This window comes from Ascaphus truei, chromosome 14, assembly GCF_040206685.1.
Source record: "Ascaphus truei isolate aAscTru1 chromosome 14, aAscTru1.hap1, whole genome shotgun sequence".
Lineage (NCBI taxonomy): Eukaryota > Metazoa > Chordata > Amphibia > Anura > Ascaphidae > Ascaphus > Ascaphus truei.
In genome coordinates this window covers 47,136,172-47,208,260 of record NC_134496.1, presented here as the reverse complement: position 1 = coordinate 47,208,260, position 72,089 = coordinate 47,136,172, and the positions used below count along the sequence as shown (strand labels likewise).

General features: G+C 40.4%; 1 protein-coding gene and 1 long non-coding RNA gene across 4 annotated transcripts; both read left to right on the top strand.

Annotated features, from left to right (window-relative positions):
- The first annotated feature begins 23,204 nt into the window (after positions 1-23,204).
- LOC142465498 (uncharacterized) lies at positions 23,205-63,784 on the top strand. Of its 3 annotated transcripts, none has more exons than XR_012787893.1 (5): positions 23,205-23,519; positions 23,764-23,821; positions 36,811-37,030; positions 61,475-61,591; positions 62,824-63,784. It is a non-coding gene; the product is annotated as an uncharacterized LOC142465498 (long non-coding RNA). The 3 variants fall into 3 exon arrangements; XR_012787892.1 differs by having other exon boundaries at positions 23,206-23,519; positions 23,764-23,817; positions 36,811-37,034; XR_012787891.1 differs by having other exon boundaries at positions 23,208-23,519; positions 23,764-23,817.
- Positions 47,583-50,672, top strand: LOC142465497 (uncharacterized). The gene is made up of 3 exons (XM_075569453.1): positions 47,583-47,742; positions 49,134-49,211; positions 49,575-50,672. Exons 2-3 carry the CDS (start codon positions 49,163-49,165, stop codon positions 50,585-50,587), a joined length of 1,062 nt encoding a protein of 353 aa, XP_075425568.1. The 5' UTR covers positions 47,583-47,742; positions 49,134-49,162; the 3' UTR covers positions 50,588-50,672.
- Positions 63,785-72,089: the final 8,305 nt, after the last annotated feature.

Below are 72,089 nucleotides of genomic sequence, written 5' to 3'. Positions count from 1 at the left end.
GAGGTGTCCAAATGCAGCGAACAGACAGACAGCTTTCCAAAATATATAGTAGATATGGTACCACATTTGACCTAATGCTCCTAGCAGCACCCCCTTCCCCCCACTTACACCTCCCCTTCCCTATTCGAAGTATTTGAGAGGATTCAAACCATAACAGTCGCCTAAGTCGTCCCACAGACACACATTCTGAAATTATATATTAGATATATTTTTTTTCATGAGATCCAAAATAAGGATATGATTGCTTTCTACTACAAAAGCAAAAAACTGCATGAATTGGTTTTTTTTTTTGTTTTTTTTTAATCCTTCGACATTAATTTCTTCCAACAAACTTTAGGACTTTTGCCAAAACTGCAGAGTTTAGGCCCGATCTGATTTGTTGTTCAAACATTATGAGCAACTGAATATTTGTGTTTATAATTAAGCTGCTGGTCTACCCATAACAATGCAAAACCCAGAATAACTAGGATGGCGCTCTGCAATAGACTATAGTGATTTAATACAACCGGAAGTGTAATGGTGCAGTGATTAATTAAGACCAGATAAAACACATGCAGGTTACACAATGTGAATATCCCTGCAGTGATAATAAAGTGAATAACGAAGTCATGTTAAAGATAAACAAGTGAATAAAGTGAAAAAATAAGAAAAAATGGAGTCCAACACTCAACCTCACAATAGAAAAACTGTTTCCAGGTTCTTCAGATGTGATGCTGCCAGGGAGGGTGCGGGGGGAGAGATGATGGAGCGGGGGGTTTCCAAAAAATAAAGAGAACAAACACCAATAATGTAATATGCAAAAACTGATGAGGTTTATTAAATGAAATGAGTCCCAGAGAGGTATCGTGTCCCGTCGAGGCATCCGTACTTCAGGAAGAAACAAGCTGCGTGAGGTGCCGGGGTTCCCTGGAACGTCCGCAACGGAGGAGCAGCAAACAGACACCACACAGCTACCTGTAGCAGTAACGCGGGAGCTGTGAGATCGCCGCATAGCGTAACCATTTATAGCCACATGTTTATTACCATTTGCCTACATGTGAGTTTCCATTTGGGAGGCCTAGGCATATTTTTACCATTAAGTATTTAGTCACATTTGCGCTAGGGTTCCTTTGTTCTTCTTTTCCTGAGATAACCCACACACGAGACATATGGTGGACATCACCCTTGAGTTTATATTGCCTGGTTTCTGTGAGTATAACCATTGGAGTTTTTTGAGACATATTTCATCATTAGTTGTTGCATATTACACTATTGGTGTTTTTTCTCTTTATTTTTTGGAAACACCCCACTCTCTCATCTCCCCCCCCTGGAAGCTACCCATAACTATGTGTGTGTCAGCGTAATAAAGTGAGCGAAGAGACCCCTATGTGGAGATTATATATATTCGACTGTAAAAACAATAACATAAGCCATTGTATGTTTGTCGTTCCTATACCATGAACACGTGGGGTTTCTTTATTTATTTTTACAAACAATTCCATGGGATTCCTTGCTTTCGGAAATAATTGCATGATGTGATGCAAAAATGGACCAGTCATGCAGATTTAAAAAGGGTTAGTTTCGTTTTTCATAGGGTTAACACTTTTTAAATTACTGGGAAATGAGATTGAAAGTGAAGGGCATGCTCTTTGTCGGGTGAAAGTGTAAGAAAGTGGCCCTAATGCAGAATCTCATTAAAACAACTGTCAGGATTCCTCTATTTTACCATCACCTCCCTTATTCTGCAAGAGGCAATTGTCGTTTTGAGTGAGTGTACTGCCAAAGAGGCATTTACAAATAAATGAAAAATGTCACAATTGATTTCATTCTGTTGGGAGTAGTGTGTGTCAGCTTTGTCACAAACTGTCTGTGTTATTCTGTGTTTCACATTTTGTTTCTGGACATAAAACTAGCTTTTGATGACCCAGGGTCTCTTCATGTTGACCTAGGGAAAGCCTATTTACTGGAGTCTTTCGGTACACTTTGGTTTATTTGATGCTAGTTAAATTATTTATCTTATGTTGATCTTTTCTAATGTGCGCAAGTGTACATAACAGGTACACAAGTTTTCTGTTTTCTGACTCAAACGACTACTGCCGTGTTTTTCAACAGGGGTTCCCCGGATATCCCTAAAGGGTTCCCTGCAATTTTCAGGTCAGTTGAAAATAGTGACAAATACAGGAGAATTTACAATGCACCTGATCTCAGACACGCTATTAGAGAGGGTTGGGGTTCCTTACAATGCATCTGATCTCAGACACGCTAATAGAGAGGGTTGGGGTTCCTTACAATGCATCTGATCTCAGACACGCTATTAGAGAGGGTTGGGGTTCCTTACAAGGCACCTGATCTCAGACACCCCCAGAGAGGATTGGGGTTCATTACAATACATCTGATCTCAGTTGTGCTATTAGAGAGGGTTGGGGTTCCTTACAATGCATCTGATCTCAGACACCCTCTTAGAGAGGGTGGGGTTCCTTACAATACATCTGATCTCAGACACGCTATAAGAGAGGGTTGGGGTTCCTTACAATGCACCTGATCGCAGACGCGCTATTAGAGAGGGTTGGTGTTCCTAAACCAAAAAGAAAGGTTGGAAACCACTGGAGTAGGTATTCAAACAGGCAACTTACATCCATGTCTAAAATCAATGTTATAGGGAAAGGAATGCAATTTTGAGTACATTATATTTTGCTGATAATACATAGGACCCTATGATAGTCCATAACGTGTATAGTACAAATATTTTACATTTAATATGGCATAATCAGGTCTGATTTCAATGGTAAGTCTATCAACAAGAATCTCTATATAGATCTTTACATGGTTTAATATTTATATACTGTATCTGACATACGAATTTAGTTGTAGACTCTATGACAAAGAGCAAATCTAAAACCTTGCCGTTTTGTGAAATGAAAGCATATCCCCAGATATCCACCTCTTTCAAAATGATTACAATATTTAATGACATTAATAATACAAAATTAAACTGGGCTTTATGGTTTACCAAGGCTGGGGACTGAGGAATACAGGAGAATCCAGCTTTGTGTAAGCATGTCATGCTGAAATACATTTGTTGCAGTGTATACTAAAGCCCCACACTGCTAACAAAAAAAAGTGTTTAAAATGTTTGGGGCCTGTAACAAGATATGCATCTACTTCAGGAATTCATCCTTTTGATTACACAGCAATTAAATTATGTATCCGTGTAGATATGGCAAAAGAAGGAGTTCTTTTCTTAGGCTGACACTTTTTGCTTGTGATTTGGAAAATATTAAAGCAGAACTGAAAACAAATGTAGTATGAGAATAATTTGACAATATTTTAGAAAAACGTGCTGGTCGCCCTAATTATTACTGTAATATTTACAGCATTGCTCAAAGTAATTGGGCATTAAAGTAATACTGTAGGTAGCACAGCAAACTGAATGGAAATATTGGTTCGTAGTGAAATTAACAAGAGGCAATATTTAAAAGAAAAGAAAAGTGATGTCCCCAAAAAAGAATATTATTTCACTATGCATATAAAAAGTAATTATGGTAGAAAAGGTAGAGATGAGCGAATCCGTATTGTGAAAATCCAATCACCTTTGAACTTCTGCAATACAAACAAAATGTCGCTGATTGAACTAAGGTCTTCCCATACGACCCCTTTAGAAATCAAATGATGTCATATTTACTATGGGGCCTATGCTATAAGCCTTGATAAGCCACTTATCGAGCACATACAGTATAAGCCAAAATGCCTACCGCTATTCAGTAAGCCTCGATAAGTGGGCGATAAAGGCATGAATCGTCACATTTTTCACCCATCATAAAAAAAATCGCTGGGTGAGCAGCGATAATCCACTTATCGGCAGTTTTCTGAAACTTGAGCAATTCTAGTAGCCATGATTAGCTTATGGAGGCAAATCACGAGTCTAGAATGGTAAGTTTCTCCCCAAATCCTCACGCCAGGAAAAGTTGGCGTGAAGCTGGTGAGAAGCTGCTGAGAGGCGGCGAGACAGGACTTAGGAAAAAAAATGCATTTTTTCTGCATCAGATTGATTTCGGAGTCTCCGGAGCTGATACTCATTAATATCAGCACCGGAGACCCCCGGCATGAATCCCATGCAATAAAAATGCATTTACAGGCAACTTCATTACCTCAGCGGCTAATCTCTAAGGCAATGAAGGGGTTAACCCCCCCCCGCTACACACCCACCATGGGCCAAATACCCCCTTCACCCACCCCACCACCCACAATAAACATTAAAAACACAACACTAATCTCAACAATAAACATTAAAAACACAACCTTCTCTACCCCCACATGATTGAAACCAGATGCCATGGGTGTCCGGGGGTCCTCAGGTGGTCCCGGCAGGGGTGTCCGGGGGCTCTCAGGTGGTCCCAGCGGGTGTCTGGATGCCCTCGGGTGGTCCCTGTGGGTGTCTGGGGGCCCTTGGGTGGTAGGTAGAAAGGAGGCCGGCACACGGTCTTAATCAGCAAAATGAAATTTAATGTGCCAAAGAAATCGACGTTTCGGCAGTGCAATACTGCCTCTCAAGGTGAGGGCTACAGAACATCATAGATTGGACTCATATAAATACCCCCATGAACTCACCCTTCCTCGCTCAGAACCGCACTGTCCACGACATTGTTGCCCACGTGATGACATCAGTGCGCCTGCGCGACGCGCCGTGATGATGTCAGGGGGCGGGTCCCAGGTAGTACAGCAGCCACGGAGCTGTGTTGAAGAACTGAAGCCATGCCTCCTCCAAGATGCCGACGCCCCCGCAATGACATGAAAGCGTCAACGTGACGCGTCGCGATTACGTCAGCCGTCAGAGGGGGCGGGTCCCAGGCAGCACAATACTCACTAAAAAAAGACAAGATTATCTCCTAATAAGAAAACATCTCAGATTTTGCTGTTCATGAAGTCCTGCACCATTACTGGTGTTTAAGGTATGTATCCAATAGGCTTCACGCCTCAGCAGAAATGTTTCCCTATCAGGAGTCCCCTGGCTGGGTGCTACAGATTCAAATGCCATGTTATGCCTATGTTCCACTCAATGCTGCACAAGAACGGTGGGATCCGTACCTTTCCGAATTACACTTTTATGTTCAATAAACCTTGTTTTTAACATTCGTATTATTTTTCCCACATAGAGAAGACCACATGGACACCACATATTCAGATCTGCTCATTATTCTGTTTTTAATTTTTATTTCTTTGACACTGCTTAAAAATGAAGGTTAGGAGCAGTAGCAGTAGGAACGGATGTTGTAGCAATTTTAATGATAACTCAAGTACACCTACAGTACCCGGGCACTTGATTTGAGCGATAAAGCAAAATTCCCATTACAAGGCACCTGGGACCTTCACTGTTCTGTCTCTCCTTAGACGCACTTGCTGCATCGTAATCCAGATAAGTCCCTGCAGGCACGCAGACCATTGACAAAAAGATCAGAAGGAAACACACTGAGAGAAAGAGCCGTGCACAGCCAAACTATGTAATTACACTCAGGAAGGCAGTGTACAGAACTAAACAAAAATACATCTTTATTAAGCCATGGATTAAAGCGGGATGCAGACGTTTTGTGTCAAGCACGCGCTTTATCTAGGAGCAAAAGATTAGAGGGGAAGTGACATTTAATTAGCCGCTACTGGACAAAAATGACGCAACCAAAATATGTCGGGCATAAGTAACCCTTTCAATATATATGGGCTGATTATAATAAAGACACACTGGGTACACTAAATCTAATTTATCAAAAATGCGTTCAATCCCATTCAGTATAAAGACCCATGGGTATCCGTGTTCTTACGATCTGAATCCAATATGCTTCATGTTGATTAAGGACGTTCTCACTAACTCCACCATGTATGTGAATAGGAATATGTTCTATAGTCATAAATCTAAAAGTATTTAAATAACCTTGTTGGCAACAAGAAAAATATCTGGAGACTGGTTGTATAGTGTCTTTTTCCCTGATTAGTCTGACACGTTCCATAATTCACATTTTAATGGTCTTGTGGACCTTGCCGACATATATATTGCTTGTTGCCACCACAACCTTATTACTTCACTTATTATTTCACTTATTTTCCTTCTCAAACGTAGGATCTCTTTGAATGATTTTTAGATCGAGGTTATAGAGCTGTAGATCTATTTGATGTTTTTAATCGATCTACTGACAGAATTTCTTTGCTGAAAACTAATCAGCATTTTTTTGTTAAATAAGAAACATAATTTGGATAGCTATACCGAGGGGGACATATATCCAACCCCCTCTGTTTATCACAACAAAAGCAAAAAATCACAAAAAGTGGTTAAAATAATGAAAAATTCTTTTGAAACCTATTCATAAAAGTAATTTACTATCCTGAAAGAGAACCGAATAGTACTATACATTCTGTCGTGCAGTACAGGCATTCCCCGCATTAACGTACGCAATGGGTCCACAGGATGTATGTAAAGCGAAAATTTACTTAAAAGTGAAGCACTACTTTTTTTCCACTTATCGATGCATGTACTGTACTGTAATCGTCATATACGTGTATAACTGATGTAAATAACGCATTTGTAACAGGCTCTATAGTCTCTCCGCTTGCGCACAGCTTCGGTACAGGTAGGGAGTCGGTATTGCTGTTCAGGACGTGCTGACAGGCGCATGTGTGAGCTGCCATTTGCCTATTGGGCGATATGTCCTTACTCGCAAGTGTACTTAAAGTGAGTGTCCTTAAACCGGGGTATGCCTGTATGTATCATTTTGCTATGCAAAGAAGGCAATGAATCCACAATTTCAATTAAAGAACAAAACATTTTAAAGGTTTAATAGAGAAAATAACAAATGTTAACAATGGTGGATTAGGTGTTAACGGTCTTTTGTTGCAGCCTTGCATAAACTACCCATGTATGTTCAAGGCCTGTATAAATTTGTGTTATTCGGATTTCATGATAATTGTGGACTACAGCTTGTTAAATACAAAATGAACAAACAGATCAATTGCTTCCAGAGAACCAGCCGTGTTGCTGCCGCTCTGGCAGTGAGGGAATTAACTTTACCCTACGAAAGGGAAGTATTGTACAATGCTATGTAATAAAGTACACAGCATCTTTATCTTCCTGCTGCTGACGCTGCTTCAACATGTTGCTTTGGGTAGGTACTGTATTAAGAATGTTTTATTTGAAGGTGATTGATATTTGATGTCAGAATGTCGACTAGGCCTACCGAAAATAAAAAGGACTTTGAAACATAGTATTAAGGATTGGCATTGTAACCTGAATCTGTTATCAGAACATTTATGCCATTCTATCAGAGCTTTGTTTTTGTACAGAAACATCTGGGGGATATTCACCAAATGAGAAAAGTCTACTTTTTGGTAGGCAGCATTGTTTCCATCAATATACAGTATGTCTTATTTAGAGGCAGGATACTGTATGTGTTAACTTTACGTCCACTAAGTAATGATGAGCAAAAAGAGTTAGACTGCAGAACACGGTCTAGGACTTTTGATCGCGGTGAAATGACCACCGGCGCTTTTCCGCGACACCCTAACGGTGGAACCTTCCGTCGCCGGCCACTTTGCCACTAAGGTAAGTGCCTTAATCCCTTACCATAATGCTCCCTGCCCTAACCACTAAAACCCTTTAATTTAACCCGCTACACTAAGCACTAAAACCCTTAAATGAACCCCCTACCCTAAACAGTAATACAACTTACCTTAGAAGCGGCCTGCGGTGGGGATTCCAGTGGAAGATCGGCTGCAGTGGAGGGTCCATCTGTGGCTGAAAGCCAGCATTGACGTGGTCACGGTGAAACAGCCAAGTGTATTTTGCTCTGGTGCATTTTTGCATTATTTGGAACATGCATTTATCCTTTAGAGAGTCAGGGGTCTAGTGGCACCAGAGTGACACCGGACCACTGATACTTTTTGGTCATGTGATCGCTTAAGGTCAGGAGTGATCACAAGACATGACTGGCACTCGGATACTGGAAACAGAAGAGGAAGAGGCGCCCCTTCTGTGTCAATCGGGCGGATCACTCCATCGTGAAAGTGGCTATATCGTACCTGGTATGTGTTAAGAGCCTCTGGTGTGCCAGGGCCAATACCATACCAGGAACCTCATAACGGCAACATGAGGTTTAATATCAATGATAAGGAATTCAGTAAATGTATGTGTTAGTCTTACATCTCAGCAGTTTTAGACAAAAGTTTTTTTTTTAATTACTGGGCACATTGGTTACGAAAATGAACATGAGAGACTGAGATGATAATAATATCAAACTGTGTTCATGATATATCAAGAATAATTAAAAAAAAAAAAAAGGACCTTCATGTTAAATAATAATATGTTTGCACAAGTTTAATCTCTCATAAAAGGCAACATTCATTTCAAGGGTCAGTAAGGTTTTAAATTCTGTAACAAATGAATTACTGGCACAATTAGATCTCTACATTTCACGTAATATCATATTTTGCAGCAGAAGGTTCTGTAAATCTTGAAGGCCGCCCCTGTATTTTTATTCTGTTCATTTGAGTTCAAGTTCTGTTGGGCACAAGCTGACATTCACCCAAGGTTAATAACAAAACTAAATGACCTTCACAGATACGAAACATGGTACAATACATTATTAAAACTTACTATGGGAAAAGTTATAGGCCCAGATCCCTAATTAAAACTGCTTTTAAAATATATGCTAAATTATTGGCCAATAGACTATGTCTAATCCTACCCAGACTTATACACCCAGATCAGGTCGGATTCATTAAGGAAAGACAAGCAGCGGACAGTACCCGGCGATTTATTGATCTGGTAGAATTTGCTAACACAAATAACACTCTAAGCATACTGTTAAGTCTGGACGCAGAAAAGGCTTTTGATAGGATTGACTGGCCATACCTGAAGGAGACGCTCGCGGCATTTGGCTTTGGGGATGGGTGAGTGGGGCGATTCTCTCGCGATTCACCTACCGCCAGGGTGATACATCAGGGCTTCCCGTCCCTCCCTTTCCAAATTAAAAGCGGCACAAGACAGGGATGCCCGTTGTCCCCTCTTTTGTTCGCCCTCTGTATCGAACCCCTGGCGGCGCAAATCAGAAACAACCCGGACATCTCAGGGTTAAACGCGTACTCTCAATGTCATACAGCGGCCCTGTACGCAGAGGATATCTTATTAAATTATCTCGAAACCTCTCACTTCCCTACCAAACCCATTTGACTTATTAGACAGATTCTCGAATATTTCGGGATTCAAAATAAATCAATCTAAATCCGAAGCCCTCAACATCAATCTCCCTAGACATGTAGAGAAGTTGCTACATTTAAACTTGCAATTTAACTGGGAACAGAAATATATAAAATACCTAGGAGTATACATTGCCAAAAACACCAAAGACATATACAGTGCAAATTATCCCAACCTAATTCGAACATTGAAATCTGACCTACATAAGTGGTCTTCTAAGCGGATCTCCTGGATAGGTAGGATAGATAGTGTTAAGATGAACGTACTCCCCCATATCCTATACCTCTTCCAGACGTTACCTGTGCCACTCAGACTGAAGGACCTGCACTCACTTCAGGAGTCTACACCTCTTTTTGTCATGTCTTATAGTCAATAAATATTTTTTATTTTTATATCACCTGTCTCCCTGAGCAGTGCGCTGCTCTGTGCATTTTTTTGCACACTTTGTTCCTAAATAATGTAAAGTGAATTCTTCGTGCAAATGAATTTCTTGTAAGAGTTGGACATACTGCAGCAATCCATTAAATTGTGGGAATCTTCCATGTTTTTATAAACATTTTTTGTATTTTTGTAAACGGTAGAATCTTGAAATTGCAATATATTCTTCCAAAATATAATTACTTGCCTGAAAAAGAGTCATTTATGTTGACAAAGTACATATTGATTGAACCGCTGGTCAGCAAGCATGTGCAAGTGATGATTGAAATTACGGTTAATAGAATAAATAATCTTCTTTTAGAATTAAAGCTTCAACAGCTGCCTGAAACGGATGCTAATTTACCAGTAATACTGAGTTATATTGAAAATATATGGTGTACATGTTCCAATGGTGTTTCTTTTTAAGATTTGTACTATAAATCATTTACGTTGCATGATTCTATAGTATATATTCTTATCGCATTCAGTATGCTTTGTTTGCTGTGTGGAGTTTTTGCTCTTTGACAAATACAATACTGCAGCTGCATATTATTCACTCTCCTTCCCTGTTCCATGCCATTTCTTATGTTAATGAGCTGAGTTTGTTAAGAAAAACAGAATATAGAAAATAACAAAAGATGTGTTAATACTACAAGTAACTATAATTGATCTGCAATTATAAATATTATACAAATGTTGATGGTTTTATTCTCTGTTCGCACTATTTATAAATCCAACTTTATTGTCTAACGCAGATCAATATTTACACATATGAGAACTAATGTTTTCTGCATACAAAATATCTTACTATTTCAATATATTGTATCTACAGTTGAAGCACTTGATGTAGTTGAGACACTGATGCAGGATTTGTGAACCGGTTCATGTTCTCTTGTATGTTCACAAGTTTGCAGTTAGCGTGATAAATATTTACCTTCATTATGTGACTATCTTTTCTCATGAATATACAGCATTACAGTGTATTTAGCAGTCTGAAAGTCTTTAAAAGTACTAAAAGCACATCCACCAAGATGGCCACAAATTGATTGTACTCGTGATAAAAAAAGGACTATCCACTGTAATCCTACTAGTTCCTGCAACAATAACGAAACATTTTTGCATGACACGTAAGCAAGTACAGTACAGTATGTTTCAGCTTGCATGCTTAAATACTCTTGATATTACAAGGCCATTACACAATCATTTCACACAGATATATAAATATATATATATATATATATATAAAGCCCTTTACAGCAACCCCAGCAATCATACTCATCAGATACTTTCACAATAGTAAAACTAAGGGAGTTAGAGAGCCTTAATCCTCAAGTGACTGATGAGGTAAAAGACTGAACGCCCGTGATCCTTATGGTCCCATGACGCAAAGCTGTGTGGCGTACGAAGATGCGGTGGGTAGGACAAGAAAGACAGCTAATAAATACACATGAGTTCTAAGCGGCCCTGATAGACAGCAGACTCTCCAGAAGACCTGTTTAATCTCCTGCGAGAAAGTAACACAAGTAATCCCGGTGCAGCAGACACCAGCAGAGGACCAGCATTGAGACTAGATGGAGACCCAGCTGAGGTTGAAACCTGCTGAAAGAAGCAATACTACATCCCCCCTTCCCTTTTCTTTCTTCTGTTTATATGTAAAGCATGTGACAACGTACACATCGTACACATCGTACACATACTCCTCCGCTCGTGTGGTAGCTTGTCCATCGCCAATCAAAGAGTGCAGCTCCAGCCAGGTACGCCTACCACCTACAAAGAATGGACAAGATTATTACGGCTCCACAGTGAGGTAGCTTTGCCGTCGGCGGGGGGGACATGCAGCAATGTCGGACTGAAATGGGTGCAATAATTGGTAAGAGGCTGCAAGCAGGGTGGCAGGCCCCTGCAAAGGTGGGCAGAGCGACGCGGAAATACTCGAGAACCACAGTGGGGGCATGGGGAAATAGGGATTGCTTACAACACTCCGCCCAGGCCCAGGACAACACTCACAGTCGGAAGCATGAGGGCGTCAGCATGCATTTGTAAAAGAGGTAACAGAAAATAGTTGGTGGGGGAATACATGGTGCACCTACCGTTGCTCCGAGTCTATAGGGAAGTCTTCAAGATCATCCAAAAAAGGGGGAGTATAGGAGGACGCAGAGAGAGACACTTTCTTTCTGCATATTTTTGCTAATTGATCGTGGGCCTTTCCACCCGGGTGGGGGTGATCAGGTTGAGGGCACCCAACTTATGTTCGTCACCCTTTAAATACTATGTTATGATTGCGACTGCAAAGTGATACAGGGCAAATGTTTGGGGGATGGGTGATCAGCCAACCAGACTCCGATTCCAGGTCTGTCGGTTTGCTAAGGTCTGACGCGGGCATTTCTCGGATAGTGGGTCAGTTTAATTTTATAAGTTGCAGGAGGAGTTGTGGAGAGGGTCCTCATGGGTCTGGCAGTACGGGCCTAGTTTAAGGGGGATTAAATAGGCCCGTCAGTGGCAGCAGTAGGGGGGTAAGTGCTTGTCTTTGCCAGACGGGGCATAGGGCTGATAAAACCCGGGGTGTGTGGCAAGTGGGCGGGGTTACCAGGCCATGACTTCAGGGCACCCATTCGCTACAACGGCCGGGTTATGTGGGCCCGGCAACAGGATTTACGGGGTCAGCGGTTCAAGGATCGTCTGACCCATCACCTATTAAGCGAGCACTCTGGCAGGGACTGGCAGTTGCTCAATTATTTCATAAACAAAGCCGCAGCCTTTTATACCTCCAGATCGATTCTGTCATTATTTGTATGTGTTTATGAGGGTACTGGGTAATGAGGGGAGGGGGAGCTCCCTCGCAGCCTCCCTGGTCAAGAAAAGACTCATCATGTTTTTGTTATATCAGTTGTAGTGAGCTGTATCGCTCTATTATTGTACACTCTTTTGCCTCTTGCCATATCTTCCATGGTGCCCCCTATATAGCACTTACAACTCCTCTGGTCCCTGATCTAGGATCGCTGTCCCATGTGTACAATCGATTCAAAGTTGAATCAAACTTTCATACAACATCCCTGCAGTCATAAGAGAAACTGGAACAGTGTACCTGTTTTGACTCCACACCTCTAATGAGCAAGAAACCTCCATAAGAAAGGCACAGAAAAACACAAATCTGCAGATTTTAATGATGTCTCCCTCTATAAAATATGCTCTCCACAAATTAAAAACTCAGATATAAAGGGTGGGATAAGCACTTGCCTTAGACCTGTTATTGTCAGGTTTCAAGAGAAGATTAAAAGTCTTTCTTCCTTTCACGAGACGTTTACACTGTACTTAAATCTTTCGCTTTATGAGGTTCAAAAAGAGTAACTTAAATAAATGTCTAAAATGCAATCAATTAAAGGCCGATATTACACATCATTTATGGCATTGTCCAAAAATAAAAACAATCTGGATGAAAATGGTGGGTATTGTCCGGAGAACGAGTGTTATGGACTTATCAACAAATCCCATGGCAGTTATTTTTGAAATCTATACAAAAGGTGGAGGACGGAAATGTAAGCTCTCCAAATATTGTGGAAATAGCCTTTTTAGCTGCTCTAAAAACTATTTTATATTACTCGATACAGGTCTTAAGCCCTCCTTCTAAACAATAGCAGGATAAGATGTATTTTATATTAAGAATGGACTGGTTGAAATCACTCTAAGACAAAGAGAATGCAGGGGCTAAATTCTTCAAAAACTATTAGAAACGTACAGTAAATTGAGACATTGCCTTTAGAATCACAAAGACGTATATACTGTACAAAGATTTTGAATTTATCTCATGGTTTTAAGGGAAACAATTACGTAGAGAACTACCTAATATTTTTGACTAACAGATTTGTCTGTATGGGAAGCCACTGGGAGACCATGTATATTAACTGATTAACTTCTATCTTCTTTTCCCATGTACTCTTTTTCCATATTGTAGTAGTTTTATTATGTTTGTGTTATTACCCTGGTTACCAGATTATAAAGTTGCAGCTAAATACAGGAAGCTTGAAGGTCTAAAATGTAAAGTGCAAACGTTCTATCATTTATGGACTACGATGAAGCATTTAACAGACCATAAACAGATTTATAACAAAAATACTCTACTATGTGAGCCATGCTATACTATGATACGTTATTATGTGTCATGGATCCCTCCAAGCAACTGTGAAACAAATATGAAACTACTGCACAACAACAAAAATGTTTGTTATTTGTGCATATTCACCAGTGCTACCCATGTCCCTTATTCAATATCAAAAACATTCTGATGTTGTTGCTACTACCTGTTACATTATCCCATTTATCACCATCAACAAACAACCGCAGCAGAGAGAGTACAGTAACTACCCACTTTTTGCCTTCCATCCAATTTACTATAATCCTCTCACTCCACATGACTATCATTGTCATCATAATTACTACTGTACTTAACAGAGGAGAAGTCGATCCCGTGTTCATTCTGGATTTGGTGACAGTGATTGGTTGTGGTTGGGAGGAGTGCGAGGGTTCCTTACTTTAGTTCCCGTGGAACATTTTCATAGAATCTCTGTTTTGGCTGAAACACCCATAGCAGAGTATAATTAAGTGGCATGCAATACGTTTTTTTGTTGTTTTTTTTTTTTAGAAAACAATCAAGGGTTTGCTCTGGAATTCTAAGACAGCTGACAATTCTGTTAATGGCCACAAAGAATTACACAGTATTTTGAGCCATATACAACTTGTCACTATTTGTTAACATTTCACTTCTACATGTTCATCCTGGTGTGACTCGTGCCTTGTATAAGCTCCTGAAATATGTACACTGGAGTTTGGATGGATTTTTAACATAAATTGAGTTCAACAGGAAGATTCTTCTGCTCGTTTATATCAAAATCTCTTTACACATCTAGCGTGCATGTTTGTACTGTATACTTTATGGTCCATTAAACATTTCTATTCTGTTACAGCAACTATGCAGAACATGTTTCAGTGAAAGTTATTTGTGTTATCTAAACTAAATATACTTGATTTTATTTGTTTAAAACAATAAATAAACGAGACCCAACATTCTAAAGTCACATTCTGGCAAAACTGAATTTGGGATTGTAAGAAGAGATGGAATATAAGATTAAAATCCATATTTACTTACCAGACTGACTCTATAAAACACCTTAAGGCAGGGGTGGCCAACTGCAGTCCTCATGGGGCAACAAAAGGTCAGGTTTTAAGGTTATCCCTGCTTCAGCACAGGGGGCTCAATCAGTGGCTCAGTCAACGATTTAAAACCTGAACTGTTGGTGGCCCTTGAGAACTGGAGTTGGCCACCCCTGCCCTTAATGGTAGAAGACTCCTGAAGCCCCCGTATTGTGAATGGGCCATATTTACTAAGTGGCGTTACTGCGTAACACTTCCCGATCGTGTCAGAAAACCTTATTGACTTAAATGTGCCATAAAGGGTCACATTTAATAAGCCATGTCAGAAGGTGTCATAGTTGGACGACTTAGTGAATATGGCCCTAAATCAGGTAATGTCTTCAGGGCCAGAGATACATGTATAGAGGGGAAGAAAAAAGGCGCAGGGTGCACCAAGGTTAAAGAAATATGTAATGTACAGAATAGTCTAAAACAAGAACAAATAGCAACTTACATATAAAATCTGTAATCCAGTGAGTTCTTTGAAAAGTGATGTCCATGCTGCCCCATTGGTGATTGCAAAGGAGACAGCGCAGTGCTCGAGACACTCTATCCCACGCTGGGATCGAATAGTCTCTGTGTTGCTCTGCTACTTCCGGGTATGTGCAGTGCAGCGTAACCGTATGCTGCTGTCCAGCGTGTCTCCTGGGCTCACAGTCTCTCTCGACCCAACCGGCAAATTACCAAGGAGCTATTCTGCACAGAACGCTCACGATGCTCTACCACAACGCATTTCACAGACTTATCTGCTTCGTCAGGCGGTAGTTGGGAGCACCCACATCAGACTTAATATACTGTCTCTTACAACTGAATTTGATCCACTCCAAATATTAGCAAGAAATTTATTTCACATTTGAATTAAAAAATCATGGAAACCATTACTTTTTTGAATGATCTATAGGTTAATGGAAATGGATTGTATATTTATGAGGGTAAAGAATATGTTTACCATCATTAAGGTAAGAGTTATATACAAATCGATCTGCTGTAGGTGCTATGAACAAGAGCATGTAAAAACTGTATCAAATAGTGATACTATAAATTAATATAAATAAAATATAGTTCCAGTATAAAATATATATGTAATAGACCGTACTGTATATTAAGTCTGATGTGGGTGCTCCAAACTACTGCCTGACGAAGCAGATGTCTGTGAAACGCATTGTGGTAGAGCATTGTGAGTGTTCTGTGCAGAATTAGCCCCTTGGTAACTTGCTGATTGAGTGGAGAGAGACACTGTGAGTCCAGGAGATGCGCTGGACAGCAGCATACCGGTTACGCTGCACTGCACATACCCGGAAGTAGCAGAGCAACACGGAGACACTATTTGATCCCAGCGTGGGATAGAGTGTCTCGAGCACTGCCCTGTCTCCTTTGCAATCACCAATGGGGCAGCATGGACATCACTTTTTAAAGAACTCACTGGATTACAGATATTTTATATGTAAGTTGCTATTTGTTCTTGGTTTAAACTATACTGTACATTACATATTACTTAAACCTTGGTGCGCCCTATGTCTTTTTTCTTCTATGTTTGACCCACCTGTAGAGTGATCTTCGGTGGACTCTTTGTGGAGGAGGGGAGTACCTCCACGCACAGGAGCAGCAAAAGGAGGGAGTTGATTTACATCAAAATCTGTAGGAAGCATGAGCGCGGATCAAAGTTCTTCTTCCTATAAAGGGATCAACAATGTGTTGACTGTCACTGTAGAAGTTACATTATAATGATAGTGGTAAAAATGATTCTCGGTCATTGTCCAGTAGTTTCAGTAGAGTAAGAAGGTGTGATAAATAAATAAAGATGTGCAAATGTCTTCAAATGCGGTTAACATTTTTTTTGTGGATTTCTCTTAAATTTCCTGTTTTCATCATTTTTACGCAAAAGCGCACATTGCTTAAACATGTTGCCAATATCACCAGAATTTCATTACTTTTCAACAGAATTGAGCAAAAATGACAGTATATATTATATATGTTAGAGCAGGTGTGCATAAACTGGGGGGCGCAAGATTTTCTGGGGTGGGGGGCACGGCAGTTACAGAGGCCCTGCACTCTTCCCCAAAGCATTTGAATTAAATGCCAGAGGACCATGCAAGGCTTCTGTAACTTCCCTTACCTTGTCTCCGATGGCTTCGGATGATGCATCGCCACGGCAACGCGGCATCAAATGGCGTCAAATATCTGCCACTTGCCAACTCCGAAACATCAAGTATTTGGTCTTATTATTTCCGTCTCCTTGCAATGAGTACCAATATCTAAACGTTATTCTTCCGAATAGATGTCATCCCATGATATCCTATATTTAATAAAGCCCTCAGACTAAGTGGTAACCACTTTGTCACCTCTCTCCAGGATGCACAGGGGATATTTCAAGAGTGTAAGGATTTATTTGAGGCTGACAGCCCAGGATCTGGTTATCATCCACAGCCTTATAAACTGTATATATTTTCCCATTAGTGGACCATCAGTGACAGCCCCCCAATGAAGCCTTCTTTATAGATCAGCACAGATATAGGAAGGGTCTTGGCCTGTCATACACACAATTATTGTATCTTAACACAATTTCTAACCAACGCTAACCTCTGAAGTACCAAAATGAATAAAATACTAAATATCTCCTGCCGTTTGTATTTCACTTCTATTGAAGTCAATTAATATTTTAGTGTGATAATGCGCTGTTCAGCACACTCGCAGTTTCCGAAATAACCACCAACTTGTCTATAGTGGGTGTATTCAATTGTAGAAGAATGGGCTATGAAAACAGTGCTCTGGACTAGAAAGAGGGCTACAGGAGCCAGCATAACAAGTATTCATCAGATCAATAGGAAAAAGACAACAAGTTCTAAGCTCAATTAAATATTGTAAGAGATGCTGGAGCTTGTGATATGAGACTGTACAGTATATACAGCAGTTTTGTTCAAAAAATATGCTGATCTTCCTGTTACTACAACCTTCACTGTTAAAATATAACTACTACAAATAATATAATACTATACTATATACTGTAACAACCTAAAATAGGAGACAAAAGGGACTTATGGTCTATCAAGTGTACAACAAATTGACTGTGAATACAGAACAAGTCTACTATAACTGGTGCATGACGAAACCCAACATGTACCCATTAACAGCAGGGACAGAGCACTAGCCTAGCGATAGGTGGGAAGTGGCAATTACGTGTATAAGCATTACTAGAGATTATTGTAAGTGAAGAGCATTGTACCAACAGAAGTTTTTTTCCGACAGCAAGTAAAAGCGCGAGAGGTGGAAAATGCAAGGATCATTGGATTTGATTGACATTGCAGCATGGTATAAAAAAGTAGATAAAAGTGACAATGTGCTATATAAATATGTGTATGGCAATCCATTGTTTTCTTTTCTTTACTCCATTTTTTTTTAATCGCCTCCACCTTTCATCTTAATTATCTACTTCAAGTTAAATCCAATTGATTTCTAATTTGGATCACTGATGTATTGTACAATGGCATTGATGTGGTCTCTTAAAATGCACCTATTGAGAATATACTGTATGGAGAACATGTTATACTCCACCCTTTATACTGCCTATCTACTATCTATCTACTGCCACTTAGATATTGTTGAATAATTATTTCTTTAGCTACAGTACATACTCTATAAGTCTCTAAGTAACCATAATGTTCTGCATACTGTACGTTTTGATATTTTTCATTATACTTATCAAAGAAGGCTTTTAGGCCATTTAAAAAAAAATGGAATGTTTCATAGTGATAAATTAGCAAGTATTTACATTACAATGTAAATCCATTACATTAAGCACATCGTAGAGATGCATACATTTTCACCTGTAAAAGTTCACTATAGGAATAGAAATAGAGTATCTCCACTGGTCTTCCAGAGGTAATACATTTATTGAACAAGGATCAACGTTTCAGTCCACTTGCAAACCTTTGCTCACTATAGAAAAGTATTTGTCAGCCTTGTAAGAAAACCATTGAACTCTAAAAATGCCTTGTAACTCAGCAGAATCGCTATGTATATTTTATCCTATGTATAAAAAATATTGTCCACTTAAGAGAAAATGTAGTTTTCTTTTTCTAAAGTTGCATGTTCATATACCAGATATTATTTATCGGCCAACATCAAGTACTGCAGCTTTTTGTCATATTTTCTTGAGATGAATAAAATAAAACAGTGTTTTGTTTTTTCAAAAGAAAAACATCTGCTATTGTTACCAAGCGGTTTCCTTTGAAACCCGGGGTGCTACCGACACAGGCTGCTCTAGAAAAATAGAGCTCACTGTTATTAAACCTGAAAATTGCTCTTCACAATTAAAATTCCTCAAGTAGCAGAACGGAATAGAAAATCACTTCAGTAATGTTTAGTAGGGCGTTACATTAACTGACCTGGAGTTGATTCTGGTTTGTTTGCGCTGATTTACACAGGTGCTGACAACCAGGGCAGCCAATGGTTTTCCAGGGGCCCAGGACTAGACTCTCTACTGGGGCTCTGGGTTGTTGAACTGGCTGAGGGGGGAGGGGAGGGGGAGACGTCCACTCCACTTTTGTGGCAGCCATCTTAGTCCCCCACTCTTCCGCCATCTCCTCTTTTCCCCCTCACTCCCCCTCCCTCTCTCCCCCCCCCCACCCCCTTCCTCTCTCCCCCCCCCACCCCCTTCCTCTCTCCCCCTCTCACTCTGTCTCCTCCCCCCCAGGGCCTTAGCCGTTGAGTGGGATGCCTGGTCTATCCGGGCTCTAACTGATGTCGAAGGGGGCACACCAAGGCATCCAATACAGGAAGTTAGGCTCAACCTCTACTGGGGCCTAACTTCTGGTTTTGCACTGCCAGGGCGAGCCTCCAATCACTCACAGGCCCGGTACAGGTGTCCTGCCCGCCCTCCCTGTCAGCGGGCCTGCTGACAACTGTCTTCATTTGATTGGTGGGTAAGGAGCTCTAGAACACTTGGATCAATGTATATATAAGGGGTAGGCCATTAATACGTTACTTTTAATGACATTTTAACAGTTCTGCGATGTTGTGTGAAGGATTAAAGAAGAGAAAAACATTATCTATACAGCTTCAGGTTACTGTTCCAGATGAGACCGTGAATGAGGATCTGATGACAGCCGTTAGGAGGGAAATTCTTAGCAGAGGGGAGGAGTGGGCTCCGTGTGACTTATCATTACATCTTGGGATTAAAATTGATTCTGCCAAGATAGAATTTAGTTTACCAAAATAAAACATTGTGAAATTATTGTTTTTGCTTCAGGGGGTAACACAGGTTACAAAGTGAAGTTGCAAATACAGGAAGTTCAATCTCTGTTTGGCCATTTGGCTTTTGCTGGTTAAATATTGGTAGAAAACGGTATTTTTCAGGAGTGTGGCTGGTGCGGTATCTCCTTATCATCATGTGAGAATCAAAAAAGGAAGTTAGGGACGATTTGGAAGCTTGGGTTTCATTTAAGAACTTAGCAGTTGCTTGTCAACTGCACTCTCTAATTCTGAGTTGCAGCTTTTCACTAATACTGCTGGTACTGTCGTGTTGGTGCATTTTGCGATAGGAAATAGTATATGGCATTCCGACCAGTATCTTGGATCGAAAGGGTTTTAATGAATAATTTAATGTTGCTTGAACTGTTTCTAATTATTGTGGCAGTTGAATTGTGGGGTCATTTATTTTATTGAGTTATAAATGTATAACATTTGGATCTGACATTTAAGTGCTGGGCTATCGATCCACAACCTAACGGCTAAGTCAGGTTGTGGCTAAGACAGTTATCAGGTTCATTTAGTGTTATGTTCGTCATAAATTCATTTTCTGGGGACTTTGAATCACTTTTATTTAGAGTATGATCTATTTTGGCATTTTTTGGGGTGTCTTTGGGATACAAAGTAAAAGTGTGTTTCTGTGAATTGAAAGGTGAGACCTAGTTTGCAATTAGTGGATATTTGTAATAGGGAGGTTGCCTTAATTTTCTTTATTTTGAACGAAACTGATTAGCTGGACGGTGCTCAGGAACGGACACGCTTATTTTATTTGAGGATAAGTCGTTATGCCGATAATGGCGGTGGATTTCTATTTAAGAAAGAGGTCAAATGTTGAAGGGATTGTTTGGGTTGTATCTTCAATGCAATTAGTGTTTTTAAACAGGATTTGGTTCTTGGGGTCAGTCAGAAGGACTTTGGTAGCCATTTATATTGGATTGATGCAGCTGGTTTACATTCTTTAATAATAAAAGTGTTTATTAAAAAAAAAGTGTTTAGTAATATTTATTTTTTAATTCTGGTGTTTTTATGTATGCTTAGGTTGTGATATCAGGATCTGATTTAAGGTCACTCGTATATATTTTTTGGGGTAGCTGAGGACCTCAGAACACTGTTACGGAAAACGACTTGGCTATCCAGTTTGTAATTGTAAATTACTGGGTGCTCATTTGCATGTAATTTCCCAGAATCCCTGGCTACAATAGAAGCACTGTATGCTAAGAAATAATGGTGAAAGGCCAGGTTACAGACCTTTTTGAGATGTGAGTGTGCTCACAAGTGATATTTTAATTCATTGTAAATTGATATACTGTAGTTGGGGATGGGCTTTCTTATGAGATTACGTTTCTTCTCTGATTAGTTTATGGAAGGGGGATTTTATTTCCCCAATTGCTATCATTCTTCAGGTTAGAAGAAAATTATTTGCAAGTTAAAAAAAAATATATATATTTTAGGTTAATTATTGAGATTAAACATGATTTACCTAGTAAGGCTTTTTCCATGTGCTGTTTTGGTATGGTCTGAAACAATTCCACGCGTCTGTTGGGTGGGGATTAGGATTTTGGAATTTAAATGCGTTGGAAAGGTACACAGAAGCATAATAAAATTTCGGCATGTTATTAGGGGATTAAGGGAGTTCTGTCATGTGGATTTGGAGAATGGCGAAGACACCTTACTGTATATAGGCATGGTGGGGTATATTTGTCAGAGATTGGATTAGATATATTTAATTTAGGTTTACAAGTCATTGTGGAGAGTATTTTGGATTGGATGGGGGAGCCAAGAACAATTGTAGGGATGAAATGATGTTGGCAGCGGCGGGGGAACCTTGACAGAGAACTGAATGGATCGGTTTGGTGAATTTTGCTACAGTCTTTAATAGGTTTGGTAGGAATTCAGCAACTGGCCTGAGGCAGTGACCTGCTTTCTTTAACTATACTTCCATGGGGAGTTTGTTCTTGGATTAATGCAAGCTAAAATAGTTATAAATTATATATATCTGGCAAGGTATGTTTAATATGGTTATTTTTGTTAATTAAATAAATTGCTGTGGCCGTTTCCACCGTAATTAAAGTGGTTGTGTTTTTTAATTTAATTAGTAGTTGTTTTCATTTCAAGGGGCTTTTGTATGTCCTGCGCATGTCAAGGTAGCTACTGGGCAATTAGCCAAGTGGCAACAGCACAGCGGGATGTAATAAAAAGAACACTTTGGTAATGTTATTGAGGTGTTTAAATTAATTTTGGGATGATTCTGATTAGTCAATGCTGATCTGCAAAAGCACTGACAGATGTATTAATTTAATTGGAGATTATGAGCTTTAGGACACTTGGATAATTATACATACTGTACATACGGAGTTGGTCGTTAATCTGATACTTTCAGAATTAAAATAAAACCTCTTTATTTTGCATTTTCCATAGTAAAATAATATGTGTGGGTTAAAAGAGGAGATAAAACGGTGCAGAACGTAAAAAAGAAGGGGGAGGGGGTATGGTGTTGGGAAGAACACGTGCAAAGAAGGTTAGTCAAGATATATTGACAACATACATGTTATACATTTGTTGAAGAAAAGTCCTCCTTGGCGCTGGTCCTCAATGTGATGTTATGAATAGTGATAAGGAAAACAAAATTAATAAATGGTGTAAATCCTCTATAAATCTACTAAGGTCAAAACACCACAACGTGCGTGCCTATAGTGATACAACACCTCTATCCAATGAAATAAACTCTAATCTCAAAAAATACCCAGTGGAAATATTCACAACTACAATGAAAAATACGATAATAAACTGTATCAGTGCTCGATGGTGAAAATACCACACAGTGGTGGTGCAGTGAAACAAAGTGTATAATTTAGGCCTTATATGGATGTGATTACACATACAGTGCTTGCTAGAATCTAATATAAAGCTGATATTAAATAATCTGATGATCTAATAAAAAGCATATACTTAGCTCCAAAATGGAGAAGGATTGATGTCCAAATAGGAAGAAAAAAGAAAACTCTCATGGTACAATCATATAAGACATTTAATATAATACTACTAAAAATTAGAGACTATTGGAATCTCACTCATGAATTTTATGTTTAAAATGCTCATGTAGATCAATTCAGATCAAGTGTGCTGATGTGTTGGCGTCTTTATGGGTCTGCGTGGTTCAGGCGTGGGTGTTCCGGTCTCAGTATATGATGCCAGGCTTTTCCACTGGGCTCTCCTCTGCTTCCGGGTTTCGGTCCGCTTCCAGGCTCCGCCTCCCGACGGGGCGCCAGCTTGCGTGATGACGCACACAGGCGCACAACTCGTCAGATTGCTCAGCTTACTCCAATGCCTCACTGCATGTACGCATGCACGCCCCAGAGTATCGCGTGTCTCCTCCAGCGAAACACCTCCCGTTCCCAGCACACTGATAGTCACTCTACGCGTTTCATGGGACCAGCTCGCTTCCTCAGGAGTATGACTAAAACAGATTGTTATTTAAAGCATTATAGCTAAACCATTTATTCTATACTTTATCATATTTTTTTGGGGTACTATGCAGTACGATGGTTAACTTTTCCATTACTTCCACATTTTTGCGGTCCTAACCTTTTATTAATTTTTGAAAATAGTATGTTATGTTTTTGTGGTCCTGGTAATTTAAAAAATATGTATGTTTAAAGAAAAATGACTGTTGTATTTATCCTTGTCTCATACAGTATAGTTTCTTGTCAACAGCGGAGGGAACCATGGCAGATAACTGGATGAATAAGGTTGGTGAGTTTAGTTACACTCTTTAATGGGTTTGGTACTGTAGGAAGACTCTTTGCCTCAGGCGGCATTCTGCCACATGCAAAGGGTTGGGGGGACTTTGCATACTTAACATTATATGCTGTGATATCCTTTTGTGTAGATACATAAAGGAGGAAATGTCCACTGTGATGTATGTGCAGTAATGAAACTCCAGTCTGTATTTGTTGATGGGAGGTAGACATCCCATAGTGACCAGCAGCAGTGAATCCTTTCTCTCTCTCCGACACTGTTCGAGGATTAAAATGTTGGAATCCTGAGGAGGGGGCATACTGTAGCTCAGATGTTTTGGAGTGACTGTACTGCAGGTGTGTGAACTGTTCAGGTTTCAGGTTAGCAAAAAAAAAATTGTGAAAATGGTGTCACTTTACACACTTTAAAAAAAAATAAAAACAGGAAGCAAAATACTTGTTTTCGATTTTTGGATACAATGGCAATATTAGCCACATTCTGTGTTAGTTTTACTACAACATCTAGGTCACATGACCTGCAAATATTTTCTGCTGAACTTTGTTATTTTTTCTCTAGTTTTCTTCTGTGGAAAACAGTGAAATGAGACATATACAGCAAGGTCAAACCCCCAACCCACCACATTATATATACCGGTATTTGTTTGTGTCAATTGGAGTTCTACTGGGATAATGACCTAATGTATCAATGTGACCTATGCAGTGGAAGAAATACATAAGACAGGCTTTATACTGTCGTGTAGGAACTGCTTTTGGGTCACCTTGATTTGGGTGCAGGCTTGAGATGTTTTGGCCAAAGGATTTAAATTAATGACCCATACTTCTGAGAAGAACAAACAGAGAGTAATGAACTAAATGAGTGGTCATATTTGATATAGCATTGGGGGTCTCATGTCTTTTGTTGAAAACAGTGAATTTCATAGTTTGAAAATTCTTGCCCACAGTTTGCACATCTCTAGACTGCAGCACCTTCTCTTTCTCCACTTTGTCTGGCTGGAAGCTAATTCTGGCCAGTCCTCGGGGGAGATGAGGGGATGCTTCCCAAGTTTGCCCTTCATGTGGAAGTCTTGTTTATGCTGAGCGCTGGCAGAAGTATGTGTCCTGCTTCATGGGACATACAGCAAGCTGGAGCAGTATTATTCCGCTCACTGTGACTGTGGGCTATGTGATACTTGGGCTGAGGGAGTGACTCAGTAAGTAAAAACACTGACTCTGAAAACAATTACATTGACTTTGAAGCAGGGAAATGTCAGCAGCTTGTGGATAAATCCCTCTATCTCCCTGTGCCTTAGGCACCAAATATAGATTGTAAGCTCTTCAGGGCAGGGCCTGTGCAATTCTATGTGCAGCGCTGCATAATGCACTCTATATTGTAATTGTGAAGCGATTTACGTCTTATTGGGGGGAAGCACTCTATACAGAAGAGATACGTGGCTTCTCCTCTATAGATTAATGCAGCGGTGCGCAAACTGGGGGCGCGAGACTGCCTGCGGGGGGGGGGGGGGGGGGCGCAGTTTGCAGAGGCCCAGCGCGCTTCCCAAAGGCACTTAAATTAAGTGCCCGGGGAGCTGCAGGGCCTCTGTAAACCTTTACTTACCTTGGATCCACATGTGTCGCCATGGCGAAGCGGCGTCAAACGATGGAGGTCATGTGATGACACGTTGCTATGTCAACGTGACGTCACGACACCGGAGCCAAGGTAAGTGGGGGTGAGGCGGGTCGCGGGGGTGAGGTGACCGCCGGCAGGTGGAGCGCAGGGAAAAAAGTTTGCGCCCCCCTGGATTAACTCTCCTTGGTTGCATGGCTCTACGATAAGAAAGGAAGCTTCTACCTCACCAACACCCTCTCTCAGACTCCTCTCACCACTCCTCCCTGTCCCCTAAAAGTCCCCTCACCAGTTCACTTTTTAAAGTGCTCATTGATCCAAAATCATGTCTGTCATTTTAGCTCTGCCCCCTGTGTATGTGCTGAAGATGTAACTTTCGGGTCAGAGCTTTCAGAATTACGCCAAACAGGCAGTGTCTGTCTCATGAACTGGGATGTTCCTTTAGCAGGGTCCTTGCAGCTGTGCATAATATGTTCCTATGTCCTTGACCCCTTCTGTGCATGGTTTCCATGCAGTCTGTACTGCAAATACTGTAACAGTATTGTTACAAGCAGCTTCACAGGCTCAGAAAACAACAAGCCAAGCCTTATAAATCCCCAAAAGGTTTTGAAACACAAGTTAGCAAAACACTCAAAATGTTGCTTTACACTCTAGAGGAGCAGATCGCAAATTCCAAAGGGGCTACAGGTATTTGTAAGTATTGGTTGTAAATGTTGGGAGGAAACATTTAATTTTTTTGTGTAAACATAAATCTTCAAACAATTTACTCCGAGATTTCAAACACACATCCTTTCTTCCCTTTTACATATTTTGCAAAGGTACCAATACATATAACATTAAAGAGAGGGGATGAAAATATTTAGCATTTCCATAGGCAGCGTTTCTGAACCAACATAATTCCATCCTAAGAACAGCACTTTGACCCACTTTGCACACATTAAAGACTACTGTTTAGCCTTTCATTTTGTTTTAATCTCAAATTAGAGCTCAATGCCTCCAGCCATGTGTCACTTATCTTTGGTATTTACTTGATCTCCCAATTTACTTGGCTTTAAGAATTGTTGACACCTTTCATATACATGCGACTAATACGTGAGTTAATGCACGTTGCAACGCCGAAGACCACAGGAGTTGAGTGATTCAGTATTCTTAGAAGGATACACAATGTTTCTTTACAGTTCACATCTATTTTAAAATGTAAGAAACCCCTGGGATTGTAGCGATTCCGCATTCAGTCTTAAGGTTTAACAGCTTTCCTGCCATGTCTCTCAAGAGAACGTGTTATCTGTAATATATCTGTGGACAGGTTTAAGTGATAGTTTGTTCCACATCTAAAGCAAAGTAAAAATAATTATGTTCTTACTACATTTCTATGGTATCTTATATTCCATGACAACAAATTGTATCTGTTACGGCAACATAGTCCACCTAATCTAGGCAGACAGTTTCATATTCTGGGGCAGATTACTGAAGTGCCTGTCAACTACATAGATAGTAATATAATAAATATTGAAAATATTAAACAGATATTCAATATTAGACAAGGTAGGATATAGTCAACAACAATTTGTGCAAGTCATACAAATGATACAATTAGGGAAGCAAGGGTTGGCCTAGTTCAGTGATCACCAACCAGTGGTTTGGAGACAACTAGGATTCATGAGATGTCTCCGTGGGTTTCTCTCCCCAAAATATGTACCGGTAGCAGGCGTTAGTATTCCACTTAATGCCTGCAACGTGAAATATAACATTGTTTAAATAGCGCAGCGTAGAGTAAATACTATGGTAGTGTTAATGTAATGCACCATGTTAGGGGGAGAAGGAACACCTGCTAAGTGGTTATCCCATGGAGAATTGTTGGTTCCTTAACCCACGGGGGGACTGAACCCAAACAGTCCATCTGTGTGGTGCTGGTGTAGCTGTCAAGTACTGAGGGAGCATCTAAAGCCCAAAGTCACACCTCTGTCACAATGCTGCTGCAAGACCTTGGGTGGTGCAACTTTGGAAGCTCCTACGGTGATTGATAATTACATCACCCACGCTGTCTACATATGCTAAGGTGTGGTTTAGGGTTTTACTAACCACGCGGTACCCCCCACAAGCTTAAGAGACTAAACTGCCAGGGATCAGTCAAACAGTTTTGTTAGTAATAGACTCGGGAGTAGGCAATTAAATTAATTAATTAGGGTTTCACACAAAAAAACATCTTCTGGCTGGAGGTTCACAATGTAAATAAAAGTTGGGAACTATTGGCTAAGTATGATAATAGTTAAACTAATATGCATTTTTCAGAATAGGCAGAAATTAATATTTGACTGGTTTCCCAAATCTTTTAGGAGCTTGATTGCTAAATTAGAAATTACAGGTATGGTATCAGGAGAATGCTAACACCGCATCAGCCAAACCTATATGCATTGCACGGTTGAAGGGCTAAAGGAGTGACTCAGTGAGTAAACAATGACAGTGACTTTGAAGCAGGTGAGCCCAGATTAAATTCCAGTGTAAGTGACCTTGAGCAAGTCACCTTACTTACCTACATCATGTCTCCCTGTGTCACTGGCACATTGTAAGGTACAGTATCTACACAATTCTGTGTGTCACGCTATATTGTAATTGGGAAGCCCTTTGAGTCCCATTGGGAGAATAGCGGTATAGCAAATAAAGTTATTATTATTATTATGCTTTGTTTGATGTGGCTAATCGAGCTAGTTCATATCACTGCTCATTTGGGGTTCTTGGTCTAGTTTTTTGGTTTGTTATTGTAATTTAAATAGTGTTTGGAGGTTGAAGGAACAGATTATTTAAGAAAAATGCAATGCAACAGTAGGTGTCTGTAGATTGGCGATTAAATGATATTAGTGATCAGGTGCTGTACAGCTTGAAAGTTAAATCAGCATTAAGTATCCATGTAATGCACTGGTGCTCAACTTCAGTCCTCAAGCCCCATGAACAGGTCAGTCTTCGACTGAGCCACTGATTGAGCCACCTGTGCTGAAGCAGGGACTGATTGAGCCATCTATTCTGAAGCAGTGATATCCTGAAAACCTGACCTGTTAGGGGGGGGGGGCTTGAGGACTGTACTTGAGCATCCCTGATGTAAGGTATGATCTTCTAATGGATGGAAAGAAGTGAAAATTAGTTAAAGTAATCTTTTACCACAACGTATGTCACGCTACAACCTGCGCGTATTCATTACAGATGTGATCTGTGTTATTAGTCACAATAGTATCACAACATACGGATTTTAACAATAGTCGATGTTAAAACAGGCATAACATGACAGGGAGAGGCTGGGGGTTAGAGGTGTGCAAAATACCTCCAATCATTCTGGAACATGGCAAACAGTAAACATTGCCAAAGATGAAAAAGATCAAACACTCCGCTGGGCTTACAAATGATAAATAATAGATTATAAATGTGTTATCTTTCTAAGCCCAGTGCAGTGCCGTTTCATCTGCTTCATTTTTGGCATTAATGTTCCCCTCGATTGGAGCGATGTGGCAAGATACCGGCTGTTATTGTGATCGTGTCTTTCTTCCGTTTTGTTTCATAAACAGTAAACACGTTGCAAAAATAGTGAGATTCCTGAAAAAATGCCAAATACCCCAAATCCACTGTGTGATCATCCCATTCTCTTGCATTACAATGTGTTCCAAGGTTACGGGGTTCCATTATAAGACGAGGTTGAAGGGGATTGTATAAAACAATGTCAGAATGGGATAAAGTGAATCGTTTGAAAGGTAGAGAACAGCTAAAGGTCAGTGTAATATTTTTGGCCTAAAGCCAAATATTGTTGTTGCTACATTTTCATAAAATATACTTTATCTTACAAGAGGCTGAAATGATCAAATGTCATACATCATTCAACCAACTTGACAAATTACTGTTCAACTCTCCACTGTATATTTACAGATATTAGGGCAATTTATAGGCATTTTTTCATCTTAATCTTTGTGCTAAAAAGAAAAATGGTAAAACATGAGATGAATTTCTAAAAGTCTTTGAAAAAGCCTTACTTGTTTTTAGCAAAGACTGAATATTTTCTCTGCCTCTCAGTTGTAAGGGGTGGGGGAATACATTCTGTAGGGATAGAAAAAGATCTCAAATGAATATAGTAGACACTATGTAATTACGGCGTCTGGATTACACAGTATGTCGCTATTTAAAACATCCAAAGTATTTTTAATATAAATATATTTATCACTTTTATTTTGTGGGCTCATACTCTGTTCAGAGAAACATTGTGCATACAGTAATTAAGCAGAAACATTTATTTTTAATTACAGTACTGTACATCCAATGATACCTTTACAACAATTTCTGTCCGGGTCTTACTCCCGCAATTTTATGACCTAAGTCAGGAGTGTGCAAACTGGGAGGAGATTTTTCTAGGGGGTTGCGGCGGTTGCAGAGGCCTCTGCAACCTCAACTTACCGAGATTCAGACGGCTCTGGTGACGCGTCGCCATGGCAACGTGACGTCACATGACCCCACGGCGTAATGACCATGATGACCATCACAATGACACCTTCCCAATCCACCACTTTGGCCAATACAACTAGGCATGTTTTAATTATCACTGTGTAGCTGTATTAACATTTTCACCCAAGCTCCAGCAGCCAAATGTTGTGTGTTCCGTATTTATAATGTAGTTTCTATAATAAAATGTAAAAAATAAAATGACATTTTAGAGACATTCTAATGAAGTTGCATTGCACATTGACTTTTAATGCTTGTCGAATTCAACAACCATGATATTTTTGGACACATTTAAACATTTCAGTGTTGGAGCAATCAAATGTATGAACCCCACTAAGACACGTACTGTACAGCTCGTTATGTTTTCAAATGTTCAATAAGTTTATTTTTATATATTAAGGCAAATATATTGAATACACAACTCTGATCCTTAGCCTAATAAGGTCTTTGATAAAAATCCATGTAAATATTTTATGAATTTCATTATTTATGGATGTATTTCTATGGACATATTTTAAATATATGAAATGTATATTCACGCTTGTGTGTAACATTACTTTCATTACTAAATATTTACATGCATTTGCAATCCATAAAATAGAGAAGCCTTTACCACATAAATTAATATACTTTTTCTTTTAAATCATGAACCTCTAATTGTCCAATGACAATATAAGTAAAGAGAGTTTGATAAAATAGCAACGTTGAAAAATAATAGCATAATATTTCTGAGATCAAGGCTTTTTAAGGCGTTCACCATTCACATATTCATAACGTTTACTCCTGGGTCTTACATTTTTATATAATATGGAAATGAATAATTATTCATCCATGCAATTATTCCATGCCATTCTGTTATTCTCAAACAAAAACATAAATAAGTTAAAGAGAGTATTATTTAGGGGCAAGGGTGCCCAACTCCAGTCCTCAAGGGCCACCAACAGGTTCAGTTTTCACCATATCCCTGCTTCAGCACAGGTGGTGACTCAATCAGAGGCTCAGTCATTATAACAGAGCCACTGATTGAGCCACCTGTGCTGAAGCAGGGATATCCTGAGAACCTGAACTGCTGGTGGCCCTTGAGGACTGGAGTTGTCCACCCTGATTTAGGGCATTGAATGGGTTATTCATTAAACTACAATAGTGCGTATTAGAGAACGGTCGCACAGAAACTCCTATAGAAATCAAGATAGTGCCTCCAATTGCAGTTTAATAAAGAACTCCCAAGAGTACAGACATTCTTGTCTTGCAGATAATGGCCACATTCTCTTTATTCCCTCATAGAGCAGCTGGAGTCTCCCTGTTTTACCAGAGGTAAGACCATGTAAAGGAACACCCTGACTGTATCGGTTGAGTGGAGTTTGGAGCCATGTATTAACATGTTTTTAGCCCTTTAAACCTGTGGTTCCTTGGAGTAGTGATAGGGCATTGGATTCATTTCCCTCAGCAATCTATAGAGTGCATTCAAATCCCCAAACCAGGTACTCAACATGTGTTTCTTTTATTTTCCTGACTTGCTCATCTCCCTGTCCTGCAGCTGGCCCAAGATCAAGGCCGATAGGAAAAAGACACCAGAGGGCAATCCATCCTATCTCTAGTAAAATTGTTTCCTCAGTAGGGCCCCAATAACAGGAGATGGAGACAAGGCCTAAAATTATCCCCAGGAGGGAAGCACATATATACAATAGCTGAGGACTATAGGAAATCAATACATTCATTGTAACATCGCCGGAAGAAGAGATCAGTGTATCTCGAAAGCTCGCACAAATAAAAGTATTTCGTTAGCCACAGAACGGTATCATCTATTTTTGATATATATATATATATATATATATATATATATATATATATATATATATATACATACATACATACATACATACATACATACATACATACATACATACATACAACCATGTAATGTACAGTAAATGCTACTTTAGGCTATATCATGAGACGTTTGTTAGCAGGGTAATACACTATTCTACCAATGTCTTATCTGTTTTAGCGTGACAAATAATTCAGCTCAGCTTGTCATTGGTGACAGCTGAGACTTTTTGCTTACATGCCTTGACAGTGCTTGTATTAAACAGCTAGAGTCGTGCGCTCCATTAAGTTTTTGTAAAATTAACTGTCTGCTACTTGCTGTTTCACTGATAGTGGCAGCAGTTGTGAGCTAATCCTGTTTGGTTGCTGGATTGCTTGAGTGAGTGACTTCACTCATCCGACAGGTACCTGAACAGTTACTTTCTACTGGAGTGACTTAAGAATTGATTTTTAGTTTTGACAGACAAGAAATATCAATGCAAAGCAAATTCCTACATTTCAGTGTACACTAACAGCAAATAAAAAAACCACTTGTGAGCACATTCACATGTCTCAGACAGGTCCACAACACGGCATTTCTCCATTAGCATACAATGCTTCCACTGCAGCCGAGGATTCTGGGTAATGACCGTCTATGAGCATTCACTAATATCATAAAATTGTCACATGCTAAGAACTTGTTTGAGCATTTTGTAACCATAAGAAGGAATATATATATATATATATATATATATATATATATATATATATATATATATATATATTCATATATTATGCAGTTGGGATGATTTTTACACTATTAATATTTGATTTACATTATTTTACATAAATTTAGTTAAGAGTTGTTTTCTACATGTAACCCTCTGTATGGTGCATGCTATAACCTCACACTGCCCCCTAGCAGATTCCTCTCCTATTTGTCATGGACACGTGACTCATGATAGACAGAGAAGCAGCCAATAGGAGCAGCTGTGGAAGAAGAAGGACTAAGAGGGAAGGAATTTTTAAGACGGGCTGCAACAGCACTCAGTCAGTCCAAGGTAGAGCCTGAGTGATCTCAGGATAGAGAGATAAAAATGTATAGCATTCCCTTAGAGAGGGAGAAAACTGAGACTGCTCATCAGAGTTCAGGACAAGCCCTACCAATTGGGTAACAGGTGCAGTAAGTAAATAACGCAGGGATCACACAATACAGAAAGGTACTGAAGGCTTTTTAAACATTAGACCTGCTACAGATACCCTCACAGAGATAAGAGCTCCTACATTGTTCTGGCACTAACACATAGTCCCCCTTCAGACACAGGGTTGTACAAAGACCGGAAGAGACATTGGTACATGACAGTGCAGCATTTAAAATACAGTAATTCCATTCACCTGATCCTCTGAGGATATTTATGTCTGCCTATCTGTGATAATGAGGTTAAAATTAATGTGTTGTTATTTAAAGCCAGGTGTCGTGTCCTATTACCTGGCTTTTGGGATGCATGTCCAGTACGTGGGTTCACACTATTATAACAAGGAGTAAGACTAAGGCCCCCACCATAGTGCATATAAGCTAGTCTAAGGGAAAGTAAAGAGGGGTTACGTACAGATGTAGCAAGACTTACTGTCCTCGATGCCGCTGACACACGCGGTCACGCGAACGGTGCGGTTGCAGCACTGAAGTAATAATGCTGTGAGAGGTCCCATTCAAAAGCATTGACCCCACACAGCTCCATCGTGGCAGACGCCATCCCGGGAGCCAGTGACTTTCCCTGGTACTTATTTGATGTTGTGTTGGCATTATGCTTTTGTTTCAAAGTTGTTAAAGATTATTCTGGTCATTTGTAAGACCTCTTGACTGTGGTATGTGTTACTGTCTGGACAGACTCCTACAATTCCCATGAACCAAAGCACTTTGCTTCCTAACAAATAAAAACATAACCTGAGTAGATGAATGTGAAGGTGCAGAATGATGTTGACCGATTGACCACCGTGGTTGGACTCCATTGCAGAAGTACCTTTTTAGCCAAAATGTAGTGGAGAAGATATTGTAAAATGTTTAGTGTGATGGACAAACTACTTACTGAACCGCTTGTTCCAAACTTCCCCTAACTTTCTGGCCAAATATCACTTGCCTTTACAGTATCGTACACTACTTTCCAATATTATTTCTTCCTGTTTAAGTAGCAGCAATATACTAATATTGGAGACAGGACTTCAGATGCCGAACTTTAGTGAAGATGGACAGCACAGCCCCTCTTAATCAACGAACTGCATTGTAGCTTAGAGGTGTCGGGGAAGAGAAGTACAATTACTCACTGCGAGCGAAACTACAGCTATCTGCGCCCATTAGTATGTGTACTAATTTATATGGTGCACAAAAGGTTATCTCTTGTAAAGCAAAGTTGCTTAGATAATAAGGATCATGCAACCATACTTGTGCTATTAGCTTTAGTCCCTAATGCAATTCAGCATGTTCAGAGCTATTATTTTCTGGACTGCATGTTCATTGCTTATTATGTTTTAGGAAGGAGACAGTTTTTCACTACAGGCTTTCCTCCGTTATTATTAATACTTTTACACAAAAAGCATAGCTACAGAACACTTGAGACACGCCATGCTGTTTTCATTAAGTGCTGTCCCTTTCATTTACCTGCATTACAATTTTAGTAAGTATTACTTTCTTCACAACTTTCTGCCACTGTGCCTGCTGGTGTGTCAACAATGGTACAAAATAATACACATATCTTTTTTTATTTCTGTGTACCAGCACCAACTCTTGGTACAGAACAGCTTCAAGATAATACAGCAACCACAGCCACTCCAATCACTACATTTTCAATGACCTCAGTAACTCCAAAGCCCAAAGTTACCTCAATATTATCCTTTGAGATTTAAGCGACACTGTACTAAAAATCCATTTAGAGTAAAAGTATTTTCTCTACCATCATGTAATGTTTAGCACTGAGCAGGACGCGAATCCGAGGAATAGAGATTAATAAAGAATTGGGCTCTGGGGGCTTTTAAAGTAGAATATCTTGCAGGCAATAAGAAAGTAAAATAGTTTCCCAACATTTTAGGATAACAAACAGCATTAATTTATATGTAGTAGAATCAACATGTAATTCCATAAATCAGACCCCTGCTTAGAAATATCTTAAGTTATCAAAGATCCTTTGTTTGTTTTTTATGTTTTTTAATCAACTGGGTGAACTTGTGAGTTATATAGATATATAGTAGATGAGGTTGAAAAAATACATACTGTATAGTATGTTAATAGAATTTAACGTATGTTACATTTATATGACAGATAATTATCTTATATTTATGTATATATAGTATTTTGATCCAGAGGAATGCAAACAAAAAAACCCCAGTGAAATATTATCCAATAATGTCTCATAATGGGAAAAATAAATTCATTGCAGACTTCAATAATGGCAATCAGATTTCTCCCTGGATCAACTCATGTTTACTCGTTTGGTATATCCCTATATACCTTTCCTTTCTAGAAAACATTCCCACGTTTTCTGTAATATATCTATTGTATCTACCATCACAGTCTCCTCGGGTAATTAATTCCCCATTTTAACTGCCCTTATTGTAAAGAACCCTTTCCTTTGTTGCTGGTAAAATCTCCTTTCCTCCAATCTCAAGGGATGACCCTGTGTCGTTTGTAATGCCCTTGGGATGAATAGTTCATTTGAAAGCTCCTTGTACTGTCACCGAATATATTTGTATATAGTTATCATATCCCCTCTTAGATGCCTCTCTTCTAATGTAAACAAATCTAATTTAGCTAGCATCTCCTCATGTCAGATCTTCCATCCCCTTTATTAATTTAGTGGCTCATCTCTGCACTTTTTCTTGTTCCATAATATATTTTTTAGGGGGTAAACTGTACTCCACATTCCTGGTGAGGTCTTACTAATGCTTTATAGAAGGGCATAATGTGAATACTTCCCTTCCATCCATTCCCCCTTAATGGAAGATAAGATTGTGTTTGCCTTTGCAGCTACTGCATGCCATTGGGCACTATTGCAAAGTCTCCTGTCTGCAATCACTCCTATATCCTTCATCATTTGCAATTTACCAACTCAAGTTTCCAGTTTATCCAAGTCCTTCTGTGGAGAAATTACGCCATGCTCTGATTCTACTAACTTACCCAATTTATTGTCATCAGTACAGATGGAGACTTTGCTCACTGTGCCAACCTCAATGTCATTAAGAAACGTTAAAAAGCAGGGGTTCCAGTACCGATCCTTAGGTACTCCACTCACAACTTTAGCCTAAGCTGAAAAAGTTCAATTTACGACAACTCTCTGTTGTCTATCCTTCAACCAGTTTTCAATCCAAGTGCAAATATTTTTACCGAGTCCAATTTGCTTTATTTTGTACAGAAACCCTCATGTGGCACCATATCAAAAGCCTTTGCAAAATGTAAGTAGACCACATCAACTGCATTACCCGGTCTAAATTACTACATCGTCAGGACCCATCCTTCATAAATCCATGCTGACTATTACTAATAATTTTGTTATCCATTAGGTATTCCTAAATATTATCCCATACTATACCTTCAAGTAGCTTCCCCACTATAGCTTTATGTAAATGTTGTGTTACTGAGGCTGTGGAAATGGAGTCCTTGAATATTAAATATAATGGTTTGGCTATTACTGAATTTAGCTTCTTAAGAAGCCATCTGGGCCAGGTGCTTTACTGAGATGTCTCAAGGGCCTCCAGGGGGCAAGACCTCAAAAAGTACAAAAGCACGGGCAACTGAAGAAGTTCATTCAACAATGTATCTTTATCTTGCATGACATGCTCACCTACGAGAGGCTTTTTAATGTCTTCAAATTATTATTTGGTATCAATAAATTACAGCAGTAAAACATAGTGCTAATTTAAGAGAAAGTGCTTCCAGTGATACCAGTACAAGTGTTTATAGAAAGTGTAAAATGCAAGGGTTACAATTTCCCCATTTTATAGGACTGGGATTATAAAGCTAACACCGAGCTGCAGCATATTTGGGTTAGGATAACAATTTTCTTTCCAGTGCATAAAATGATATTATCTTTACACTTCTGTCACAGCATGATCAATGTTGCTCCGTTGCTCTGTTCAAGGAACATTGATTATTTCTGGTTCTGCGGGAGAGTCCCTAGATGAAGAGCTGGCAGCTGAGACAGGCGAAAGTCTACAAAGAGTTGAACATGTGTGTAAAGAAGGCGGAAGAGTGTGAAAGGTCTTCTTATTACACATAAAAGAGAACTCCTTGAACAACAACAACAAAAAGAACACATTTATCTGGACGTGGGTAATAGCCAGCACGTTTAATTACATTTTGCATAGTGAATGAAGAAAGACAACTGAAATGTATAAATGGCTGTGGTGTCATCAAAAGCATAACAGACAGTTCAAGTGTAAAAAAAAAAACCCCTCCAGACACTGAGTTATACTCTCTAAGCTGCAATAAAGGGTAACGGAGCTTGATCCTGTGTTAACTGCCATTCAAATCTATTGCAGTTAACGTAGGATCAAGATTCAATACCTCTTATCAGAGCTTAGTGAATCCTATCACTCCCAAGCACATATCCAGCAATCATTAAGTATTCCCACTCTAATGCGCACGCACACCCTCAGTGCCGCGTTCTGTATTATTACACCAGAGTTTAATATTTTTCTAGCTGTGGGCTATCCACATGGCATTGTATGTACGTAAACAAGAAAAAATAACAAGTAATAGTATACAAGTGTATAGTTAATACGGCAATATTTGAAAGATTGTTGTAACATCCGCTATGGCACGGGTAGCCAAATTCAGTCCTCAAGGGCCACCAACAGGTCAGGTTTTCAGGATATTCCTGCTTCAGCACAGGTGGCTCAATCAGTGGCTCTGTCCTAATGACTGAGGCCCTTAGTGACTATAGTTTTTCCCCCCGTCTCGATGAAATCATTGTAGTGACGATACCGCTGAGAGCTGGTTAGAGAACTACATTAAAAAAAGAGAAACTGACATTTACATTTAATATGAATAATATTTGAAAATAATTAGTAATAATGATTACATTGAAGCACAATACCCTAAATAATGTAAAATACACCTTCATCTCTCCCCCTGCCCGGCTCCTTGGGAGGTTTCCTCGGGGCAGTGGTGCAGCAGACAGCCGCATAGATTTACCTTGTCTCGGGGGTTGTCAGTGGTCTGCTGGGCGATGGGAAAGATAGGCGCCAGGAGTTATTCTAGTGCAACCTCAATCTTTATTAATGTCCCATGCTTAGGAACACGGCAGTCACAGTACACATAAATAGAACAATAGGTACACTTCTTTTTATCCATACTGATATACTCTTTATGCAGTCTTCCTTGAGTGCCACTCTTTACACACATGTGAGGTATAGGTACTTGCTACATTACTGATACTCCTCTAGTGGACCGGGCACCCCCCTCTCTTATTAACATCCTTGCAGTCCCTTTTACTGTGGGCCCCTGTTGAGATCCTGGCTTGGTCTGTATGTTGTTACTGTTACTTCTCCACCCCTGCTTTGGAACTTCCACTTCCTCAAGGGGTACTGAAGACTGGTGAGAGGAGGGGGGGTCTGCTTTTAGGGCTGATCCCCAGACATCCTGGTGGCACTTCTGCCTGGCCCAAAAAAGATGCATGTCTGCATTCCCATTACTGGGACATGCTTTAACTTCATATGGCCATACTATAGGATCCTGACTGACGGGGCACTGTCCCTGTCTGAAACACAATAAAAGGGGGGCCTGATCTATACTATGCTTTGGGAAACATCTTCCCTACCTCTAATCTCTGAAGCTTCTTTTCTGCTGCCATGCTGGAACTCTCTCCCAGAATCCTATGTGCCTCTCTTTTTCGTCTTGTGACACAGTACTGCTGTGTCACCACTGGGCGGAGCATACCATCTACTGTTAACTCCTAATGTGTATAAGGGGGTTATATAAGAAACTGAATTTTTTTTATGCACTTGCATCTGTGAGTTATTTATGATGCACGTGAATAAACATAAACAGATTGATAATCATTTCATTGGCTAAATTGAAGGAAATAAAATGTTTTTACTTTGCCAATATTATTTTACAAGACAAGACAAAAGCAAAAATCTGAGTAGGAGTTATTTAACATTATGTATCCCATGGAGTATTTTTCACTTCAAATATTTATCCATGTACTAGACAAGTTGAATACATGGTAATAAATAAAACAGAGTAAGAACGGCTGAAAACTAGTCTTTTACTGTCTTCTGGCTGATCTGTCACCATGGAAAGATGCAATATCTTGGCTATTGTATTATTTAAGGAGCAATGAATAGTTACTCTGTGCAGGGAATAATGTACTTTGATAGATTGTTAAACTCAATGCGGAGTATGTTTCCAGTATTAGAAGTTTCTACAGCAGCACAATGTATTGCTGAGAAATAAACAACCAAATATATGTCATTCATTGTATCCTCTATGTAGAAAATATTAAACTGCAAATAACTATAATTCTAATTTTGCGCTACGTAGTAGAGATGGGCAATTTTTTGTTGACAGATTTAAATCCAGCCCGGATCAGCCAGTTCCTTGGCCCGGGGGTTTCTGTGGATTAGTCCCAAAAAGAATAATCTGAAATAGTGACTTCAAATGTCTCTATTTTTTTTATATATAGGTTTGAAGCAGGGGGGTCTCCGGAGCAGAACCCTATACATTTCAGCTCCGGGGACCCCTTGCTTCCCAAGATACACACCTCCAGAGGGGGTGCCGGAATCTATCTTCAGGTTCAGGTCGCATGGGTAATAGGAATCGGTGACAGGGAGCAAGGGGTCCACAGAGCTGAAATTAACGGGGTTCAGCTCCAGAGACCCCCACGCTTCAATTTTTTTTTTTTAAAGAAGACAAAAAAGGATGTTGGAATCAGTCGGGATTATTAACAATTGGTATGGATTTTTTAATGCAGAATCCATGGGCTGGTTTTGGTGGAGGAGAGGGATTTGGCCTAAACTATCCAACAAATTCCGGGGAAAGGATTCGGACTGTTCAGCCCAACTCTACTGCTTAGCAGACAAGTAAGTTCAGCCGGTCAGGCTGAAGAACCCAACAGTACAGATGTCATTCTGTCATCATGATACAGTATACTGTGTTATTTTGTGACTAGTGGTATCAGCATTAGCATTCCCTAATAATTACAATGAGTTTTATTGGGGGTTTGCTCTTTGAGTCCAGGGTTTGTTAACATGTATCATGATCTACAAATAAAAATCACACGTGTGAGCACATTCACAAGTCTAGGACAGGTCTACAGCCCTGCCTTTCCCCATTATCTCTTAGCATGCAGTGCTTCCACTGCAGCCAGGGATTCTGGGTATTGACATGCAAATGAGCACTCACAGTGTGTCACTCTGTTTCTTGTCCATTTTAACATGGGTAGTAGAATGCACCTGGTCCTCTGGCCTGGCCGAGAAACGAGATTGAAAGCCGGAGTCTTATTTGTGGCCCGTGTGACCCTAGCTGGCAAACCGGAGGGGGGGGGACTCAGTAGGGGGCCGACTGTGAAGAGCTGACCACGGGAAAAGATAGTTAATCCACAACCACGCGTGGCAGAGGCATTGAAGTCAGTAAGTCTTAATAATCTGTACAGTGAGTATACAACATTTCTGACTTCAGACGGAGATCTGTTGTGAGCAGGTGTGGATCTTTCATATGGCAGTGTTTTCCAATGTGTGAGACTCGCTCCAAACAAGTGAGTCTTGACAGGACAGACAGTGGCCTTCCCCCTCCCCTGATTCTCCCTCTTTCATGGATGTGCGTTCCACTAAACCTTGAAAAACAAATCAATGAGCACACATGTAAACCTACATATTGTCAAAGATTTTGTTGTTAGTGTAGATTATTTTCAAATTGAAAATTTTATTCATAAAAAGTTCAAGGACAATGAACACGCTAAATGTGTCAACTAAGTTTTATCGTACAAACAAATCCTTGTGTGTGTGTGAAATGTGTATATATATATATATATATATATATATATATATATATATATATATATACAGTTTGGGAAGTTTGTAGCCGGCACTCCTGTAATAATGGTATAAAGGCCTGGTGCTAGTCTCATAAGAAAATAGAGCATAAGTTACCAGGAATCAAGATGGCAAGAAGGAGACAGCACTCAGTAAGTAATCAAGTAAAAGATATATTTGATATATGACACACAGAACCGACGTTTCGATCCACACAGGGATCTTCCACAGGGGGGGTGCAATGAAACAGTGACAGTGAGTAACTTACTCACCCAACATCAGTTGAGGTGATCAGTACAGGTAATTAGCAGCCATTTTGAAAAAGTTCTGTCGGGTATTGCTGTATCATGTGGACATGAGTCCTTCTCCATTTTGAATTGGTATGAGCAACATCAGCGGGCTCAGCAAAGCGTCATTGGTAACCATGGTGACCAGTGTACACATGCGCGCTATGGCAAATAGACAATGTTGTGACAGAGGTAATCTGAACTAAAATCACTAAAGTCTTGTCAGACCAGATACATGAGGGTAAGGAGTGACAAAGACAGTCGGGTGATGAGGGTATAGAAGTCCATGGAAGAAGCAGAGAATGCCATGGAGCCGACTCTATTGAGTGTAAAGTATAGTACTGTAGACTAGTGTACTGTATAAGAAGCAGAAATCCATTTTAGCTGATCAGGATGCTAATCAATGCAACACGAATCAATGGATGACAGGTACCCAAGTTCAACACAACCAATGGTTAGATGGTAATGTTTTTAACAAAATACATATATATATATGTATTTTGATAAAAATATTAACATCTAACCATTGGTGGTGTCGAACTTGGGTACCTGTCATCCATTGATTTGTGTTGCATTGATTAGCATCCTGATCAGCTATAATGGATTTCTGCTTCTTATACACTAGTCTACAGTACTATACTTTACACTGAATAGAGTCGGCTCCATGGCATTCTCTGCTTATATATATATATATATATATATATATATATATATATATATATATACATACATTTCACACACACAAGGATTTGTTTGTATGATAAAACTTAGTTGACACATTTATCGTGTTCACTGTCCTTGAACTTTTTATGAATAATATTTTCATTTTGAAAATAATCTACACTGACAACAAAACCTCTGACAATGTGTAGGTTTACATGTGTGCTCATTGATTTGTTTTTCATGGTTTAGTGGAACGCACATCCATGAAAGAGGGAGAATCAGGGGAGGGGGAAGGCCACTGTCTGTCCGGTCAAAACTAACTTGTTTGGAGCGAGTCTCAAACATTGGAAAACACTGTCGTATGAAAGATCCACAGCTCCTCACAACAGATCTCCGTCTGAAGTCAGAAATGTTGTATACTCACTGTACAGATGCAGTAAGCCTTACCGACTTCAATGCCTCTGCCACGCGTGGTTGTGGATTAACTATCTTTTCCCGTGGTCAGCTCTTCACAGTCAGCCCCCTACTGAGTCCCCCCTGGTTTGCCAGCTAGGGTCGCACAGGCCACAAATAAGACTCCGGCTTTCAATCTCATTTCTCGGCCAGGCCAGAGGACCAGGTGCATTCTACTACCCATGTTAAAATGGACAAGAAACAACGAGTGACACACTGTGAGTGCTCATTTGCATGTCATTACCCAGCATCCCTGGCTGCAGTGAAAGCACTGTATGCTAAGAGATAATGGGGAAAGGCAGGGTTGCAGACCTATCTGAGACATGTGAATGTGCTCACACGTGTGATTTGGATTTTTAGATCATGATACATGTTAACAAACCCTGGACTCATGAACCCCCAATAAAACTCATTGTAATTATTAGGGAATGGTAATGTGTGTGTGTGTGTGTGTGTATATATATGAAAAAAAGGGACAGACGCTCCTATTTGTAAAAAGTTGAAATTTATTGACTCATGCTTCGATCCACTTTCTCAAGAGCAAATAAACAAGCGACAAGTAAACCCAGATATACCCTACACCAGCGGTACGCAAACCGGAGGGAGCACCCCCAGGGGGGGAGGGAGATTTGTCTGGGGGGGGGGGCGCAGGTGGTTGCAGAGGTCCCATGCTCCTCCCAAGTCATTTAAATTAATGTCTGGGGATCGCGTGAGGCCTCTGCAACACTAAAACTTTCCGAGATTTTGACGCGTCTCATGTACATGACGTCAACAGCGTCAAATGACGCCGCGTGTCATGACCTCACATCACGTGACCCCGGGGCATCATTTAACGCGTCTGGCAGGTAGGACAGATGGCGCGAGACCGGGCGAGGCCAGGGAGGGGGGGCGCAGCTTAAAATGTTTGCGCTCCCCTGCTCTACACCACACCGAGTGTGGAAAAAATTGGAGACAAAAATCTAAGTGACAACCCCGAGTGATGTCACAGGAGTGACAGAGCAGCGAGGAGGAGCCTAAGGGGCAAAGGGTTAAGGCAGCAGTGGGATTCAGCCGGTTCGTGCGAACCTGTACCTAAATTTTCCTCAGTTCGCAGAACCGGTGCGAAAAGGGAGAGAGCAGAGCTTCTGCTAAAAAGCTGGGCAGCTTGCTCCATCCTGATTGGCTGCATTACACAGCAGCAGCAAATCAGAAGGAGGTGGCAGGAGCCTGGGGTGGGGCCGAAGAGCAGAGAAAAAGCGTGCAGCAGAGAGAGGTGAGGCTATGTCCTGCGTGTGTTTCCTGCCTCTGTCTCCTGCCTGTGTCTGTGTGCTGTGTGTCTCCTGCTTGTTTGTGTGCTGTGTGTCTCCTGTCTGTGTCCTGTTTGCACTGGTTGCAGGCTGCACTTATTTGCAGTGGTTCCCCATGGACTAGAGGCTAACCCCCCACCCCCACCCCCGGTCTCTCTGCTCCCTCCCCCTATCTCTCACCCCTGTGAGATGTGAGGGGGGTCAGGGAGAGATGTGAGAAGGGGCTGGGGAGATGTGAGGGGGGCTGGGGGAGATGTGAGGGGGGCTGGGGGAGATGTGAGGGGGGCTGGAAGAGATGTGAAGTGGGGCTGTGGGAGATGTGAGGGGGCTGGGGGAGATGTGAGGGGGGCTGGGGGAGATGTGAGGGGGGCTGTGGGAGATGTGAGGGTGGTCTGGGGGAGATATGAGGGGGGGCTGGGGGAGATGTGAGGGGGGCTGGGGGAGATGTGAGGGGGGCTGGAAGAGATGTGAAGTGGGGCTGTGGGAGATGTGAGGGGGCTGGGGGAGATGTGAGGGGGCTATTTGAGATGTGGGGGGGAGTGGGAGAGATGTGTCTGGGGGAGATGTGAGGGGGCTGGGGGAGCTGTGAGGGGGGCTGGAAGAGATGTGAGGGGGGGCTGGAAGAGATGTGAGGGGGGGCTGGAAGAGATGTGAGGGGGCTATGTGAGATGTGGGGGGGGGCTGGAAGAGATGTGAGGGGGGGCTGGAGGAGATGTGAGGGGGGCTGGAAGAGATGTGGGGGGGGCTGGGAAAGATGTGAGGGGGGCTGAGAGAGATGTGAGGGTGGTCTGGGGGAGGTATGAGGGGGGGCTGGGGGAGATGTGAGAGGGACTGGGGGAGATGTGAGGGGGGCTGAGAGAGATGTGAGGGTGGTCTGGGGGAGATATGAGGGGGGGCTGGGGGAGATGTGAGGGGGGCTGGGGGAGATGTGAGGGGCTGGGGGAGATGTGAGGGGGGCTGTGTTCTGTGTGTGTCCTGCCTGTGTTTGTGTCCTGTGCAGTTTGCCTGCTTGTGTAGTTTGCATGTGTCCATTTGTAATTGCACAGGTTGCACTTATTTGCACTGGTTCCCCCTTGTCTCTCAACCCCCCCCTGGTGTTTCTTCCCCCCTGGTCTCTCTCTCCCTCCCTGGTCTCTCTCTTTCTCTCCCCTCCCCCTGTCTCCCCTGTCTCTCTCTCTTTCTCTCTCCCCTGTCTCTCTCTCCCCCGTCTCTCTCTCCCCCGTCTCTCTCTCTCCCCCTGTTTCTCTTTCTCCCCATCTCTTTTTCTCCCCCCATCTCTCTTTCTCCCCCCATCTCTCTCTCTCCCCCCATCGCTCTCTCCCCCGTCTCTCTCTCCCCCATCTCTCTCTCTCCCCCGTCTCTCTCTCCCCTGTCTCTCTCTCCCCGTCTCTCTTTCTCCCTGTCTCTCTCTCTCTCCCCGTCTCTCTCTCTCCCCTTTCCTCTCTTTCTCCCTTTCTCTCTCTCTCTCCCTTTCTCTCTCTCTCTCTTTCCCCCGTCTCTCTCTTTCCCTGTCTCTCTTTCTCCCCGTCTCCCTCTTTCTCCCCGTCTCTCTCTCTCCCCGTCTCTCTCTCTCTCCCGTCTCTATCTCACTCCCCGTCTCTCTCTCGCTCCCCGTCTCTCTCTCTCTCTCTCTCCCCCCCGTCTCTCTCCCGTCTCTCTCTCTCTCCCTGTGTCTCTCTCTTCCCGTGTCTCTCTCTCCCTGTGTCTCTCTCTCCCCGTCTCTCTCTCTCTCCCCGTCTCTCTCTCTCCCCGTCTCTCTCTCTCCCCTTTCTCTCTCTCTCCCCTTTTCTCTCTTTCTCCCTTTCTCCCTTTCTCTCTCTCTCTCTCTCTCTCTCTCCCCGTCTCTCTCTCTCGCTCCCCGTCTCTCTCTCTCCCCGTCTCTCTCTCTGCTCCCCGTCTCTCTCTCGCTCCCCCATCTCTCTCTCCCCTTCTCTTCCACCCCCCCCACATCTCTCTCTCCCCCCACATATCTCTTCCCCCCATGAGAGAGAACCTGTTGCTAATAATTTTGAATCCCACCACTGGGTTAAGGGGAGGGAATCCTAAGACAGGTAAGCTCTGTTATTACTTGTAGACCACAGAAGGTGGTGAACACATCAGAAATACTTAATAAGGGAACAATGTGTCAAAAAATACATCAACTAGTGCAGTGATAATTATCAACACTACAACCACAGAGGATCAAAAGTGCAACTATAACGTAAACATAAGCGCTAGATATGTGTCTGCAGGGTACCACAAACCAGGGCAGGGGGATCAGAACCATGGCAGGGGGGGGGGGGGAGGCAGAGGAGCATCAATAGTAGCAGAGCAACCACTGGTCATAAACAAAGTCTAAATATGCAGCCCATATTAGCTGGTAATAAGTCTGTCCTTCTTGTTATAGAAGTATGCAGCTCCCCAATCTGCTGCAGCCAGTCTCCTCCAACAGCTGATTCACAAGCCAGGGGGAGCCAGTGTATCCTGCTGGTTCAGTCAGGGCAGGGAGATGAAACCCGTAGGGATTCACATCAGCGGAACAGAACACAATGCACGTCCAGTGTACAGTCTTAGGGCCTCATGCAGTAAGCGACGATTATGTGAAATCGGCAAGCTTATCGATTAGTCATGTTATTGGCGTTTTTCCCTCTCCGTATGCAGTAAGTGCCGAATACATTCAAAATCAACCCGAAAACAAATCCGCCCACTCTCACGATGATGAGCCGATCACACACAGGTGTATCGGCGTGCGTGGCGGGGTGCTGTTAGGTTGCACAATCACAAATCTTGCTGAATCAGGCGAAACAAGCATGTTTTTGATTGCGCGCCATATTTAAAGGCAACGTGTACTGCTAATCATTCTCTGTGTTGTTGGGAGTGAGAGAGAGAGAGAGACGCACAGAGCTGGACGATTGAACATTTGCATATTGACTGAGAGACTTGTTGTGTATTGGGTGAGCTTTGTCCTTTGTTGTTTTGTTTACATCTTTGTCTTGTTTTATATGTGGAAGTGGGTCGTGTGATTGCCTGTACATTTCTTGTCTGTTTTTTGTGAGTGCTGGAAGTATGCCCGCAAAGCGTGGGAAGAGTGATGCTGGTGGGAGTGGGAGTGCTACTCGTGCGAGTACGCGTCGGAGTGAACGTTCTGTTCAGGGGAGTGATGTTGCTGGTGCACCGAGTGGTGTTGCTGGGAGTGGGAGTGCTGTTGTTGGGAGTGGGAGTGCTGGTGCTGCGAGTGGTGTTGCTGGGAGTGGGAGTGCTGTTGTTGGGAGTGGGAGTGCTGTTGCTGTGAGTGGGAGTGCTGGTGCTGGGAGTGGGAGTGCTGTTGCTGTGAGTGGGAGTGCTGGTGCTGGGAGTGCTGGTGCTAGGAGTGTGAGTGCTGGTGCTAGGAGTGTGAGTGCTGGTGCTAGGAGTGGGAGTGCTGGTGCTGGGAGTGCTGCTGGTGGCGCAGTTGCTGATGGGGTGTCTGGTGGTGGCGTGCTTGCTGGTGGCCAGCTTTTGGAGGCTCTTCCATTGGAAGAAGGAGAGTCCAGTCAGCACCAGCCAAGCTCTGACCCTAAACCTGCTCGGAAAAAACGTGTGGAGAAGCCACGTAATCCTCGCTTCAATGACCAGGAAAATAGGGCTCTTGTCACTGGCATTCTGGAGCACTATGACAGTATATATGGACATTTAGTAGGTAAGTGTAACTTTACATTTATTATTCAAATACATGTGATCCTAGGTCATCTGAGTTTTGTTCATATGCAAATATGGGTACACAATATCTTTCTATGTTCATTAGTGTGGAAACACAGCTTTTTATCATGCCTTACAAGGACAAATAAACACAGGCGGTCAATTTGCCAGAACTGCATACAATATGAATGCAACCTTGCTTACATGTATAGGTTTAGTAGTGAATGCTCATGTGCTGCACATATTACACATAAAACAGCATGTTTGCTATCACTTGGAACAGCTAGCAGTGTAGGAAACTGGTGCTTATATTATTATTCATTTACCTCATATCTTTTATATGTTTTTCAAGGGCGGACAAGTGCAGCAAGCAAAAAAGAAATGTGGGACACAATAGTCATTGGTGTCAATGCCTGTGGGAATCGTGTCAGGGACAAGTATCATTGTCGGAAAAGATTTGATGATATTAGGTCCAAATTGAAAAAGAAAATACAAGACCAACGCGTGCATGCTACTGGCACTGGAGGTGGGCCCACACCACAACGTCTCATATTGACTCCATTGGAGGAGCTGCTTCGGCCAAAATTACTTACCGTCGTCGTGGAAGGCTTGGCTGGTGACCGTGACATTGGAATTTATCCGTCACAATTTCCAGCAGGTGATAAATATTACTGTACTAGGCGTGTCGTTGCTTACAGTTATTTTGCATAGTTACACTGCTTTTTATACTGTCTTCACAATATAAGCATACCTGCATCTATATATGTATATGTCTGATTCTGTATATATATATCTCAAAATAGACATATATGTAGTAGTCCTACTAAAAGCAGTAACTAATATAGCACGTGCCATTGCGTGCTCATTTACATGTGAATTCCCAAAATGCATAGCTGCAGTGGAAGCAATTGATGGTGGGCGAAGATGGGGAACAACAGGGTAGTACACGTGTAACACATGTTCATGAGAAATTATTAGTAGCTACAGGTACAGAACAGAAATATGTATCATATTATTGTGTATTTTATTGATTTTACTCCGACAAACATGACATTACTGCCTATTTTAAGCATGCATCAAAGAAATTGCATGTAACGGCCTACAAACATCACTGGCACTAACACATCTATAGTTGCTTAAGAAAAGGTCCATTTTTGCTTTATGTCATATACAGACAGCATAATGAGGCACACGTATCATATGTTATGTCATTGTTTTCATAACTTAAACACTGCAGATGACTACTTAGCTCATCTACCATTGTGTTAAAGCAGCTGCAATTAATATCTCATCACAGCATACACTTCAACAGAGGGGGTGGGGTTCAGCACACACACTAATTACAGCCTCATTTCACGGTCAACTTAGTTCACACCATTTGCACCTGTTTCAAGTCATTGAAAGGTGTGGCTGATTAGGCTTTTTGGGGAAGGGAATACCTTTCTTACAACCTGAATAGCACAACTGAAGTTAATCACACTCATTGGAAAGCTTAACTCTAGCTACTAAATGCCCCAACAACTCATTACTTATCAAAGCGTACGTCACACATTAGTTCACTCATATCTATAGTTGAACTACTATGAAAGACACATTATCACACACTGCATGTGTTGTCTTGTTGAGTCACAGCCACATTCAGGTGTGCCACATCTTCGATTAATGTACCACACATATCCTCTACCAAAAATAACACTTTTTGCAATATGACCACCTTCATGATAACCATTGTGAATGGTCATCTCATGATAGTTATGTACATTATGATACTGATATCACTACACAACATATGATTTTTATGTACTCATTTAATCTATTTATCCTCACGCATTACTGCAGAAACATAGTATGTTGTATGTTAGGGAACTCAAAACTTCTAAGTACACAGGCATGTACATTGTTATTACAACTATTTATGTTCACTTTCACACACACATTTTCGGTTAAGGAACTGATGTTGTTAGTTAATCATAAATACAGAACATACAATAAGTGTTTGTTCAATATTTACACATGTAAATGTAAAACTTATGTTATTGTTATATATAGTTGCCCCTGGAGGACATGTGTCACCTGAGATGGAACAAGTGTCTTCACCTGGGTCAGCCAGCTCAACACTACTAGAAGGTGAGTGTATCATTTGCTGGCCATATAATATGTGCTCTTCTATATGTTATGTTGTCATGTGCATTATTTGTTTTGCACATCTTCTTTAAATAGGATTACTTAGTGTCAGTGAAAATTAAGTGTAAGGCAACATGTATTGTGTTAGTGATGTTAATTATCATGTAGGACTTCTGAGTTTAGAGCAACTTTTCATTCATTCATATTTCATACTGAGTCCAAACATTATTCGTAAGTCAAGGTAGTTTTTAATGAGGTTATAAAACGTATGCTAACATGTTAGGTGTTACTTAGGACACAGTACAATTACATAGTAACACAGCATACATTAACATGCCATTTAATAATGTGTACATTTCTTTTTAGAACATCATGGTGATGAGGATGATGAGTATGATGAGGATGACGCCACAGAAGAGACTGAAATACAATCATGTGACCATGAAGAGGTGCCAATAGAAACTGTTGTACCGCCAAATCGTCCATCAACTTCCACATACGATGCAATTGTAGCTTCAGAGGGAAAAATAGTGGACGCAGAAAATCGTCGCCATTCAGACATGATGACAGTGCTGGAAAGGATGATTGGACTGCAGGAAGAAACAGTATCACAATTGGCACATCTCCACAGAGTCTTCATTGAAGTGCCTAAACAGTTGCAAAAAATCAACACCTCATTCGAAGCATTAGTTGTTCAGCAAACACAAGCTAATTACTGGAGAATGACTAATGTACCACAATTCAACACCTCCCAGCCAGGATCTGTTCATGCAGGTCAGTTTTCACCACATTCATCTGAGATTCATTCACCAGGCCCAAATGTTACCGGTCAAGTAGCAGACATTGCTGTGCAGGTTCCTGACGACATACTACCACTGCCATCTGTACAAAATCAGCAGCTGACACCTACAAAGGAGCCCACAAAAACAAAATACAAGCAGTTACTACTGACCAGTTTTTGGTCAAAAACAACAAAAGACACACATGAAACAGACCAACCATCACTTGTGCAGTGTCTACCAACTTGCTCACATGTGTCACTGGGCACAAGCCCTGTCCGTGAACAGTCACTACCCAAAAGCCCTGTAGGTGAGTCGCTGCCCAAAAGCCCTGTAGGTGAATCACTGCCCACAAGCCCTGTAGGTGAGTCACTGGCCACAAGCCCTGTAGGTGAGTCACTGGCCACAAGCCCTGTAGGTGAATCACTGCCCACAAGCCCTGTAGGTGAACAGTCACTGGCCACAAGCCCTGCCCGTGAAGTGCCAGAGGCCACTCAAAGTGGCTCTGTTGTGCCTAAAGTTGGTGGCAAAAGAAAAAGGAAAATTCAAGAGACAACAAGCAGGCCTGTTACTCGCTCACAAAAGGAACAAAAAAAATAAATGTTATAATTCAGAAAATATGTGTTTGGCCTTGTTTTGTTGACTTCAGATTATCTAATTACTATTGTATGTATGCTGAAGACTGTGTTGTTTCCAAACTTTCAACTATGTTCTTGTACACGTGAAGGTTTGGAAATGTTAACACTCATAATTAATTGTGTTATAAATATTTATGTTGTAATCGTCTGTTCAGTAATGGTCCACCAGGAGCCAGTTGCTAAGTTTAGAGAAGCTGCCATTGACTTTGCAGCAAAACATTGCATTTGGGTGTGTTAATTGATGTAAGAATTGCATATGCATATTAGTCACATGCAATTATTAAAACACCTAAGTAAGTGCAAACATCTTTCTTGTACGTGTACAGCAGGATTATGTGTAAATTATTACTTACCTTTGCCTTGCTTGGCCATTGTAATTTTGTCCTTTAATCAGTTGTGTGTTCGTTTCTATAACATCTCAGAATGTATAATAATATATATACACACACACACACACACACTGAGTGTGAGTGTGAGTGTGAGTGTGTGTATATATATATATATATGTATATATGTGTATATATATATATGTATATATGTGTATATATATATATGTATATATGTGTATATATATATGTGTATATATATATATATATATATGTATATATGTGTGTGTATATATATATATATATATATATATATATATATATATATATATATATATATATATATATATATATATATATATATATATATATATATATATATATATATATATATATATATAGTACTATATAAACTGGTATACACAAACTAATACACTTCATGCTTCCTTGTGAAAGCACACTATTTTAATAATACAGGCCTAATGTTTGAGAAATATCCTAAGTATGAGACTCTAACAGTATTGTGCTTAAACAAATGTTTATTACTTAATTCAATCATGTTTCTCACCATTTAAATAGGTTTCATACAAGGTATACTTAATGCCATCAATGTTGTGTGTACTCCTGCAATATAAAAAAAAAAAAAATATTATATATAAATATATATATATTTTTATAAGAGATATATTTATATATATATATATATATATATATATATATATATATATACACACGTATTTAAACTCATGCAGACAGGGAGTTAACCAGACTTTCACATACACACAGAAATGTAAGCGGGGAAAAAACATTTCTTTTTGCAGGTGTGTTTTTACTGATATGCCTGGCTAAGAAATATTTTCACACACTGGCCTTTGTTAGTTTTCAAAAAAACACTATGTGAACGCATTCACAGTCTAGGGATGTTTTTCACAAACGAGATAAAAGAAGGAGAAATGTTTCTCCCACAGTCCCATATCACGAACCACAACTGTTAACCCAATTAGACAACCAAATCCAATTGGCGTTTGAAATAAGGAGTCAAAGTAGTTACTTTTGTTGACCTTGACAAGGAAAAACAGGAGTTTGTTAGCCATTCAGCACATTCATTTTGATGAGCAAATAACACAGACCTGCACACAGCTTTTGTGCTACTCAGACATGGCTGATGAATTCGTTAACAATATTAATCCCCTTTTAGGGTATAAGTACATGATCTGTGAAGCCATCTTGAACAGTCGCGGACAGAAAGCAAGCACACGCCAAATCGATGATTTCATTCGAGCAAAATATCCTTATTACCAAGACCGTAAGCATGCACGGAATTTTAATTCCTCAATAAGATTCACTTTATCAAGTAATGACTTTTTTGAACGTGACCAGGATAAGCTACAACACACCTATGGTTTCTGGAAGATTGCCCCGGAAAAACAATTTATCCTGAAAGACGGCACTTATATTGTCGTGAAAGGCATATTTATTCCTAATGGCAATAGCAATGTATCCGCTACTACTGATCCGTTTGAATCGATACGTGCTGCAATATCTGCAGCCTCCATTCCTGAAACCCACATTGTACAAGAACAAAAGTACTATGATTATGTACCAAGCCTTTCAGCTGAAATTGCATTGGAATGGGAACCGGAAGAAATGAACCTACCTCCCGACCAATTATTTGAAGAAAGCAGTGGCGATTCCTATGAGCGCATCCTGGAGGAGATATGTGCCATACTGGATTCAGCGGTTGGGTTAAGCGTGGATGAAAATGGCTTGCATTTCTGGAGCGACCAGTTGCAGCCAGGCGAAGAGTTAATTCTAGAAGAATGGTAAATATAACAATCGTTATGCGTTGACTCTGCGTTTAAATTTTTTTTTTTTTTGTAACCACCATTTTCACTTTCAATGCGTGGATACAGCGTAACATTGCAGACTGCATAACATGTAGCGATCACAAACAAATTGTTTCCTAATACAATATAGTAGGACCTGAAAGAGTAGTACACATTGCTGACGGAATAAATATACGTACTTTCCTATCCCTTTAAACATATTAGCAACATTTTACCATTACTCTAACACATACCTGTTTTGTTATCATGCAACATCTACAACATTGAAAACCGGGTCCACCACGTATGACGTGGGACCCTTGTCATGGGCCAAGGCGTCCTTAAAAAGGATTACTGATGTAAGCCCCGCCCCCAAGCGACGTGCGCGCCTCAAAGCCTATTGGCTGTCATGTTTTGTTATAGTAACGGTAACTGCAGTGTGTGATGCGTGCGGCTCAGTGTTTGTAGGCGTACCCTGGGCGTTAGCCGAATGTTAATTGAGTGGGAGGAGTGTTAGCGTGCGTTTCACGCTGGCTTAACATGACGTCACACGTATTGCATTTGCGCATTGTGTTATCGGCCGTGCTTTCTGTTCAAACACGTCTGTTTAAAAAGAATACAGATGTACTCGTTTAGAACGAATGTAGTTTCGTCTTCATTGTATTTGAAATAAAGATGTTATGTTTACTGGTATTTTCAACATGTATTGAACGCACAACGTACGCTTTGTTTTGCGCATGCGCTAACAGTTAGTGGAGCCAAGCGTGAAGTGCGTGCGCACACCTTTCAGTATACAGGCAACGTTCACTTCTTATACATAGTTATGCCTGCTACAAATTTAAAGAAACATTACATACTGATGAACAGTTTTACTTCTAACATATAAGTGAGTGACGTGTGTATCTACACAATCATATAGAGCTGCGTAACGCGTTGTCACGGATGCATATCTAGTAAGGTGCCATCTTTGACCATCATGTGTTTGCTGTATTTCAGAGATGTCGGGGAAGATACAATCGGATCAATGTATGATTTCAGAAGAGTCTACCTTTATATGAGATGATTGTGAGGAGGAGCCACCGACTACTATACTACATATGGAACTAATTTTATATTGCTTGCAGCGCTTATTAACAAACAATTAAAAATGTGATACCCTTATGCCTATATTGCATAAGCACTTAATTAACATAATGATGTTGCAAAAGAGTGCCTCATGAATTTTTATTGAGTGTTCTTTAATGACTACTAACATTTTATGACATGCTGTGTTTTATATATAACAACCATTCCCACTCTGCTAACACATTTGTGTATTCTAATATGTAATGGAACGTATGACTGTCGAAACTATGTAACAATAATAATAATAATATGAGCATGTTCATGTATAGGGCTGCTAGTTGTACGCAGCGATTTACAGACACATGTTTCAGCCTGAGGTCCCTGGCCCGTGGAACGTACAAATGTTTTTTTGCCGCATGAGGCACAGGGAGATAAAGTGACTTGGCCAAGGTCACAAGGAGCCCACACCGGGAATTGAACCAGACTCCCCTGCTTCAAACTATCAGTGCCAGTGTGTGTCTTTACTCAGTGAGCCACTCCTTCTCCCAATGTAAAGGACACTTACAACCAAGTAGCCATTTATTTTTAAAATCTCTTGTTACATGGGTATGTAGATAAAATGGTTTGGGACTGTAGCAAATAATGTTAGTGGCCAGATGTTATGGTCCCCTCCAATGCATGATGTTCTGAATATGACATCACCATCATGTTATGAAGTACGTTTCTGTGTATATTTCATTAACCTAACTAACTATAGTTTACTGTGTTTATTAATCGTTTAGAAATACATAGTATAGTCAATATGATGATATAAGCTACCATAATAAAGCTGGTGTTATCATTTGTCGGTGTTATACATGGATCCTACACCAATTGATAGAGACACAAACAGTTGTCTTAAAAAGTGTGTCTATGCTAGTGATGAATGTGCTCCCGTAAGTAAACAAATAAGTACAGTTATCCCCTTTTCTCCAACCACCTCTATATTACATTAATGGAAATTATAAGGAAACATACATAAAATGTGATGAAATGTGAGTAATCATTTTGTAATACAATGCACATGAAAGCTCAAGAGTAGCTAAATGCATATACATGATACAGAAAGTACATATATGTAACATTTGTGTTTAAACCAATATGTTGGGTTTTTAGTTCCAATAATTATAGGAAGATTGAGGTAGGCACATCTTATGAGAGATGTCAGCAAATATACATACCATGATCAGTCATACTGGAGATATACCTATAATGCAAAGGAACAATATATAAATTGCAAACATTGACATGCCATCTTCAGTACCGTAAACAACACAGCAAAGTGTGTATTTGGTGTTAAATGTACAACACCATGTATATTTCATGACATTCAAAATGTAAATCAGCCTGGTGTACACATCATATGGATGTACATGTTACACTGCACCAATAACATTGTATGTAAGCATACTAGAAGCATGAATGATTATGGGCATAATATGTGTTTTGTCTTAGCATAAGGAATAACACAATGCTACAATATTATTGCTTTGTTACCCAAGTTGTATTCACATACACACAACTAAAGTACAATTGAAGAGGGATTATATAACCTGTGCAACAATAACATACCGGTGCCACATCCCTTTGTGCACACAGCAGAGAAAAGAAAGGTGTGCAACCCATATTCATCTGTGTCCTAACAGAAGGTTATATAAAGAAACATTATTGTTAATATAACATAATTAAACTATAAAAGTAGTACTAGGAACATATGAGTTTGTACTTACAAGAAAAAAATGAATTGATGAGATTCTGTCGTGTCTGGCCACCACTGGCTGTTTGTTCATTTTCAGCAGCTACATGGGTGGGATGCTCGTCTACCAAAGCCTCAGCTAGGTCTGACTGTACATTGTGCCTGAGTGCAACATTGTGCAAAATGCAACAGGCAAGGATAATATCAGACACTTTTTGAGGCTTGTATAGAAGAGCCCCACCAGTTCTGTCCAGACACCTAAACCTGGTCTTGAGTAGGCCAAATGTCCTCTCTATAACAGATCTTGTAGATATATGGGCTGCATTGTACCTGTCCTCTGCTTCAGTTTGAGGGTTTAGCACCGGAGTCAAGAGCCACGGCCTAATTCCGTATCCTGAGTCACCTATAATGAATGGAGCACACATAAGCTGACATTAGTGATCAAATTGTACAATGCCAACATTCCTAAATCAACATGTGTTTTGTGTTAGAACATGTAAATATGTACTCACCCAGCAGCCAACCAGGTTCAAAATGTCCCTCTTCGAACGCATGGAAGACTGAAGAGTTCCTCAGGATAGAGGAATCGTGACTGGAACCAGGGAACTTGGGTACCACATGCATTATCCTCATCGTCGCATCACATACCACCTGTACATTGAGTGAATGGTAGTGCTTCCGATTGCGGTACACATGCTCACTCTGACTAGGTGCAATCAAAGCAACATGTGTGCAATCGATTGCACCCAGCACAGATGGTATCCCTGCTATATTATAAAAGCCAGTCCTGACTTCCAGCCACTCTGTCGCCTCTGTAGGAAAATGAATATAATTCCTAGCGCGTCTATTGAGTGCATAGAGAAACTGGGTCAAGGCCCGCGAGAATGTAGATTGCGAGACCCCGCCCACTATGCCCACAGTTGTCTGGTATGACGCGGAAGCAAGATAATGTAATGAGCACAGCATTTTAACAAGCCCAGGGACTGCACGACCTCTGGCTGTGAAAAAATCTAAATCCCCCCTTATCTCCTCATAAAGAGCTAAGATTGCTGCTGAACTCAAACGATAGCGACTTACAATCTCCTCCTCACTCATCCCATCTAACAGGGTTCTCTCCCTGTACAGACGCGGACGAGGCACAAGTTGTCTCCTCTGTCTTCTCCTCTGATCTCCTGTCCCTCTACCTGTCCCTCGGCCTGTCCCTCTCCCTGTCCCTGTCGTATCCGCGTCACTGTCACTGTCCCTCGGTGTGTCCCTACCTTGCCCTATATGATTCTCTTGATCATCAAGCATGTCATAGAAAAGAATGTTCCTGCGTCTCCTAAACATTCGCAACATTTTGAAATGAGTAGCTGTGAATGAGCAGGTAATGTGCGTCCTTTAAATAGGTATGTGATGATGTCAGGTGACATAGTAAAATGCAAGGTGTTACATTACCATAATAAAGTACTTCTGTGGCAAGCTGTGTGCACTTGTTGTTCTAAGTATTTGTTGTGTGTATTCTGCAGGGAATGATGATATTTGGCAATGATGTGACGTGAAGCTTTGTACAAAGATTGCTTGCAAATAAATAGTTGCATGTGCAATGCATGTAACACTTGTGAACGCAAGAGTCAGTCATGTAATGAGACAAAAAGGCTGAGATTGACGTGGGAAAAGTTTTGTGTAACATGTGTAATTATCCATGTTATTGTGACATGTTGGCAACAATGAATAGTCGTGTGCATATGCATGCATTTGTGTAAGGAGGATAGTTGGTATAGAATGAGTTTACAAGGTGTCCCAATGATGAATTACTGTACATGTGTGTATAAGTTAGGTTGAAGTGCTTGTAATGCAACGGTTACAATGTAAACATGCAATGTGATTGAGCGTCCAATAAGTGACGTCATGAAAATAGGGAGGACCCAAACGTAGATGTAAACATGAGAATTTAGATGTACATGAAGGTTTAAAGATGCGTGACACATTACAAGCATTGTGTAATGTAAAGGAACATGAATATACGGTGTATGTGTGACATGTGTGACATCATGTAAATAATTGTCGCTGAGTTCAGTAAAATGTGTGATATGATGTGAGATTCTCCTTTAAGAGTGTAGTATAGTATTTTCCCTTGCCACATCATCACATGATGAGTAATGTGACCCGCAAATGCTGAAAACATGTAAAAGTCGAATGTTATGCAAATAAGACACGTCAGCTGTGACACAATGCAGGGAATGCCCCCACACTGTAATGCAAATCCCCCTTGTATTGTGAGCAATGAAACGTAAACAGTACTATACTGTTATACGTCCCCGCTCCATTGACTTCCATTGATGTACAGAAGATTTTTTTTTTCTAAGTGCCGTTCCGGCAGCCTTAGCGATCGTTCTCCCGTCCAAAATGCCAACTTTAGTTGGCGGGAGAAATCGGCCATAACATCTCAATTTCGTAGTGCCGATCAGCCCCGATAAGCTGTTTTTTTTTGTTGAATCCAGCCGATTTAAAAAAGTGGCGATCAGTGTCGAAAACAGGCTTATCGGCAGGCGACTGGCCATAACCAAATTATCGGCTCCGAAACCTGGCGATATGAAGCACTTATCGGCGCTTACTGAATCTCAAACCCAATTTTGGCTATAACATGGCCATATTTCCCTTATCAACGCTTACTGCATGAGGCCCTTAGTGTCCTATGAAGTGGCAGCAATCTTTATTACCTTATCCAGGCTGGGAGATACGTGGGATGGCAGCTCTGTAAACTGTCAGCTGATTCTTAAGCAGGTACCCTGCTGTTCCTGTAGTTATAATCTTAAAGGAGAAAGGGACTGTCTAAACCACACCAGTGGAAACAACATAGCAGTCCAAAGATAAAACCACAAATATCCAGCACTACTAATTAATTGATTTGCCACTATGTCAGTGTGCAGGGCTACAAAAGCCATAACAACGCCCCGGATATACAGTTAGGTCTGGAAATAATTGGACACTGACACAATTTTCATAATTTTGACTCTGTATGCCCCCACAATGGATTTGAAATGAAACAACCAAGATGCAATAGAAGTGCAGACTTTCAGCTTTAATTCAAAGGGTTGAACAAAAATATCGTCTGAAACGTTTAGGAATTGCAACCATTTTCATAAACAGTCCCCTTATTTCAGGGGCTCAAATGTAATTGGACAAAATAACACAATCATAAATAAAATGTTCATTTTTAATACTTTGTCGAGAAATCTTTGCAGGCAGTGACTGCTTGAAGTCTGAAACGCATGGACATCACCAAACACTGGGTTTCCTCCTTTGTGAAGCTTTGCCAGACCTTTACTGCAGCTGTCTTCAGTTGTTGTTTGTTCGTGGGTCTTTCTGCCTTAAGTTTTGTCTTCAGCAAATGAAATGCATGCTCGATCGGGTTGAGATCAGGTGATTGACTCGGCCATTGCAGAATATTCCACTTCTTTGCCTTAAAAAAAACTCCTGGGTTGTTTTCGCAGTATGTTTTGGGTCATTGTCCATCTGTAAAGTGAAGTGCCGACCCATCAACTTCGCTGAATTTTGCTGAATATGAGCAGAAAATATAGCCCTATACAGTTCATAATTCATCCGGCTGCTTCTGTCTTCTGTCACATCATCAATAAGCACTAGTGACCCAGTGCCATTGTAAGCCATGCATGCCCATGCCAGCACACTGCCTCCACCGTGTTTTACAGATGATGTGGTATGCTTGGATCATGAGCCGTTCCAAGCCTTCTCCATACTTTTTTCTTCCCATCATTCTGGTACAGGTTGATCTTAGTTTCATCTGTCCAAAGGATGCTGTTCCAGAACTGGGCTGGCTTTTTTAGATATTGTTTGACAAAGTCTAATCTTGTCTTTCTATTCTTGAGGCTTATGAATGGTTTGCACCTTGTGGTGAACCCTCTGTATTTGCTCTCGTGAAGTCTTCTCTTTATGGTAGACTTGGATAATGATATGCCTACCTCCTGGAGAGTGCTCTTCACTTGGCTGGATGTTGTGAAGGGGTTTTTCTTTACCATGGAAAGGATCCTACGATCATCCACCACTGTTGTCTTCTGTGGACATCCAGGCCTTTTTGTGTTGCAGAGCTCACCAGTGCGTTCTTTTTTTCTCTCAGAATGTACCAAACTGTTGATTTGGCCACTTCTAATGTTCTTGCTATCTCTCTGATTGATTTTCTTTTTTTTGCAGTCTAAGGGTGCCCTGTTTCACTTGCATTGAGAGCTCCTTTGACCCCATGTTGTGGGTTCACAGCAACAGCTTCCAAATGCGAATGACACACATGGAATCAACTCCAGACCTTTTACCTGCTTAATTGATGATGAAATAACGAAGGAATAGCGCACACCTGTCCATGAAACAGCTTTTGAGTAAATTGTCCAATTACTTTTGGTCCCTTGAAAAAGAGGGGACTACATATTAAAGAGATGTAATTCCTAAACCCTTTCTCCAATTTGGATGTGAATACCCTCAAATTAAAGCTGATAGGCTTACACAATTTTTTTTTAAATCACTCTGGAAGACATTTTTAAGGTATTATAATGTAACAATATTTTTTTTATTTCTATAGCAACCATTTACTGTACATAGTCACATCCGAACCCTGCCCTCTCTCTGATTGAGCCACAGATTGAGCCACCTGTGCTGATGCAGGGATATCCTGAAAACCTGACCTGTTGGTGGCCCCTGAGGATTGGAGTTGACCTCCCCTGATCTAAACAATACAATTGTATTGGTGCATTTCTAATAACAGCTTCTGAAACACAGTATTCCCATTTCCATTGCCGACGTCACCTCAGTGATGTGTATACATAGTTAAAACTCACTCTTTTTTTCTTCAATAGAGTAAAATGGCAGCGAATTCAGCTAATATGAAACACTAGCAATGAAATATACATTGTTCATTACACAATGCATCACATACACCCTCTTTGGGACTATATATATATATATACTGAGCTAAGTTACGGTGAGTAAAAAAAGTGACAAAAACCCTCCACAGCAAAGCAAATATGCAAATGTAAATACAACTGTATGCTCATCTGCATGTCTTAGGCAGGTCTGCAACCCCGCCTTTCACCATTATCACCCAGCACACAGCACTTCCACTGCAGCAAGGGATTCTGGGGAATGGCATGCAAATGAGCACACAATGCCACTTTTTGCTTCAAAAACCATTTTTAACATGGTTCCCTATAGGCTTAAGCTTGCTGCATGGTCACAGCTTTGAGCACAGCCAGCTATATATATATATAGATTTGCAGTATAAACCTTTCTGGAATGTTAGTTTTTTATTTATTTTATATATAAATATATATATATCAGATTATCAGTGGTTAAGTAGTCATTTCAATGAATTGCAACATTTCCCCACATCCATACGCTTCTGTATAGAACAGTATCCATTTTATCAGCATGTATTACTGATTAATGAAACAGTTTGATTTGTGTGCATCTATTTAGAAGCTATTTTCATAGTTAGATTTGCAGTATAAACCTTTCTGGAATGTTAGTTGTTTTTTGAATTAATTATATATATATATATATATATATATATATATATATATATATATATATATAATGTTAGTTTTAATTTTATATATATATATATATATATATATATATATATATATATATAATTCAAAAAACAACTAACATTCCAGAAAGGTTTATACTGCAAATCTAACTATGAAAATAGCTTCTAAATGGATGCACACAAATCAAACTGTTTCATTAATCAGTAATACATGCTGATAAAATGGATACTGTTCTATACAGAAGCGTATGGATGTGGGGAAATGTTGCAATTCATTGAAATGACTACTTAACCACTGATAATCAGTGTAAGAGGTCATGGGGTTTTTATATGACATCTTCTATTTCTGGGGTTTTATTAGATCAAGTATTTGTTTTTCCATGAATACCTGAGCAGAAGTCTCTTCAACTCAATTCTGGTGGATTGTCTGATAGTAATCTTCTGAAGTGTTTTCTGGAGAGGAGGAAATTCAGCCAAGGTATTATGAATTTTTATGGGGACCTCTGATCAGTGATCTCCTTGAAATGAAGACAAAGTTTTGAACAGGATATTCCTTGAGGAGAAACTGCATAAAACATTAGCATGAATGATGAAACCATCATATTGATTTATCGTTGCATGCTCTGGCATGAAATAAAATGTAGGTTATAGCAACTGGCGGAAAAAACTTTCATTAATCAAAGACATATGAGCATGAGTAAGTAGTGAATTTCTATTACTGGCCCATCAATAGTACATTGATAGGGGAGATTATCCTTCGAATTAATACAACAATTTTAAACAACAATCTCAAGATCAAGAAAAACTAAGACAGGTCAGTACTGCACAATGTGACTTTACAGAAACATCCTTAAAATAGCAATACTACATAATTGTATCCTTATTTTCTTCTTATTTATTTATGTAAAGCACATGGCCATATATAATTCTACATTCTTACCTCCGGTAAGCATGCACTTGTTTGGTGCTCCTGTTATGAATATGTAAAAATCCTGATTGTGTGCCTAACGAAATTGCCGCCTTCTAACTTTGTGCTGCAGTCTGAGAAATGCTGCAGCTGATATGTAACAACATATTACTACATGTAACAGATTATTGTTACAGATTTCCGAGTAATAGAGAGCTTGCTGTTTGGAACACAGCAACAGATCTATTTGTGATACTTTGTTGCCAAAGGGCAGAGCTCAAAAAGGTGTGTGTCAGAGCCTGTTTCAAAAGAGGAAGTGGAGATGACTTTCTAAATGTTTGCTGTAGCAACCAAAACATGATCAGTACATAAAAAATAGCATTAAGAGTAAAAAAAATGCAGACAGTATCAGCTACAGTAATACTACAGAACTGATTTATTTTAAAAAAAAACCTATATGCTGTAGGATTTATCACGTTTTGCTGCTTTAATATGAGATACAGATGTTATTGCACACATTAATGCAACGCACTGTGATAATTCTGTCGTGTTATTTAACAGCAGTGCTATTAAAAGCAATGTGTCAGGAGATAACACACGTTAGTTCATGTGTTATTGTGTGTGTTATTTTGTGTTAACAGAGGTATTAAAGTCTGCTGCCTCTGTACAACCCTCACACAACTTTGTTTTCTGGGTTATAGCGACCATCTGAACAATACTAAATTTGTTTAGTGATACTCCTTGTGAGTAATGCACTGGTGACTTCTTTGATTGATTATCTGTGAATACTCTTATCTTTCCAGACAGCTTTATTTCTCTGGGAGATCAAGGTGACATCACAAATTCAAATGGATGGCAGCACTCTACCCCAGTGTTCTTGGTGTGGGTAAAGAAATCACAGTGAAGGAGACATTTTTATAGTGTATGAACCACACAATAATTATTGAAATGAACAATTGCACTTTTAATTTACCGTAGTTGAATGGGAAAAGGTATCAGGAATCTGGATGTTCTGAGGCTATGCACTCCTATGGGAAAAGGAGTATAAACTAATTCTATAAACAATGACACTGCGTTTGAAGCAGGGGGAGTCTGGCTCAATTCCCAGTGTCGGCTCTTTGTGACCTTGGGCAAGTCACTTTATCTCCCTGTGCCTCAGACATCAAAATCATCAATTGTAAACTCATCTGGGCAGGGACTGTGTCTGTAACAATCACATGTGCTGCGTTCCGCGCACTATACTGTAATTGTGACGCGCTGTGAAAAGCACTATATGAAATAAAGAAAAATTAATGATCCATTTGCAAGGTATATTTTACTTGTTCTACATTCTGTTCATGTCATATAGAAACATTTTCTTTTGGTGCGCTGCATAAATGATTTGCACATGTTTATGTGAATTGATTGGCAAACTACACATTGCCAACTCTTTTCTAACATTATCCAAAGACATTAATTGTGCACTTTAACGTTGTTACGTCATATGTAACCTTTCACTAAAGTGTCTAAAACCATAAATAATGACACATTTCTGCTCTGCCAACTCTCAAACCTTTCCACTCTATTATACTTATCTGTTCATTGAACCTTGTAACATGAGGGCTTCAATATATGTATTTTACCCTTTGAAGCTTTGTAGAAATCTGTACTTTTTGTTTTTCTCATCCAAAAATAGAGATGCGTGAAACGGTCCAAAATGCAACATTTTTTTAAATTTACCTTTCCTTTTTCTCTTTCAAATCTAGTATCACATCAAATAAGTGAAGGTGGGTAAAAAAAACGTGACAAAAACCCTCCACGTACAGCATACCACAAATAAAAATACCACGTGTGAGCACATTCACATGTCTCAGACAGGTCTGCAACACCCTGCTATTCACCAATGTTTCCACTGCAGCTAGGGATTCTGGGAAATAACTTGCAAATGAGCACACAGTGTCACCATAATCCCAGAAATGATGATACAAAGTGGAATTGCATATGGACTTAATGCTAATTCTGAGAAGGCTGCACATTTTTTTTGAGGCTGACATATATCGAAATATTGCCAGGTTCACGAACTTGGTCAAACGTTTTTCACCTATTTTCTACTCGAGAAAGCATATACATTTTCTTCATAGAGCACTCAAAGGAAACTAATTGGATAGTTTCCCACATATTGAGCTAAGTACAGTGTCAGACACTTTAGTGCAGGGGTTCTCAATTCCAGTCCTGAATGCCCCCCAACAGGTCAAGTTTTAAGGCTATCCTAGCTTCAGCACAGGTGGCTCAATCAGTGGCACAGTCTTTGACTGAGCCACTGATTGAGCCACCTGTGTTGAAGATGAGATATCCTTAAACCCTGATGTGTTGGGCTGAGGTGAGAACTCCTGCTTTAGTGTAACTGCGGACAGGAGATGTTTTAGCTTATCATCAATTTGGAATAAGCAACAGTAAATAATATTACCATAATTATTGAAATCAATATTTCAGCATTTAGGATTTGAAAGGGCTGTATTTGGAAGAACTGATTTGCTCTGTTTTGTACAATAGTCCAAACCATGAAGACTGCCCAATGTACAAGTAGCATTTGTACACTTGTTATAGTCTGAATTTTTCTTAAAATGTTAATGAACTCTAGTTTATAATCTGCAACTTCTTACACACATAACAGTGTACTACATTACACAAAATACACAGATTTACAACAAGCTCTGAGAAACCCCAACCATTACCACATAATATATATAATGCATAAGGAGTGCTAGTGGGCGTGGCTAAATGTATACAACAAACACATAACAGTATTCAATATTAACACTCAAAATTTCTCTTGAAGACTTCGTCATTACATGATTTTCAAGGGCACTTGGGGTTATGCATTAAACCAGCGGTGCGCAAACTGGGGGGCGCAAGATTTTTTTGGGGGGGCGCGGGCAGTTGCAGAGGTCCCGCGCTCGTCCCCAAGGCATTTAAATTAAATGCCGGGGCACAGCGCGCGGCCTCTGCAACTTCTACTTACCAAGTTTCAGCCGGCTTAAGGACGCGTGACCATGACAACGCGGCATCAAATGACGCCGCGGGGTCATGTGACGTCACAGTTGACATGTAACGTGACCTCAAATTATGCCTCGGGTCACATGACATGACATCACGGCGTCATTTGACACCGCGCGAGGTAAGGGGTGGGCGCAACAACAGAGGAGAGCAGGCAGGGGGAAGCGCAGCAAAAAATGTTTGCGCACACCTGCTTTAAACTGCAATCGGGGCACCATTGAACGGAATCTCCCCATGGAGTCAATGGGAGTTTCCATGTGATTCGATATGTGTGACATTTTCACAGCACTTTGGCTGCAGTAGAAACATTGCTTGCTAAGCGATAATGTGGAAAGACAGGGTTGCAGACATGCAAATGCATGTCAACACTTGGGGAAATACCTGTGAACACACCTGAGATACCTGAGAATTAAGCCTACTTGCATATTTTAATTAGCTTATTTGTATATATAATTCATTTTTTCCCCAGGTATCCCTCTCCTAAATTGATCTCTCACTTTCTGCTTCTCCCTCCTACCCATCTCTGTCGTCGTCGTCCTCTTTGCCCCTCTCTCTTTCTCTCTTCCCCTTTCTCTCCCTTTCCTCTCTCCCCCATCTCTATCCCCTCCCCCCATCTCTATCCCCTCCTCCCCCACATCTCTCTCCCTCCTCCCCATCTCTCTCTCCCTTCCCTCCATCGCTCTCCTTCCCCCCCCCCCCGTTTCTCTCCCTCTCCCCCCATCTCTTTCCCTTTGCATTTTTTGGCCCTATATTGATTGACAAAATAACTTTCAAAACAGTGAATTAAAAAAAACAAAAAAACATGCTAAAATTCCGCTAACATAATTGTCCAGTTTTGCATATCTCTCTATCTGTGCTAGTGCCCACATCTGCACATAGCAGTTTATTATACTAACCCCAGTGGGGTTTGTTTATTAATCTGTTTGTTAAAATAAAGTGTTATTGAGAATTAGACCTTTCAGTATGACACTGAAATCTTGCTATCACAAAGAGACACATTGAACTTGATTCCCAGGAGGACCTTAGAGATATGAACCGGGCAACACTGCTCGCCAGGTAAATTAATATTGAAATATCATTAAAATGTACACAGATTTCTACTATTGCAGTTATAGGTTAACATACAAAATGGAAGCACAGAGAAATTCAGAGGCACGTTTTTAGGGGAATACTCAGCACATCACTTTACACAGGAGTTTACAGTACAGATGCAGCCTGGGACAGTAAAACTCACGGTCGCATGTAGTGGTTTGTTCTGCTGAATGGGACATGAAACAGAGACGCCTCACTGCTGGTGGAAGTCACAGGTTACAGGCTGTGGGATTCCACAGAACACTGGCGCTCACTAGATACCTGTACCTCAATCACATAGAGCACTTGTAAAGACATCATTCATATTGTGGAATGTATAAATATCCCATCAAAATAGCCCATATGCTGCCAGAAGGACTTGCAGTGTACTTGATACAAGAGAGATGAGGCTTATTCTATGCCAATGCCAGTTGAGTTTCTACTGACTGAAAATTAACTCAAGAGACGAAGCCCTGTCTCCAAGTTGTTGGCAGCTGAAAAGTCAGCGCTGTGTTGACTGTCTTGGATTTTCAGTTGATAGAATTGATGTTTCTCAGGGGAATTAAACAGAGGACTTTTAGCGTTTACATCTTATGCTGTCAGCACATAAAACCACATACCCTGTCCCTTACCAATGATAACTGGAAAATCTGAAGCTAGTGAAAGAAAATGAACACAAACTGCAAGTGTCTATAGAGTCTCTGTCCGGTTTGGGTCTTTTGCTCTATAAAAGTGGGTTTGAACCATCGTAAAACATTTTTTTTTTCATGTTTGTGGTTTGAAGCGCATTAACCCTTTGAGTGCTGGCCGGAGGGGCGGTGGCACATTGCGATCACTTCCTCATAGTGATTGCAGTGTCACGGATGATACGAGCGGAAAAAGGAGGGCACCTCTTCCATCCCTCTGCCGGCGAGATCACGTTGAGGGCCCCGCAGGTACGTAGAATGTGATCGCCCCTAGAAAACGAGCTGAAAGTCCCATGACTTAGCCAGCACTTAACGAGAACATTTGGCCGCAGCTGTCTTGCCGCGACCAAGTCGCTGCCGGCGATTTTCCGCCACTCGCCTTGCCGCAGGGACATCTCTCCGCCAGTTATTTTGCCTCCAAGGTAAGCCCCTAACCTTATCCCTTAGCCTAAAAAAACCCTAATCTTAACCCCTGAAACTAGTAGGAGAAAAATGGGAAGTGAATCCAAGATGGGTGCTGTAGTAAAATATGGTATAAACAATCCAATAAGGAATATGGAAAGGACAGTCCTTACGTAAGCGCACCAGGATACACATCTACATGTGATTCACTATTTGGATATACAGTACATGCACTATCGTTCTGTAGTTTGTCATAACGCACCTTGTGCAAATATCTGTTTATCATCTTTAATAACTACAGTTATGTTAATTGTTGGTCTCTCTCTCTCTTTGTTTGACCCATAATATATTTTCTTAATCAGATATGTTTGTTCTATGGTACGGATTGTAGATATTCATCTATTCCAGTTCTTACATATACATATGATGCTTAAAACTTGGTTACATACTCCATTATTGTGGTGATTATACATTATCCATCCCTTAAGATCATCCAATTTTTGATTACTTTGGCCCGATTTTTTAGCTGAATTTTTCAGATGAATTATTTGATTATATGGAGGGTTTATTACATCTCTCTCTCCTCCCCCCTTTGCCCCTTTCTCTCTCTCTCTTCCCCCGTTCTCTCCCTCCCCTCTCTCCCCCATCTCTATCCCACTCCCTCCTCCCCATATTATTTGATTATATGGAGGGTTTACTACATGGGGTCACCTTGTGGAGCCATTTGGTTTTGGCTCCACGTGTGGACATACACTGTTCGGTCCTCGCTATATATTTTTAACACGTTTATTACATTTGTGCTAGGATTCCATTATTACAATTCATATGGGGATTCCTTTGTACAATATCTTTCCATGTATGATGTGTGTATGCTGTTTTTGTTTTTCTGATTTTTATTTACAATTTATTATGTTTTTATTATCATTTTTGTTTTTCATTTATTGTTTTTGTGTATTTTAAATAATACCTGTCATGCCTGTTTTTTTTAAATATCGTGAGAATATTATCTTTCTGTAAATAGACTCAGCTCTACATATATTATGTATCTAGTCATTGATACAATGTTACATTGTTTTCAACATCAGAGAGACTGACATCAGAGATAACTGGCTTGATCTTATTGGTTAAATCCCTGTATAGCAGATCTCTGTGTGAACACAGTGTTACTGTCTCTAGGTTCCCGCCTGTGCACACCTGATTCCTTTTTTTACATGATATGGGGTGAGGAACATACATTGTTAACCCCGGATACTAATGCTATCCCCTACCCTAAAAACCTTAACCCCTACCCTAATTCCCTAAAACCCCTATCCTTAACCCCCTGCCATAACCACTAAAACCCCTTAAGTTTACTCTCCTTATCAGCGAAACAGCCGGTGGCTGAGTGTCCAGTATCAGAGCAGCTGCAGAGAAGGGTCCCTCGGCGACCAAATGCCGATGTCAACTCTGTGGTGGCAAAATGACCGCGACCAAATATCTGATTCCAGCCACCACATCATGGGGCCCTTGCAGTGCTGGACCACAGGACGCGATTCCAGCCACCACATCATGGGGCCCCTGCAATGCTGGACCACAAAATGCGATTCCAGCCACCGTATCATGGGGCCCCTGCAGAGCTGGACCACAGGACGCGATTCCAGCCACCACATAACAGGACCCCTGCAGTGCTGGACCACAGGACCCGATTCCAGCACCACATCACGGGGTCCCTGCAGTGCTGGACCACAGGACGTGATTTCAGCCCCTGCAGTGCTGGACCACTGGATGCGATGGCTACTTCATAAAACACCCAAAGAATTAAAGACCTTGCAGCTCCTTCTCATTAAGTATCGCACAACGCTTAATGTAATTTCCTATTCCAAAGAATATTTGATATCATTGTCAAAATATTTTCTTTTGCTATATTGCTATAAATGGATTGAAGCTGGCTTGTTAAATCTGATTTTATAATTAATAGCCATAAAACGCTACAATCCCTTTACTTTATAGACATATTTCTATAATTAATTACACAGTTATATGCTTAAATCCAGTATTCTTCAGCGTTATGTTCATTTTGAATATCATTCATATTTTGCATAACCCACATATTAATGTGTGATATGTGCCACACTGTTCAATATTGAAATGTGAGAACCACAATTAAAGGCGGTTTATTAACAAAATTATTTAGCATTATATTTTTACTTATTAAGTCTAACATAATAACACAATTATGATTTCCTAGTACACTTGAAGGGATGGCCTCATTTACATTTTCATGGAAACGCAATTATGTCTTCTAATTGGGCTAGTAGAAATTATAAAACTATATAATTGATGCTTGTCTTTTCTCATGTAAAGATCATTACCGTTGAGAGTTTTTTTTTGTCACTTATAAAATGGATCATCATAGTGTTTGTATGACATTCAATTTTCTGTATTCATAATTTGAAAACAGAAGGCCTTTGAAACAGACATTTATTCAACAAGATTTCCATATGGAACAATTTCTAGTTGGGCTCTGTTTTAAAGCAGCAATCCTGCTTTCCATTTAACCTTCTTTTAGCACTATGGGTTTGAAGCAGGGGGTCTCTGGAGCTGAACTGTGTTAGTTTCAGCTCCGGGGACCCCCTGCTTCCTGAGATACTTACCTCCATAGGGGGTGCCGGTAGTAGCTCTGGCCGGGCCGTGCGGGTCTATTGAAATGGCGGATTTAAAGCTCAATCGTCACGTGAGCCAATAGGAAGCAGTGACATCATCCCTTGCAGCTTCCTATTGGCCCGTGTGACAAGGACTTTCAAACCTGCGGAGCTGATACCACCTAACCCCGGAGCTGAAATTAATGGGGTTCAGCTCCAGAGACCCCCCTGCTTCCCACCTATAAAAAAAAGCACCTGTTCTGCTGCTTGAAATACAGATTTTGTATCTAAAACTGAGATGTATTGTTATTAACCTCTGCACACACGCAGTACGATAACAACAATAGTATGAAATAAAACAGCGTATCTTTAGGATGGTTTGTTTTTATATGTTTAGGTAAAAACCTTCAAGCCATTTGTTATTCATTTATTATGTGATTTCCCATTGCTTTCTGTAGATCACAATTAGAGAAAGGTGAATCTGCCCAAATCCGTTTCCCGGATTGTCGCTGTTGTTACATTGTTACGTTGTTACGTTGTTATGTTGCATCCATTGGATACAACCAGTGGACGGATTTGTAGAATCCCATCCGCGGATTCAGCAATCCGTTGCTGGATTCTTAATGCTGAATCCGGATTCTACAAATCCGTCCACGGGTTGCGGAATCCTTGGATTGGTAATTATAAAAAAAAAAATCAGGAAAACGCGAATCGCCCTTTTTGAGTTTGATCCGCTGAAAACCGCGGACCAAAGAAACCGGCCGATCCGCTGCGGATTCAAATTTGCCCCCAAAATTCACCCCTCTCTACTACCAATGTCTGCCTCATTGCATGTGTTAAAAAACATTTGAAATTATGCTAAGTGGTCAATAAGGCCGTTTTAATAATACTTTTTTTTTTTTTTTAAATGAGGCACACAGAATTGTCCAGGATAAAAAGAAATCACTAGATATTTTGCTAATGTTGCTTTTGCATGAGGACAAAAAAAAAACTCTCTCCCTGTGCCTCAGGCACCAAAAACATAGATTGTAAGCTCCACAGGGCAGGGACCTGTGCCTGCAAAACTAGCAGCGTTATACAAGAACATGCTATTATTATTGTATTATAATTGTTATCAATAAATTATTATGGAGTCTCCATCTTAACTTAAGGCCATTGGCCTGTGAGCCTAGTAACATAGATCTTCATTCCATAAAATGAATTGATATAACAAGTAGACCTGTATTGGCATTGCAGCTATACACCAGTAATGCATCCATCACTCTATTATTCTTTCATAACAAGCGCTCACCCATATCTTGGGTATAACAGATAGGTTCTTTATTTCTTTTTAGCAGCAATGACATTGACTGCAGTCTGATAAAACCGTCACTCGGGAAGCCTGCAACGCTACATTCAGCGCGTGGCTTTTCATTTTTTCCCTTTATGTTCAGGAATCTGGAAATTATATCTAATAGGACATTAATGACCTTGTCACGGTGACATTATTATTTCATGGCATATTCATAGATTTGCTGTTTTTTTTTTGTTTTTTTTAAACTTTCTTTTTATTGGTTTTTGTATACATACATGGTAAAAGAAAATAATGTCAACATTTGTAGTACACAAACAAAAAACTCTTTGGGACGTACAACACTAAACGGATGACGTGATGGGGAAACGACAAGACATCACAACAACACACCCATAGATTTGCTGTTTTAAGTTATTTGCAATGTGTGTTATTCTAGCTCCTCCCCTTTCAGTGTTATCGGAATATTGCGATTAGATACTGACGCTTCCGAAGGGGAAAGTAAGTCCTGCTTCCCCCGTCAAGCCATATCTAAAGGTAAGTGGGGCTCTCTGGTATGTCATCTGTTACTTAGGTGTTATTAAAACATTAGCCAATATGAAGAACCAATATGAACCAATATGAACCAATATGAACCAATTGGAGAAGGAGTGGCTCAGTGAGTAAAGACACTTACTGGCACTGAATTGGAAGCAGGGGAACCTGGTTCAATTCCCGATGTCTACTCCTTGTGACCTTGGGCAAGTCGCTTTATCTCCCTGTGTCTCCGGCACCAAAAACATAGATTGTAAACTCTACGGGGCAGGGGCCTGTGCCTGCAAAATGTCTGTGTAAAGCGCAACGTAAAAACTAGCAGCGCTATACAAGAACCTGCTATTATTATTAATATCAATTAAGTGCACTTTAACATCCAGGGTACCACTTGAATTTCACCAGTCCTCATAGGTCAGTATTATTTAAAA

Excerpts from the sequence above, each read along its gene's own strand:
- LOC142465497 (XM_075569453.1), top strand. The coding sequence starts at position 49,163 with ATGGAACAAGTGTCTTCACCTGGGTCAGCCAGCTCAACACTACTAGAA. Across the intron at positions 49,212-49,574 it reads CAGCTCAACACTACTAGAAG|AACATCATGGTGATGAGGAT; the intron begins GTGAGTGTATCA and ends ATTTCTTTTTAG.